This window comes from Epargyreus clarus, unplaced genomic scaffold, assembly GCF_041222505.1.
Source record: "Epargyreus clarus isolate Ecla_fem2 unplaced genomic scaffold, WU_Ecla_fem_2.2 ptg000014l, whole genome shotgun sequence".
Taxonomy (NCBI): Eukaryota; Metazoa; Arthropoda; class Insecta; order Lepidoptera; family Hesperiidae; genus Epargyreus; species Epargyreus clarus.
Window position 1 is genome coordinate 11,376,575 of NW_027332222.1, and position 69,618 is coordinate 11,446,192.

Here is a 69,618-nt window from a genome sequence, read left to right on the forward strand (position 1 = left end):
CTGTTTATATGACACTGGCTAAACGCGAAATAGGAAAGTATTATCAGATCTGAGATGGGTCAAGTATTTTTATTCAGGAAGGAAAATGTATGGTGTGGAGTGGTAAGTTTTATAAAATTCTCATGGGACTGGATTCGGTAAAACTTCCGTTTGAGGGTTTTCGTCCCAAAAGGACGATACTTTACAAATTCCGCGACTTTGGGCCTAACTCACAAATTTATGTGTTGTCAGTATATAAAGTCAGTAGTCAAATGTACGTTTGTCCGGAAGAAATATTTAATTTTTACGTAGTAACGTAAAATTGCCAAATTAGATCAAATTAGCAAACTGAAGTAGCGTAGTAGTAGTTGAAAACGTAGTTTTAAAAATATGTTGACATGAATCCGTTCATTAGTTATTAGAATCCTGTGAATTTAATATCATTATTTGTCGCCTGTATTCCATGCTGAATTCTTACAATACCCACGGCCTTACTGTATAGGCTGACATGAATAATAAATCTCACTTTAAAAAGTAAGCAAGCAAGTTAGTCGACCCAAAATAATGCTGTCGTATAAATTTCCCTTATAAAGTTTTAAGTACCAACATACTTAAATCTCTTGAAAATAATCTGCTTACCTTGTGTCGTGTACTTTGGGAAATCTGATCAAAGACTTACCTAGGTTCCCTTCGGCGGCAAGACGTGACTTGGGCTTGACAAAACTTTGAGAGATCAAGCAAAGTTTTCAATCACCGTTGGAACTTTATCTTACCTGTCTGAACGATTTAAAGTCATTGTTTTTCATTCTACTTTCATCCCTGCTTTTTGTTTTAATCATTTAATGATTAAATAGATTGAATTTCTCTCGGACCCTAATCTATTTCAAATCGTAAATCTTTTAACGTCCCCTTGAATTTTTTACAATGTCTTCAATAATACTTAACGACGAAGCTTTATTTAATTAATTAATTAAGGAATCTTTATCAGATGTTTTTGCAGTTTTATAGTCGATAATAAGTGATACTTTAAATCGATCAGGAACATAAATATGATCGTCCGCATCCACTGCTGTCCCACTGCCGGGCACGGAAAAGAACAAATAGGGCACACCTATTTCTGCCTTATAACGAGAGTGTTAAGTGCTGCTGTGTTCTGGTTTGAAGGGTGTGGTAAGGGAGACATACGTTTCCGAGGCGTTCCAGCTTAGTCCTCAGGGGTAGGAGCGCATCTGTGGCCGACATCATCCGGTACGAATATCTAATCCTATCTGGGGTTGATTACAGATGTCCATAGGCGGCAGTAGCCACTTACCATCAGGTGGACTGCATGCTCGTCTGCTACACCATATTATAAAAAAAGAAGTTTAGTTCGTGTTCCATCGCCCTGGTAGGTGCGAATTGGTAGATACTTTATACATCCTTGAGATTTTATTTAAGGAACTCTCAGGCTTCCTCGCTTCCATTACCGTTACAGATATAAGAATCAAGAAATACGAGGTGCTTGCTTAAATTCGATTCGCGGGCTCCTCGATTGAGAGATCTAGTCACAACCTTTAGTTTATCGAGAAATTTTCGTTATGATTTTCTTTGACTTGCTGAAACTATACAGCAAAGCAACATATACACTAGCTATTATAATCCGAGTTAGCTCCTTATAGATTAATCGGATTTAGGGATTATGTTATATCCGGAGTCTTCCTACACGGATATAGATAAGATTATTATACACGCTTGACTGCCGAAATATTAAAAAGTGATGATAGAATGATAGATAGATGTTTTTCAGCTCGTTCCGCTATAAGGTAATAAAAGGGCTATAGATTATGTGCTAGAATAAGCAAACGAGCATGAAGCTGATATTATGGTTACTGTCGCCTATAGACATTTGTAATCAACCCCAGATAAGGTAGAGTTAGCCAGCTTAGAGTTCTTTCTGAAGTCTTGTTGCCCTGAGAACTAAATTAGAACGCCTCGAAAGACTTTCCCCTTTAAACCACAAGCAGCACTTAAAACTGCTAGTATTAGGCCGAAATAGGTAGTGAGGCGTTGCTGAAGTCGTACTACAAAGGGTTCTACCAACTTCAAATGATGATCGATGACGTACTTGGTTCCAGTACGGATTGATAGAGGAAAATAAGCGCTTACTTTGTGACTTCCCTAGAAAACTGCATACAATATTTTACTGTTATTTAGTGACATCTCCCACATCTCTGCTTTGTCCAACAGACTTAGTACTGCAGCTTTTGCAGTCAGAAGAATTAGACAGTTTTTTTTTTAAATTTATTAGAGAAAACAAACAGTAACAAAATACAAAATTACAGAAATATGATTACATCTAACATTTTATTTAACTTTGCTACCAGCACGGTTTTCCACAGTTAACTGACATCCCCACTGCCAGCCTTGTCTATTTCAGTTACTTTCACAGCATTATGTCTTATGGCATTCTGCTGTGGGGTAATGCTGCTGACATAGACTATATATTTACTATTCAAAAAAGAGCAATAAGGTCAATATATAGTCTGCGACGTGGTGAATCCCTGAGAGAACTGTTTCCTACATAGGTGCATAGTCAATACACCTATGAAAATATTATGTACATAAGAAAACACACTGATATGTTTGAAAAAAATAGTAACTACCATAACTTTAATACTAGAAATAGAAATAAATTAGCAATTCCTAAACATAGATTATGTAAGGTGGCTAGTTCTTTCATGGGTAACTGTATTCGCTACTACAATAAAATACCAGACCACATTTTGAATCTCACAGAAAAAAAGTTCAAACATGTCGTTAAACAAATGCTATGTAAAAAAGCGTACTATAAACTAAGTGATTATTTGACTGACAAAACCAGTAGAAGTAGTTCCAGCTCCACATGTACCATTAGGTTAAGTTTAACATTGTAAAAATCATTTTTTTAAAAGATGTGTGTTATGGAGTTTCTTTCGCCGCTTCTTCTCCATAACAAAACACCTTGTGAAGTGTAGGTAGTTTTACTGACATTCATAAAGTGCTCTGTAAAGAACCTATTTTGAATAAAACATTTTGATTTGATTTGATTTGATAAAGTTTGGAAAATCCAAAAGTGCACGACTCATAATGCTCATTTAATTATGAAATATAAAAAAAAAAAAACTTAAGTTGTTCAAAATTAATTGCCGAAAAAACAGCTGTAGTAGGAAGAAGGTACTGCACAAGCGCCCCTGGTGGAATAAATGTACATAATATCTATAGATATACAGTCTTGTAGTTTTCGTTTTTTATTAATTGCAATTAAACGACACTGAATTAATTAATCATTCGCATTCAGTGACCTACAATCGTCGATTAGAATTTAAAAAAAAAAATTAACTCAAATGATGGATTTTTTCACAAGTTACAGTGTTTTCAGGTTTCACACATGACGGACAGGAAAATTTTTTGACCTATTTTGTTGTTTTTTTCCAATTCTATTGCAGTAAATCAATTTTTAAAAAGTATGGAATTAATCTCCATTAAATTATCTCGACAAAAGTATGCAAAATATCTTGATTCCGTGAACGATCAAGGCTATAATAATAAAAATAGCCGCCAAAATGAAGCGAAAAAAATTTTTCGATCGTAAAGCACTCTCTGATGCTTCGCATCATGAGTCGTGCAATAAATACCGAGAATATTGATTTACGGCTTCGAGGCTGGGTAGCGTGCATTTAGCCGCTAGCTATCACCTATGCTATAGCACCTGACGTTGTTTAACTTTGTAGCTGGCTTACAATATACATGCCGCGGGGCTATGCGCAATATACCGCTACTATAAAACAGGAATTCATATGATAGTTGTATTTCTATCCAATTCATATCAAAACTTTCAGATCATGAAGACTTTCCAGCCCTAGCGGACTAAGGGAGGGGGGCGGAAGGGGCGGTTCACCCCGGGCCCCCGGTCCTGGGGGGGGGGGGCCTAAACGCAGTTGCTACTAGCTAAAAAAAAGGTCACCGGACTCATCATCATTACTGGAATACATATTTTTCGGCAGCGTATAAGTCAGTACGTATGAGTAATATGTAATTTTGTAAAATCAAATCAATTTTTTAGACTGGGGGCCTCAATTTATTTTCTCAGGTCTGGATCAGGATTCGACCCTCGGACTTTTCTACTGAGATCGAGTTTTAAGTCATTCTGATATAAATGCTTACATTAAGTATAACGGTTTACAATGTAAGCAGAGTATCTATCGATTCGCGAAAACTTCTTCCTAATCTTATTACGAATTTTGTTATCCTTTTTATAGTATGGTATTTCATGCCCGACCAAGTGTGTCTAAAATAAATGTCGCGCGAAAATTAATCCCATGACGTACGTTAAGTATATCATTACTCATTATGAGTAATCATTTTAATCCTCATTGTTATTATTTTATAATAATCTGATATTGTCGAACTGTCGATACGTCCACTAGACCATTTCTGCCCGTGTCCACTGTTGGTCTTGCCTAAAACTGGGATTGTCTGGAGTGCACTTGCTAAAATACAAATTAATAAAACAACGATTTTTAAAAATATGTTATAATAGTTTATTAATTTTAATAAATATAGGGAGAAAGGTACTCAAATAGACGTCTAATTCTAGATACATCTAGAATTTTTAGCTCATTCAAATTACACATAGAACTTTCGCCAGCCCACAAGAATAATATTGGTTTCCAACCAATCAGAGCGTGGCGCCTGGTGCACAGACTATCTATGAAAAAATATTACCTGTTAGGCGCCTATCTGATTTCTTTCTCTATGGATCAGAAATTATTATTATTATTATTATTATTTTATAATTTAAGGTTACATTATTTCGTGCATTTCGTTCAGAGAATTGCTATGGCAATTCAAAGAGGAAATGCTGCCAGCGTCTTGGGAACCGTGCCCAAAAGACAGTGATGGTGACATTTTTTTATGGTAGTGTTTTTGTTTTTATATTTTCGTTTTTTATACGTGTAAATTTTGTAAAAAAGTTTATACTTGCATTTATAGCTTTTTACTTTAATTTTATGTAATTAGTAATATATACAGTCTAAATACGAATAAATGTAATGTTTATTTAACGTTCGACAAATTTAACACTACATTTTTCAGGTGATAACATGACACTATAGGGGTCAGTTTTAATGTTGTATGGGACAGCCGGTTTCAGTTGGTACTTTAATATAATCTGTGCGATACCTGCTCGGACTTGCATCAGGCCATAACGTTTGCCTGAAAAAAATAATTTATTGTGAATATAATGATAATAGTTGAAATATATGATATTAAAATCTCGGCGAAAATTTTTATCTGTATACATAGATTAGTAAAGATTACTCACTCCTAACTAGAGAATGTACCCAGTTTTGAGAATTGAAATACTTGCGTAAAAAAGTTTTGCCACGTCTCCGTGCTAAAATATCCCTAAAATATTTGAAATAATTATTTATTTATTATGTAAATTCATGTAAATTACGCAGTATTAGTTATTTATTCGTAAATTTTCTCTAAAAATGTTTTTATTTGTCAAGAATTCAAAAAAAGAACTTACGACAATAAGCAATTTGTGGCTTCATTCAATTTCAAGGCGGCGAAGTATCTTTACTAATCTATGTCTGTATACCATAGGTGAAATTTTTTTTATTAAAATCGGTTCAGTCGTTTCAAAGATTTATTCAAAACAAATCAGTAAAATATCTGTATAAATAATATGATACGATTGTATTGTCTGTTTCGTAGTGTAGTATTTCAGCGAGATTCCATATTCATTTTTCCATGCGAAACAAAAAAGAATACCTCAAACCCCAAATATGTTTACAAAAGCCGGAGATTTGCGTACCATACCCAAAATAAATTTGGAATTAAATATCTTACCTATGCAAAAGCGGGGTCCCTCACCAAATGGTAAAAAGGTGAAATTAAGATTATCATTGTCAGATGAAGCGTTCATTCTTTCCGGACGCCATTTTTCCGGCTCGGGATAGATATTTTCGTCATAATGTATAGCTAGTACGTTTACAAATACCGGAACTCCCTTCTCTATTATCAGTTCATCGTTTAACTTGTATTTTTTGGAGCATTGCCTGTCTAGATAAGCCACAGGTGGATATTTACGTAGAGTCTCTGAAATCAACAAAAACTGAGTTAAAAGAACAAATGAAATAACCAAAGTTAGAACAAAAATTGAAGTCAAATTGTAACATTTTTAAATTTATGAATTAATTAAAGAATATACATAAGAAGTAAATATATCAATAAACCTAATAGTAAGTGGTCATTCATCCACGGACAACTCAAAAAAAGACTAATAAGATCTTTCCAACGTCAGTCACAGAAGAATTGGTACTCCTGAGAGCTAAGTTGGAACTCCTTGTCTATTTAAGTACGTCTACCACATGTTTCATTGTTGTAAGTCCGTTTACCACACGTTTAAAGGAAGAACGCGACAAATAAAAGTCTTCTAGATTTACTTGTGCTTTTATACTTAAAGAAATAAGGTTGGCGTATGACTTAGATGACAACAATCTAAAGCTTGTTGATGACTTGCCATTAATACAAGCGCTTAAATATTTCAATTCCACTAATTCTTCATATTCCAAAACATCTTTTCCACTTCGCTCCATCGCTTCACTGACCTCGTTAAAGAGCTTCTCCTGTAAAAAGTAAAAATCAATTCAGTACGTTGAATACTGCGCTTTATCGCATTTGTATGAAAATTACGTATGAATTCCCCTATTAAGGTCATATGTTCGAAGTTGGGTATTCATTTTCAGTATTAAGGCTATTAAGGTCATACGTTTTATGTGTATAACAGTATAAATATTTACATAATCGGTTTTATATAAACAATTATTGTGTAAGTAAACTTTAAAGCGCTGTTTAAGCTTTACAAATTTACAATTGTTACCTTCGTATACACATTTTAAAGAACATACCTCATATTTATTTTAAAATATAAAAATTATCTATTATGTAATGTAATTAGGACAAATTAGTAGTTTTTAATACCTGCGCTTCAGGGTTGTAAGCTAATTCGTGGAGAGCGTAGGAGAGTGTTGTGGATGAAGTTTCGATAGCTCCCAGAATGAACACAGCAGCTTGAGCTAACATCAGGTTGTCGGCTAATTCTGGAAAATTATGTATAGAGTCTAATTTTGGTCGCTTCTAAAAATTCGTAATTTCTTCGTAGAATACCTCGTAGAATTTGTATTTTCTTCAAAATTTTCCTTTTCCTTTAATTTGTCACACAACATTACTTCCCAGTATTTGATCCTTACAAGCGAACCTATCAGATAGTGGAATAATATAGAGGTTGTATTTTTTTCCAAAATGAACTCTTTCGATTCCCGGTCAGGGAAAAAGATATATAAAAAAGTAATGACCCATTTTAATTTTTTTATCAAAATCGACCTCGTAACTCCTTTCAGCATTTTTTGCCAATCCTTATAGTCCCGGACTTGGCCCTGATGGCCTATTTGAAAAATTCACCCTGTATACTATACTACTACACTACTACTATCCACACGAATCTCATGATAAGTAGTGTATATTAAGGAGTACAGATTGGTTTATAAGGCACTGTGTACATGTGAAATCTCAGTGTCTAATAAATCAGTGGGTTGACGAATAGCGCCGGCACTACATTTGTGCGCGCTTCGTACACGATAATGTATGGGCGATGGCGCCTACGAATATATGGCTATAGTCGTTAGTCTTCTAAATAGAATTCAGCGCTTCACACTGCTGGTATTAGGGAGAATTCAGACGTAATAGTTGTATTCGGAGTCTAAGCAATAAGGGTTATATTACCTTTTTTTTTTTTTTTTTTTTTCTTTTTTTCTCGAGGGGGAAACCTTCAAAAGGTACCCGACGACGTGGGAGCGACGCCGGGTTATGTGGGATTTTTACCGCACTAAAACCCCCCCGGTGGCCGTCCTCAACGCTTGTTGGAGAACTCCGGGATCTCCAACGGAACACAACCGGAGCCCTCCAAGCGCGATGCCCAACGGGCTCTACCCTGGGGGAGCAGTTTTCGCTCCTCCCACACCATGTATGTTTACGACGGTATGCGACCACACATACCGCCGTCCTTCCCGGGGTCACTTGCTGGACGGTTCGAGCTCCCACTCTTGCCGTCCGCAACCCCGGAAGCCCCCTTTTAGTCGCCTCCTACGACAGGCAGGGGATACCGTAGCCCTATTCTAGTCCCGGAACTACAGGGACAAAGGGTTATATTACCTACGAATCATAATTATCGGAGATTTAAAATGAAATTTACTTATAGCGTACGCTAATTATATTTTGCTTGTATTACGCCGCAAAGCGTATTTACTTTATCCACTACAGGATCAATAACTGACTTCAATTAAAAAAATCACGCTAGGAAATTCTGAGGCCTAGTTGAATGCACGTAGCGCCATAATATACGTATTTCTATTTGAACCGTGATTCGGCATAAACTTCCTTACATTAATGTCTCAACTTACCAGATCCAGAATCAGCGGGAAGTTTCAGATTTTCTTTTAATTTAAGCAAGTGATTTACGAGATCCTTGTCACTTGATTTCCCAACTTTATTCCGATCGTTAACGACATCCCAGAAAATTTTTTTGATGTACTCAGTAGCGTTTGTCGAAAAGAAACAAAACCTAAAAAAAGATGTTCAAAACTTCGCAAGTATTCAAAAGTCATTAGTAAGTTTAATTTTTGTGTCCGCTAGAAGCAATTTTTTCGATGTTTGCGTGCATCGGAAGGCTCCAAAGCTGACGTTAAAGAAATTAAACTATGTCAGACCGTCCGTAGCGGCCTAAACAACTGTCACGGAAACTGCCTAACTTGTACCTTTCTATACCAGTCGGTATTGGAATAATGCGAAGCAGTATTTTTATATACTGTAGAAGTAACAAACGAGCACACTTGATGGTAAATGACCACTGCTGCCCATGGATCTCTGTAATCAACTGTTTTTATTGGGTAGAAATAGATGAGACGTCGGTACCGCCGGTATCGAACCACTTACTTTAATATTGCAGCTACAGCCGGAATTAAAAAGATCATAGTGAATTCAAAGCCGCGCCAGAAGGTCCATTTAACCATATGGCTGGTAATATACCACAATGGAGATGGTTGGTCGTTTAATACGCTCACTCGTATCCCAAATGCAGTATACGCTACTGTGTCAGACGCGTACATAGAAAATAGTTCCTGCGAATAAAAATAACTATAAACTATGAAGTTAAAAAACTAAAATCCCACAAGGAAAATCGTTAATCCTGATTCCTGACGACACTGATGAGGAGAATGGGATAAAATTATTAATTAGTGTATTGTCATCGGTTCTTGATAATTGTTCAAAATTTTAAATTAATCGAACCGTTCAAAGTGGGTAAAAATCGAGTTCAAAGATTCCGTTACATACAGGTTAAGCTAATAAAAGCGTGGTAAAAATATAATCGACCGATTTTTCTTTTAATTGATAATAGATTTTTAAATTAATGGCAAACGCATGCAGTCCACCTGTTGGTAAATAGTCATTGCCACCCACGTATGTATGTCCATAAAGACTAAGTTTCAATCTGAAGTCGGTCAGAGGTGCTTTCCGCTCCTGAAGATCTTTTCATATTATGTGATCATGTGTTATCTGTCTCCGCATATGTCACCAAGAAATGCTTAACTCTAGAAGAAGGCGTCAAACTTTACCGGTTCTATCATTTTTCCTATTATAAGTTATTCTAAATGAATTTATTTATTTATTATTATTATTTATTATTATTATTATTATGTTACACCAACAAAGTATACACCAACAATCGGTAAAGGTACACAAAAGGAAATAAGACACAGGTACAAGTGCTACCTCAATTATAGGTGCAAACTACAATGCAAATAATAGAATAACATAAAATAGTATACAAATTAAATGGAAAGAATGGAATAAAATTGTAAATATAAATTAATGAAATAATTGTAAAATGTTAACACTTAAATTTCTCATAACAATTATAAATTAAATGTTGATTATTATTATAAAAATACATTGATGAAAAAAAAAATTTTTGCATTATTACATACAAAAAGAAAATAAACAATCATAAAAGTAATTAAAAATTTAGAAATTTATTTCAAAATGTTAATTAGGTTATGCTTAAAATTGTACATGCTATTTGAGAAAATATCTATGCTATTCTGAGGGTGTGACTGTTCTTTACCATGTACACTGCATGGAGAAATGTCTGCATTGCGGTGATGAATGACATTATAGCTTCTGACTGATCTATTTAAAGGAGAGTTATGCCCTAAATTAGATTTGGCCGATTTAGTTAGAAAAGGAGTGTACTTCATATGTCTAGGCAATACTCTTGGCACAGATATATTTATCTGAGAAACCAAATAACTATCATCAATATGCCCATTAACGAGTTTATAGAGAAACATATTATCCAGCAGGTTCCTTCGATGGTATAGAGATGTCAGACTAAAGTAGCGTAATCGGTCAATATAGCTTGGTAAAACTTTAGCTAAATTGCAACTATACACTAAGTGCCATAAAAACCGCTTCTGAACCCTCTCTATGCGTTTGTTATATACATCGTAGTATGGATTCCAAACCACGCTACAGTAATCGAGTCCGCTGCGAACAAGAGAGTTGTATATCGCGATCTTAGTACCTGGGTTTTTGAATTCTCTACAAGTTCGCAAAACAAAACCCAATGTTTTAAATCCTTTTTTTACTATATTATCAACGTGAATGTTAAAACGTAATTTCCTATCTAGAGTTACTCCCAAATCCCGAATACTGTCTGTCTCATCAAGAGGTACGCCGTTTATGAGATATGAACGAGGAACAGTTGTATTTTTCCTAGTAAAACAAATCACTTGACATTTTTTAACATTTAAATCCATACCATTCAACTTGCTCCATAACACGAGTCTATCCAAGTCCATCTGAAGTAATATACTATCCTCTACTGAGTTTACTTTGGCATAAAATTTTAGATCATCGGCAAACATTAAAAATTTCGAGTGTTCGAAACATTCATTGATGTCGTTAATAAAATAATTAAACAACAGGGGTCCCAGATGCGAGCCCTGAGGAACACCAGATAGTGTAACAAAAGGCTCGGACCTGTAACCGCCCACCACAACCATAGATTTCCTATTCTCTAAATAAGATCGGCACCATTGTAGTAAATTTCCGGCAATTCCACAAGATGAAAGTTTTCTTAACAATATTTCATGGCTCACTTTGTCGAAGGCCTTGCTGAAGTCAGTGTAAATAACATCAACAGACTGTCCACGGTCAACATCCTCAGCAAGGTCCTCGACAAAGGAAACTAAATTGGTTGCGGTAGATCTTGCTTTCACAAAGCCATGTTGTTCTGGCATAACAAGTCTTTTAAAATGCCAAGCAAGAACAGGACATACTTGACTCTCGAAGACTTTTGCAAATACAGGAATGATAGAAATTGGCCTGTAATTCTCTACAAAGCTGGCATCACCACTTTTCAACAAAGGGATTACCAGTGATTCCTTCCACACGCTAGGAAATATACCAGAATGTAACGATTCATTTATGATTATCCAGAGGGGTAAAGTGAGTGCGCTAGCGCATTTCGCAACGAAGATGGAAGGCACTCCATCTGCGCCAGCCCCTTTAGTAATGTCAAGTCTTTTTAAAACCCTAAATACTTGTTCCTTAGTGACACTTAAAGTAGTCAAATGTACGACACAAAGAGGGAATTTAATAAAGTCAGCTGAAAGAGTTGGTAAATATTGATTCTCGCAATTAATTTATTCCATCTAGCTATTTATGTGCGCTACACAGCTGGGCCTTAATGGCATTTTGGAATAATTTGATTTATTAGTCCACATTTTAAAATAAAATAAAGTGGTTCAATAAAAATATAAAGAAAAAGAAACTCTTTACTCTTAAAATCTTTGTTATTAAAAAATATTTTCTAGTTTTTAGTTCGATTAGCAATAAAAGCGTGTTTATTTTTAGTTTTTTTAAACTAATATTTAATATTCATTTATTAATTTTTGAAGGTGGTAGAACCCTTACATTATCTGCCTCATAAGAACAGTGTTAAGCGCTACGGTATTCTGGTTTGGGTGTGGTAAGGGGGACATAGTTTTTCGAGGCATTCCAGCTTAGCCCTCAGGGGTAGCGGCGCATCTGTGGCCGACCTCAGGAATCTACCTATACCTATAGATAGGAATACCTATCAGGGGTCGATGTCCATGGGTGGCAGTAGCCACTTACCATCAGGTGAACTGCAAGCTCCTCTGCTACTTCCTATATTATAAAAAATCTTTCATTACCTTTAAGTCGACAGTTTTTTTGGCGTCGACGTAGTCGCGTTGTATCTTCCGCACCAACTCAACGGCGTTCATGTTCATCAGCTTCGTGTAGTTCTTCAGCCGATTCGCCGTAAACATTGGGGAGATTTCGTGTCTCATCTCCGACCACTTTGGATTCTGAAATGAAAGCTCTATGATAGAATTTCTAATTACATTTTCGTCGTCGTTCCACCAATATCAACTCTATCTTAACCTTGTGTCCTCTCCTTCTGTTGGGGTTGATAACTTTTAAAGATCTTTCCAATACCAAAGTAACGTAATAACATAAATATCTAATTTTATCTTCCTAAAATTAACAAAATACCTAAATTTGTTCAAAGAATAGAGCATTGTATATTTTACCTGGCTCTAATCCGTGCTTGATGGGCTTTTTATTCAGATTTCTAAGAAAATAAATATGATCAGTAATTTTCATGAAAACCGAGATCTATGGCAAGAATATTATTTCAATATATCCATCATGTAACAAAAGTATAATATGATTTAGAGAATATAGCATGATTTACTTTGGTCACATAACATTGCTGGGTCAAAATGTCCTGTTAAACGCTTATTGTGAGTATCCCTTACATAAAAGACAGGACATTCATTAGCCGTACTATATATTTTGAAACATATCTACGGACACACTCGTAATATTCTCGTATGTCAACATACTCGTACATAAAAAATGTATGCCATTGTACTAGAATAGAGATGTCAAGAATAGTGTTACAACGTACTAAAGTCATGAGATATGACTGTTTTTGTTATTTCCATTTACTTTATGACGAAGATTGTGTATCTCGGAAATTAAATATATGTTCACTTAGGTACAAATATATTGGTAATATACACAAAGTAATTAGGAAGATATTGCTCTGTTTTCTTATTTGAGTATGGTCACAGACCCCTACTTATCGGACGCGCCTTTTTGTTATCTATATTATACAAAAATAAAACAATACCACAATATTTAGAACGACAAGATCAAATGGTACTCTTAATATTTTTAAGTACTTACTTTCAGAGTAAACAAATTGAGCGAACCAAGCGGATCCGATTTGCGAGAATACAAAAATCTATCTTGGAAATATTCGTGATCCTTCACCAGTATGCGACGGGCAAGTTCCGGGGTTTGCACAAGCAGTGTCGGCTGCCACGCCAGGAATATTCCCACGTAATCCCTCGGATGTTTCCTTTTCACTTCCAGGCAAAAATCCCACACGCTTTTTCTCATTGCGAAACTTAAGTTGCCGAAAAATAGGAACGGTTTCTCATAAGGCACACCACGCGTCTTCCAATAGCTGTATTTGTGGTAGAAGAAGCCAAACAGAAGAATTACACATGTTGTTATGAATAATATTATCCATTGTAATATGGAGCTGAATGCTACGTCCATTTTGGTCCGCTATCGACGATCTTATGAGTGGATTTAATAAGTGTTATCTCAAGCGGCGTACATAATCACAGCTATTAATAGCAATGATTATTATGTCATGCTAGTAGACATACATAAGAAGCGACTAAACAAGTGTCGGACCATACTTAGTGAAGGTTCCGTAGATGCGACGAGCATTTATTTTATAAAAACGAGAAATAACGTTTTCTATTTCACAGTGGTTTATAAAAAATATAGTTTTTTCTGAGAGTGAAGATAGCGGGTAACAGAAAATATCCCATATTTCAAAAACTACACAACATATTGAACATTTCTTATTCAAACCAATTTTCTTGAGAGTGTTTCGTAGAAATTTCATGAACTTGAATCGTTCCGGTTCAAGAATTTCTGGAGAAAGAGGTAGCGGCACTGATGATACATATCTCATTAGAGTTTGATGTTTTAGAAAAGTCTTTGAAATTCGCACTAAAAGGATTAGATGTTGTCTATGAGTAGAAACCATTGTACCAAATTTTACTTAATTACGAAATGGATTATTGAGTTTGATTTTTTTTATTTTTAGTGTACCTGGTAAAATAAACATCTATGAGAATAAACTCAAATGCATTTCATTTTCTAGATTTATAAGCAATCAGTTACATTTAAATAAGTATATAAAAGAGAAAATAACATATATCCAAATTCATAATTCAGATGTCTGTCTGGCCGGGGATCGAACCAGGAACCCATTACGCGTCTTCGGTATGATGACCGCTCCGTCACGTGGGTCATCTAAACAAAGAGGCAAATAGATTTTTTGCATTTTTGATGTACTAAATATAATAAAAATAGGCATCTATGAAAATGAATACGAACGCATAGCATCTTGTAGATTTATGGGTAATGAAAATGATTTGATGACTCTCACAGATAATATAATAAATATTTTTTTATTGCCACCCTCGAACAAGTGCTGTAAAGAGTAATAAAATAACATACGAATTTATGTATATCCTGGGTATACTACGAGTCACTGTTTTGGTTAATCTTTTATTATTGATTAGATTAGGTATGTGCTAGATGCACAATTTAAAATTGTGGTTATTAAATATTAAGATTTAAAGGTGGTAGAACCCTTTGTGGTTCGACTCCGGCGGCACCACCGCCACACCTATTTCTACCTAATAACAGCAGTGTTAGCCGCTGCTGCGCTCCGGTTTGAAAGGTGTGGTAAGGGAGACAGGCTTTTACGAGGCGTTCCAGCTTAGTCCTCAGGGGTAGCTGCGCATCTGTGGCCGACCTCAGGTAGGAATCCGCGAGTTTTAACTTAGTGTACATATGTACTTATTAGTTATTCATGAATTATAAACGTATCTGCGCTTATTTACTCATGTAACATGCAACATATCATATAACACGTACATGTAATTTAATGTAATTTATCTCATCTATCTTATCGCCCTTTTGGAAAAGACTGTCAGATGCCAACAGAAGACATAATAGTGATGTCGATTTTTATGTATCAGGTTTTGGGATAATGGGTATATAAATAAATCTACGTAGGGAATAGGTAATAACCGAAATTACATTCGAATTGTATCAGTACTTTCTTACAAAATAGCGGTCGAATACAGAACGTCCTTTTTTAAAATAAAAAAAATAAGTATACAATATACATGCCATCTCACATGGCTAAAGCTGCGATACACGATGTTGAGTATCGTTGACTTCGGTACGACATCACTTGAACTGAACTGTAAAGCCATCGAGATGTGAATCCAGCCGTTCAGAGCATTCGCTGATTGAATTGGCATTGCTATTGCATTGACTAAGCTTCCGCTGCCTCTCCTAGATTTAACTAACGATCAGTGTCCGCGATTTGCATATTGTCTTACTATATATTCTAGAGATTGGTTTAGTAGCACCTTACAATTGTTTTGTACGTTGTTACGTACGTTGTTTTGTATACCTATTTTGTTTTTTACCTACCTATTATATACCTACCTATTTTTAACCGACTCCAAAAAAGGAGGAGGTTTCTCAATTCGAACGCATATATGTTTTTTACCTTTAATGTTTGTATGCATAGTACTTATATGATAATTATTAATTATTTTATTTTATAATCAAAAGTACTTGACATTATTTATAAAATGTGGATGTTAACGGTAAAAAAAATGCAATATAGCCCCCTAAAGCCAAGACTGTATTAGTCTTTTGATTGTCGTATAACGTATCTTACTAAAGAACGGTACTCTTATAAAACACATTATACCTAAGTATTTAACTTCTAATCTATAAATCTCAACGACAACGAGAACATTTTCTTTCAGATGTCCCTTACGCCACGTTACGTAAAAAACACCATAGGAAAATACATTAAATTAAATTATTAATTTAATGTTTCGTAGGTAGCAATCTTATTTTACGGTTCACTGGTTCGCCTACGTTCAAAGGACTACGGAAATGATGTACCCGACGGACATTTACGGTGAAATCAAAATTTTAGAAATCATAGTGTTAAATAGTTTAACGATTTTTCTATTCTGGAAATATCGAATAAGCATTCCGTAAGCGTAAAATATAAGAAAATCTCCTATACCCTAAATTAATTAGCCAGTATCACGCTTATCATCTTATCATCATTACAATAATAATATCACACGTAACTATGTATGAACCCGGTTATCTCATAAACCGCTTAACTGATTTCAATGTTTTTTTTTGTATATGGATTCTTCTGGTTTGAAAAATAAGATTTTCTTGAATCCCATACCAAAAAGGGCTATTTTTGAGATCTAACAAAAATTCTTTGTAGTAGGACAATAGTTTACAAAACTTTTTAGGCTTTAAAAACAGTTTGCAACTACTTTTGATAGATTTAAAATGTAGAAATTAATGTTCTACTTAAGTCGTTTTATCTTAAACCCTAGTTGTAGTTGCGTTTTATTTAAGTAAAATCGAAAAATAATTTATCGTGGGCGAAGTGATTAGTTTCAAATCGAGATTAAATTAGTATTGAAATCTGTAATAGTAGGAAGGATACCCACAATAATATATAATTAAAATAGCAATGTTTTCTGTTTCTTAGCGTTGTGACAGGTAATGATTATAAGGTAATAACTGAAGAATGCAAATTTATACTGTCATGTAAATGTTTATGTTCAAGCATGTGTTATAATAACATACATATTGTACAACACCTACGCAGTGTTATTTGAAGTAAATAATACCTATCGTAAATCGTTTGCAAGTCATTTAAGTAAATTAGTTTCGTTCTAATCTAATATTCGACTATGTGAGATTAGATTATGAGAAAATTATATATTAACCTATCTAGCATCATATCTATTAATAGCAATCAGTTAATTCTTGCGTAATTAATGGTACTTTAAAATTTTGATGAACACTTCTAAATTTTCTAGTAGTCGATAAGAAATTAAACCTGCGCTTTGTTTAATTAAACTATATCAGGAAGTATTATGGAGCTAAAAAACTACAATTGACATTAAAGTTTTTTTTTGCTCGTAGAGTATTTGCTTTATACTTTTATGCGTTAGACCTTTTTTGTTTTTGACACGGACCCTTAAAAAGTAAAATAACGATAGGAAGGCAACTGGAGTTTTCTTGCCTCGTTAGGCTCCCCCAGATGAGCAAGATGCTTGTCATATCATCTGGTGTGTATGAGCGCACAAATGCGCCATTCTTCCCAATCCAATAGGTCGCCCGACTAGGGATCCCGATCCCTTGTCGTTCCGATGGAGTTCCGTGCTTTAAAACTTCAAATAGTCTTCGTACGAAAGAATATTGGCATATAAGTTGACAAGTGAAGCAACGTTTCCCTGAATACCATTTGTTTGCTCGGCGCCTGTCCATTAGGACCGCACACACTACTCGCTTCCGGCATCTAATGTATGTTGTTGCTAAGAGCATTCACATATATACATTTGTATCTGCCTCATACCAGCAGCACAACGCTATACTACTGCTATGAAGTGTGGTAGAACATATTGTGCTTAGATGTGACATTCTAACTTAGTTCTCGAAGTATCTGTGACGAACATTAGGTGAGGTCTCCTACATGAGCATGAGATTTCAATTAGTTGGGGTTCATAACCAATGATATTACGTAAAAATATATACTTGTGAAAAGCGGTCATTGCTAGCTTGTAGCAAAGTTTGTTAATAAAGTTCGGACATAACTGGGGTATTGAATGCGAAAATTTACATAGAGGATTGTGTTGAAACTTTTCACATTTGGAGGCTAATAAATGTACGAAATGCACATTTATTAGATGCGAATATATTCCTACAATGAAAGAGGATTTCATCTATTTCTAAAAATATAACGGAATAGATAGAATAGATAGTAGTAGACAGGTCAGAGTGGTCTACTATCTATGAAAGGCTTCGTCGGTTCAGCAGTGGACCTACAAAAGTTGATGGATGGATTGTCTCCGCTATACTTTTTAGTGTCCCACCATGAAACATGAAGGTATAATAAAGATATTTGTCATTTTGTGCGAAAACTTTTCCCTTACTATCCTCGTTTATGAATTATTGCCTGTTTCTCAAGAATTTTATCAAGAGTTTTTCTAAATATATTTGTAAAAAATACAAAAAAAATAGATTTTTAATAATTTCATTTTCGTACCCTTCTTACAAAACCTTTTCATTTTGTAACCATATCGTGGGGGTGTTTAAATATAATCGGTTGTCCTTTTGGGCATTCGCCATATTCGATCAACAATGACGTCAATAAGCTAATCAAACATTGTCATCCAAACTCCAAACCAAACGTATGTAAAATTATAGCGCAATCCAATGGATTTAACTGGTTGAACTGGGTTGAACACCTTTTTTTTAACGTGGGGGAAACCTTTAAAAGGAATCCTATGCCGTGGGAGCGACACGGGGTTATGTAGGATTCTTACCGCACTAAAACCCCCCCGGTGGCCGACCTCGGCGCTGCGTAGAGGTCTCTGGGATTTCCAGAGGAACGCAACCGGAGTTCTCTTAGCGCGTTGTCCCATCGGGCTCCGCCCAGGTGAGCGTGCCGCTCGCCACACCGTCTGGTGTGCACGAAGGTATGCGACCACACAACCGCCGTCCTTTCCAGGGTCGCTGTCCGGGCGGTTCGAGCTTCCACTCTTGCCACCCGCAACCCCGGAAGCCCCTTTTAGTCGCTTCTCACGACAGGCAACGGATGCCGTAGCCCTTTTCTGGTCTCGGAACTACAGGGACACCTAGTTACAAGATTTGACCTGATTTGACTTTGAACTAAAAAGGCACTTTAGGAAGTTTGTTATAAAGGTTGTATTTTACCTACAATAATAATAACCCTAATAAAATTTATATAAGCCGGCGCACTTAGTCCTAATTAAGTATTCATGTTCTGGAGTAGACAAATCGACGTCTATTAACGGTTCGTTAACCGGGCTACAAGAGCTAATGTATTGAATTTCACGCCCTCAATTAATTATTCGGCGACATTCGTTGATTACAAACATATTAGGGTAATTACAAAACATTTATTAAGGAAAAGGTGCTATCTATTAAGTAGATACTCTTTCCTTTTTTAAGGCGGTCTCTACATGGTTTGAACATAAGGCACAGTCGTCAAATTTACTTATGCTCAAATCAAATAGTTGTATTAAGCATTGCTAACACATAGACGAATTATGACTACTACACTACGATTTTCCTTTTTACTTACCCTCTGAAGAAATCCTTTCTGCCCAATAAGTGTTAAGCGCTGCTGTGTTCTGGTTTGGTGTAGTAAGGAGGTAGTACATACTTTTCCGAGGTCTTCCAGCTTGGTCCTCAGGGGTAGCGGCGCATCTGTGGCCGATCTCAGGTAAGAATATCTAATCCTCTCTGGGGTTGATTACAGATGTCCATGGGTGACAGTAGCCGTCTGCTACTCCTATATTTAAAAAAAAACTTGAAATTTCTTTCATTATTGAAACCAAACCCTGTTCACAAACGAACACATTTATCTATCCGTGCTCCACGAAACTTTTGATGCGCTGTTAATTAATTTTAATAACAAAGTTTATCCGTTAGTTACCCTATAATATGACCGGGACGTGCCTGCCGTGAGCCCACGAAGCTTGAATTACGTTAAATAGTTCGCTGAGTTAATATTTCAAACAGATCCAGTCGTAGTTAATCAAGTGCTGCGCCGAAGAGTGAGAAAATTAGATAGCAATTTGCTATCACTTAAATATAAAAAGTACTTACAGAATAAATACGTTGTTTACATACTTATAGAATATAAGTTGCAGTGGCGGATTAAAAAAAAATCAAGGTCTAGGCTGAACAGTTTTTGACGCCCCTGCTTTACAATTGGCATGTCCAGTGGCGAATTCAAAAAATGTAAGGTCTAGGCTGGACAGTTTTTGCCGCCCCTGCTTCTATAATTGTCATGTCTTACTAGAGGTGAGGCGTATATACCGGTTCAGGGACTAGGTAGTTTATCGGATTAGGTAGCTTGCGCTCCTGTTTTTTTTTTTGCTCGCCACGTTGGTTCAGAACATGTTTCCCGTTGTTTTTTGGTCGTCGCGCCGGCTTATGACACGGGTTTCTTTTTATTTGTTTGCCGCGCCCGCGTACGGTTCCTTTTTTTTTTTTTTGCTCGTCACGCCAGTTCGTGTCACGTTTAAGGCATGAACGAACTAGCTTCCTAATTAGCAAAAAAAAACGTTCTGTCCCCAAATTTGCCGCCCCAAAAATCTGCCGCCATAGGCTGAAGCCTAGTCAGCCTGCTGGTAAATCCGCCACTGATAAGTTGTGTTAATGACAATGTTATATAAATTTTACGTTATTACATTGTGAATATTGAAGTACAAGCACATAGTGGGTCGATTCCGCTAGCCACTCTTATTTATAAATAGGAGTAGTAGACGAACATGCAGTTCACTTGATGGCAAGTGGCTACTGCCACCCATGGACATCTGCTATCAACCCCAGGTAAGATTAGTTTCCTACCTGAGGTCGGCCATAGATCCGCCGCTACCCCTGAGCACTAAGCTGGAATGCTTCGAATAAGTATGTTTCCCTTGCCATACCAGTTTCACACCAGAACACAGCAGTGCTCAATACTGTTGTTATTAACTGTCCACTGTTGGGCACTGTAAGGCACAGGTCTTGCCCAAAACTGGGAGTGTCTGGAGTTCGGTCGCTGCTGAAATAGAAATGAATGAAACAAAGATTTTTTTAAAATATAATGTTTTTTAATAAATATAGGGACAAAAGGCAATCAAATAGACTACTAATTCCAGATACATCTACATCTATCTACAATTTTTAGCTTATTCAAGTTACACATAGATTTTTCGCCAGACCACAGCAAGAATTATATTAGTTTTCAAACAATCAGAGCATGTCTATACAATAATAGACTATCTATGAAAAAATGTTCTCTGTTAGCGACTATTTGATTTCTATTCTATGGATCAGACGATATTATTTTTCATAAGTTAACGTTCGACAAATTTAACACTACATTTGTCAGGTGATAACATAACACTATAGGGGTCAGTTTTAATGTTGTATGGGACAGCCGGTTTCAGTTGGTACTTTAGTATAATCTGTGCGAGAGCTGCTCGGACTTGCATCAGGCCATAACGTTTGCCTGCAAAAAATAATTTATTGTAAATATTATGACAATAGTTGAAATATATTATGTTAAAGTCCCGGCGTATTTTTTTATCTGTATACATGGGTGAACATTTTTTTTTAAATCGGTTCAGTCGTTTCAAAGAATTATTGCATTTATTTTAAAATACGAGTAGATTAGTAATATATTTATTTGTATAAAGAATATAATACTGGTAATGTCCGTTTCGTAATGACATCGACGTTAACAATATCCATATGTGATATTTAAATGTGATTCGAAAAATTCAGCAAAGTTCCACATTCTTTTTTCCATTGGCAACAAAAAAAGAATACCTCAAATCCTAAATATGTTTACAAAAGCCAGAGATTTGCGTACCATACCTAAAATAAATATGGAATTAAATATCTTACCTATGCAAAAGCGGGGTCCCTCGCCAAACGGCAAAAAGGTGAAATTAAGATTATCATTGTCAGATGAAACGTTTATTCTTTCCGGACGCCATTTTTCCGGCTCGGGATAGATATTTTCGTCATAATGTATCGCTAGTACGTTAACAAATACCGGAACTCCCTTCTCTATTATCAATTCATCGTTTAACTTGTATTTTTTGGAGCATTGCCTGTCTAGATAAGCCACAGGTGGATATTTACGTAGAGTCTCTGAAATCAACAAAAAATAAGTTAAAATTATAAATCAGATGATCAAAGTAAGAAGAAAAATTGAAACATTTTAAAATAAATTAAAGAATATTCATAAGAAATAAAAATATCAAACCTAATAGTAAGTAATAATTATCATCCAAGGACAACTCCAAATAGGACTAATAAGATATTTCTAAAGTGAGTCACAGATGAATTGGTACCCCCGAGAGCTAAGTTGGAACGCCTCGTGTATTTAGGCTTTTTTACAACACGTTTCATTGCTTTAAGAACGTTTAACACTCCCTTAAAGGAAGAACACTACTAAAATTGCAACTAAAATCAACTAAAATGCTTCTAGATTTACTTGTACTTCTATACCCAAAGAAATAAGGTTACTATATGACTTTGATAACAATCTGGAGTCTCCCGACGGCTTACCATTAATACAAGCGCTTAAATATTTCAATTCCACTAATTCTTCATATTCCAAAACATCTTTTCCACTTTGCACCATCGCTTTACTGACCTCGTTAAAAAGCTTCTCCTGTAAAAAGTAAAAATCAATTCAGTACGTTGAATACTGCACTTTATCGCATTTGTATGAAAATTACGTATAAATTCCCTATTAAGGTCATATGTTCGAATTTGGGTATTCATTTTCAGTATTAAGGCTATTAAATGTTTTGTATGTATTAACAGTACGAATTTTCACATAATCGGCTTACTACGAGCAAATACTGTATATTCTGTACCATATTTTAATGCTGTGTTTAAGCTTTCCTAATTTATAATTTTAAATACGAATACGAAGGTCGTATATATATTTTAAAGTAAATACTTCATAATTATTTTTTAATATAAAAATTATCTATTATGTTATGTAATCAGGACGAAATAGTAGTTTTCAATACCTGCGCTTCAGAATTGTACGCTAATTCGTGGAGAGCGTAGGAGAGTGTTGTGGCCGAAGTTGCGATGGCTCCCAGTATGAACACAGCTGCTTGAGCTAACATCAGGTTGTCGGCTAATTCTGAAAAAGTACCTATGTACAGATAATCTAATCGATGTTTGAGTTTTAGTCGCAACTTAAAATGACCAAAATATTTTTCTTCATAGAATATATTTTATTACAAGAATGTTACTAAGACATCTATTTTTTAATTTCTATGGATAAAAAGTTTGTAAAGATAACAAACACATTTTCCATTTGAATTTTCTACGATTTTGACATAATTCTAGAATCTTGAAATCTGTAAATACATATATATATACTACCACACGAATATTCAAGATAAATAGTGTGTATTCAGTAGTATAGATTGGTTTATTAGGCACGGTGTACATGTGAAATCTCAGTGTCTAATAAATCAGTGGGTTGACGAATAGCGCCGGCATTACATTTGTGCGCGCTTCGTACGCGATAATGAATGGACGACGGCGCCTACGAATATATGGCTATAGTCGTTAGTCTTCTAACTAGAATTCAGCGCTTCACAATGCTGGTATTAGGCAGAATTCAGACGTAACGTTGTATTCGGGTGTAAGCAATAAGGGTTCTATTACCTATGAATCAAAATTATCGGAGATTTAAAATGAAATTTATTTATTACGTACGTTTATTATATTTTGCGCTGGCATTACGCTGCAAAGCGTACTTATTTTATCCACTACTGAGTCAATAATTGAGTTCGATTGAAAAACTGAGAGGCCTTGCTTACATCACGTAGCGCCTCAATATGTTTCTATTTGAACCGTGTTTCGGCATAAGCTTCTTTACACTAATGTCTCAACTTACCAGAACCAGAATCGGCGGGAAGTTTCAGATTTTCTTTTAATTTAAGCAAGTGATTTACGAGATCCTTGTCACTTGATTTCCCAACTTTATTTCGATCGTTAACGACATCCCAGAAAATTTTTTTGATATACTCAGTAGCCTTTGGCGAAAAGAAACAAAACCTTAAAAAAAAAGATGTTCAAAACTTCGGAAGTATTCAAAGTCATTAGTAAGTTTCATTTTGTGTCCGCTACAAGCAATTTTTTTGGATGTTTCCGTGTATCGGAAGGCTTCAGAGCTGATATTAAAGAAATTCAATTATTTCAGAGCATCGTAAGCGGTATATGATTTTAGACTAAAATTATCGCGGAATTGAGACATTTTATTATGTAACGGATGCTCACGATAAGCGTTTTTTAATTTTTTTATTGCCAATATTTCGACCCAGTTGCATGGATCGTGGTCACAGCGAAACTACGGCGGCGGGGAGACACCGTTGAAAAGTACTAGTGGTAGATTAATCTATCTACCCTACGTCTAGTTCGTTTTTCTTTTCTAGCTTCCATATCACAACACACTAACAGTATCCTTGTGATTTGCATAAACTAACCACTGGATTCCACGTTTGGGCTAACTTAAAACCTCTGTTGAAATTTGTTGATCTGTTGAAAATTTATTGCTTCTCTTACTAAACGAGAAAAGTAATGACGCTCTGTGGAGATCACCTGAGGTTTATGATAGGATAGATTAATCTTCTACTAGTATTTGTCAACGGCCAGTGCTGCCCATGGATATCTGTAACTAACCCCAGATACACCGGCGTTTAACACTGTCACTATTGGGCAGAGATAGGTGAGACGTCGGTACCGCCGGTATAGAATCACGAAGGGTTGTAAGAGTACATTTCCATGTTTTCCAATTAAAACTTACTTCAATATTGCGGCTACAGCCGGAATTAAGAAGATCATAGTGAATTCAAAGCCGCGCCAGAAGGTCCATTTAACCATATGGCTGGTAATATACCACAATGGAGATGGTTGGTCGTTTAATACGCTCACTCGTATCCCAAATGCAGTATACGCTACTGTGTCAGACGTGTACATAGAAAATAGTTCCTGTGAATAAAAATAATCATAGTTTAAAAACTAAAATCCACCCTAAAATACCACAAGGAAAATCGTTAATCCTGATTCCTAACGATCCTGATGAGGAGAATGGGTTAAAATTATTAAAATAGTGTATTGTCATCGGTTCTTGATAACTGTTCAAATTTTTAAATTAATCGGACTATTAAAAGTGGGTAAAAATCGAGTTCAAAGATTCCGTTACATACATACATACAGGTCAAGCCAATAAAAGCGTGGTAATAATATAATCGACCGATTTTTCATTTAATTGATGATAGTTTTTTCATTAAATGGCAAACGCGAATGCAGTTCACCTGTTGGTAAGTAGTCATTGTCACGGATGTATGTCCATAAAAACAAAGGTTCAACCTGAAGTCGGTCAGAGGTGCTTTCCGTTCCTGAAGATGGTCTCCTAATATGTGATCATATGTCAGCTGTCTCCTCATAAGTCGCCAAGAAATGCTGAACCCTAGAAAAAGGCTTGCCGGTGCTACCGTCTCGTCCAAACTCTTCTGGATCTACATTTTTCTATTATAAGTTATTCTAATCGTATTTAGATAATCGTAAATTTAAAGTTAGCTGAAAGAGTTGGTAAAATTGGTTCACGCAATTAATTTATTCGAACTTTAATCTAGCTATTTATGTGCGCACACAGATGTGCCTAATTGGTTTTTTGAATAATATGAATTATTAGTCCACATTTTAAAATAAAATAACGTGGTTTATTATATTCCATAGCATGTTTGCGGGTGGTTAGACTTCGAGATTATTGCCGCCAAATCTATTTCTATTTTTTACATAATAACATCAGAGTTTGGCGCAGCTGTGTTTGGGTTCCAAGGGTGTGATAAGGGGACATACTTATCCCAGGCGTTCCAACTTAGTCCTCAGGGGTAGCACCGTACCGGTTGGTTGCAAATTTTCATTTGCGGCCGTAATTATGTAACAGCAGATGGACTGCGGACTCGTCTGCTATTTCAATAAAATATGAGGGAAAAACATAACACAAGTAGGCTCTTGGTATGTAGTTATAAGTGTGTAGAGAGGTTAACAAATTTTAACAACAACAATTCCTATATTATAAAAAAAATTCAATCTCACATTACCTTTAAGTCGACGGTTTTTTTGGCGTCGACGTAGTCGCGTTGTATCTTCCGCACCAACTCAACGGCGTTCATGTTCATCAGCTTCGTGTAGTTCTTCAGCCGATTCGCCGTAAACATTGGGGAGATTTCGTGTCTCATCTCTGACCACTTTGGATTCTGAAATGAAAGCTCTATGATAGAATTTCTAATTACAGTTTCGTCGTCGTTCCACCAATATCAGCTCTATCTTAACCTTGTGTACTCTCCTTCTGTTGTGGTTGATAACTTTTAAAGATCTTTCCAATACCAAAGTAACGTAATAACATAAATATCTAATTTTATCTTCCTAACATTAACAAAAAACCTAAACTTGTTCAAAGAATAGAGCATTGTATTTGTGGTTTTTTATTCAGATTTCTAAGAAAATAAATATGATCAGTATTTTTTGTAAAATCTGTGATTGGCGGCAATAATATTATTTCAAACTATGCATCATGCACAAGTATCATATGAATTAGAGTATACGGCATGATTTACTTTGGTCACATGACATAGCTCAAATAAAGCATCGCTTGGTCAAAATGTCCTGTCGTGAGTATCCTTTACATAAAAGACAGGACATTCTTTAGCCGTACTATATATTTTGAAACATATCTACGGACACACTCGTAATATTCTCGTAAGTCTCAGAAAAAGTTTTTTCGGAATGGTCACGAATGTATTCAATAAAAGTCCGTTAGAAATACGAACACTGTCAGATACCTTCGTATTTAAACAAAAGTTTCGAACATACCTCGTAGAGAAATGTGTTTACACAGTTAATGAATATCTTAATGACAAGTAATGCACGCAACACATATATCTGATTTACTAAATAGCGCAAAATGTTTAAATTTAAATTATTTTCATTGTTATCAAAATTTGTAAATGTTTGTAATTGTGGTGTTTGTTTGTAATAATTTGACATAAACTTGTAATAATTGTTGTAATTTTAATTAGATTAGAAATTTTGTTATCATTTGTACGCCAATAATTGGTACAGTAAGCGTTGTTCCCAAAGTGCAAACATCCAATATTGTAATCCTTACTGACAAATGAATAAATGATTATGATTATGATTATGAAGTCAACATACTCGTAAATAAAAAATGTATGCCATTGTACTAGAATAGAGATGTCAAGAATAGTGTTACAACGTGCTAAGGGTTCGTACACAAAACTGCGATGCGACGTCGCATCGCAAAAATCTGCGAGCTCCCTCGACGCATCGCAAGAACTTGCGAATTGATTCGCATCGCACAGTGGTTGTTGTTGTTGGTCACCCTGAGAGACGCTACGCCGCACGATATCGCATCGCAGCAATTCGCATCGCAATTTTCTGCGTTGCGAATTCGCATCGCGTCGCATCGCAGTTTTGTGTTCGAACCCTAAAGTCGTGAGATATGACTGTTTTTGTTATTTCCATTTACTTTATGACGAAGATTGTGTATCTCGGAAATTAAATATATGTTGACATAGGTACAAATATATTGTTACTATACACAAAGTAATTAGGAAGATATTGCGCTGTTTTCTTGTTTGAAGCGTATGGTCAATGTCGTGGACCTCAACTTTTCAGACGCTGTTTTGTTATTTATATTATGTAAAATATAAATATTTTTATTTGTAAAAAATATCAAAACAATAGCGCTTGATTTAAGGACACGAATAAAGGGCACTCTTCTATCTTTTTAAGTACTTACTTTCAAAGTAAACAAATTGAGCGAACCAAGAGGATCCGATTTGCGAGAATACAAAAATCTATCTTGGAAATATTCGTGATCCTTCACAAGTATGCGACGGGCAAGTTCCGGAGTTTGCACAAGCAGTGTCGGCTGCCACGCCAGGAATATTCCCACGTAATCCCTCGGATGTTTCCTTTTCACTTCCAGGCAAAAATCCCACACGCTTTTTCTCATTGCGAAACTTAAGTTGCCGAAAAATAGGAACGGTTTTTCATACGGCACACCACGCGTCTTCCAATAGCTGTATTTGTGGTAGAAGAAGCCAAGCAGAAGAATTACACATGTTGTTATGAATAATATTATCCATTGTAATATGGAGCTGAATGCTACGTCCATTTTGGTCCGCTATCGACGATTTTATGAGTGGATTTAATAAGTAATCACATTTATTAAGTGGCAATTATTATTTTGACATGCTAATAGACATACGTAATAAGCGGCCAACAAGCGTCGGACCATACTTAGTGAAGATTCCGTAGACGCGACGAACATTTATTTTATGAAAACGAGAAATAACGTTTTTCTATTTCACAGTGGTTTATAAAAAATAAAGTTATTTCTGCGAGTACTGAAGATAGCGGGTAACAGAAAATATCCTATATTTCAAAAACGACACAACATATTGAATATTTATTATTCAAAATTTTCCTTGAGAGTGTTTCGTAGAAATTTCATGAACTTGAATCGTTCCGGTTCAAGAATATCTGGAGAAAGAGGTAGCGGCACTGATGATACATATCTCATTAAAGTTTAACGTTTTAGAAAAGCCTTCGAAATTCGTTGGTTCAAGTTCATATTGCATTAAAAGGACTAGGTGTTGTCTGTATTATATTATGAGTACGAACCATTGTATCAAATTGTACCACATAGGCAGGGAAGTTTATTTCTTTTAATTTTTAGTATACCTGGTAAAATAAACATCTATGAGAATGAACTCGAATTCATAACATTTTCTAGATTTATGGGCAGTCAGTTATAATAACAAATAACATATTCTTATGTCCTCATTCGTCATTCAGATGTCTGTCAGGCCGGGATCGAACCAGACCGCGCGTCAGACCGTTATGATGACCGCTCCGCCACGCGGGTAGACTAAAGAAAGAGGCAAATATATTTTTTGCATTTTGATGTACCAAATACAATAAAAATAGGCATATGAATACGAACGCATGGCATCTTGTAGATTTATGGGCAGTGAAAATGATTTGATGACTTTCTCTGATAATATAACAAATATTTTTTATTGTTACCCTCGAACAAGTGTTGCAAAGAGTAATAAAATAATATACGAATTTATGTTTATATCCTGGGTATATTGCAAATCACCGTTTTGGTGAATCTTTTATTATTGACAGAAATTAAAAATTGTGTGTTTGTGCACCGACCACCGATACCGATCCGATACCGATAATTAATGACGGCGCCGAAATAGTGTACATACGTTTACTATAGCAGCTTGTCCACCGCACGTCCGTCACCGGAGCATCGTCATCCCGGCCGCCGATATTCCGAGTAGATCGGCGTGACCGCTAGATCGGCACCGAGTTTTTGACGGGCCGATGTGCCGGCAATGTAAAACACATTGTAACTTGTTCATACACTGCCGTCACACGAGTGACAGCTGGAACAAAATAAACCGCCGATATCGGGCGCAGTGGACAAACTATCGCCGTCACGACATACTTAAAATCGGCCCGAAATAATCCCGTTCTCGGTATCAGCTCGGTGACGGTGCAGTGGACAAACAGCGTACAGATAAAAGTTGCTTTGAAATAAGAATAATATATGTTGTGTACGATGCGCCTTTCCCATTTTCAATAGTAGTACCTATTTTTCGTCAGATTTAGACGAACCACGGAATTAAATTCCTAAAGGACTGAACCACTAACATTTGTACTTGTTTGTAAAAACTACTACTCCACTACGATTTTCTTTTTACTTTCCCTCTTCCTTTCTGCCCAATAAGTGTTAAGCGCTGTGTTCTGGTTTGGTGTAGTAAGGGAGAAATACTTTCCCGAGGTCTTCCAGCTTGGTCCTTAGGAGTAGCGGTGCCCCCCCAAGTTGGAGTGCGCCTTGTCGTGGTCGGGGGCTCAGTATCCCGTTGCAATCCAGCAGCGGGTGGAGCTAAAGCGCTCCAGTGGAGGTTGGGTTCCCGCGTGCACCTCAAAGATGAGCCGATGGAGTAGCTCCAGCTCCATCCTGAACCGAGACTGGCCCCTGACGTGGGCAAACGCCGTCGGGATCGCGGACGAGTGCTATTAGCGTACCCGTGGTCCCGACAAAAGGCGTCCAGAGGATCACCGTGGGGTTTAAGCCGGTAGGAGTCCGGCGATATCCTGTCCACTACCCCCGCAGCTGAGAAGAACCCATGGAGATTTCCCCACGAAAAAAAAAGAAAAGGAGTAACGGCGCATTTGTGGCAGACCTCACATAGGACCTCACTCTTGTTTTATCTGGGTTGATTACATATAAATGAAAATCTGTTCATGAGCGGCTCTAGCCATTAGGTGGACCGCATGTTCATTTGTTATTTTTAAACAACTTTAATGTATCGGTATGTATTTAGGCATACATAGGTAAAGCTAGCCGAATATACCTTTTTTTTTCTTAACGAGGGGGAAACCTTCAAAAGGTACCCGACGACTTGGGAGCGACGCCGGGTTATGTGGGATTCTTACCGCACTAAAACCCCCTCGGTGGCCGTCCTCAACGATTGTTGGAGAACTCCGGGATACCTAGTCCAAAATCTGAATTAAAACGATCCTAGTGATTAATGGAGAGTTACGATGTTTGCAGTGTCGGAACACGTAGGCACTAATAAGTCTTAGGGGTGAGCCGTAATCCAAGGACTTGATTGACAGGGGATAATGTGATGTGGGGTGACGATCAACAACACGGAAATCAGTGTGACTGATGTACTTAAGTGATTTTCACGATTGCGTTGGTCATTCCCGTTACTTGACATATGTATAGGTTATCATTATAGATTAGTAAAGATTACTCATTCCTAACAAGAAAATGTAACCAGTTTTGAGAATTGAAATAGTTGCGTAAAAAAGTTTTTCCACGTCTCCGTGTTTAAATGTCCCTAAAATATTTGAAATACTTATTTATTTATTATTTAAATTACGTATCTAGTGTTAGTTATTTATTCGTAAATTTTCTCTAAAAATTATAACATAAGAATGTTATAAGGGTATGCAGGTTTTTTTACATTTTATACTTATGAACATATTGAAGAAATGTGGCTTTAAGGATTTTTTTATAATTTTAATTTAATTTAAATTCATCATAAATATCTAACAATTAAACTTCGAATAATTAAAAATTTTAATTTAATTAATTAAAGTTATTATTTTAGCGTCTATTTTAATTATACAGTCTATACATTTTAGTTAAGTGTACTGAACTGAAATAAAGTGCGTTCCTACAGATAATTGCTTTATACATATGTAGATGCCGAATAGTTAACATTAAGTTAATATTCTACCATGTAAATTTTGAAATTAACTTCCCCTTCTTTCCTATAAAGTTAGTAAAGTTGAACGGCAGTATAATCATTAGTATTATCATTAGCGAACATATTAAAATATTAAATTGATTTATTACAATATTAATACCTCATTACGTTTCACGTCGTATATAAATAATTGTATGCATAACTACACAATTTTCTAAACCATTAAAAAGATTTAAACGTTCTTGAATTTTCATTAAACCATTTTTCGTGAGCTCGAATCTCTTGAAAAGTTATAAAAATGCTAGCCTCTAGAGACGAAACCAAACATTTTTTCTCATTTTTGGATTCACGCTTATTCTCACCCTCTTAAATCTATCGATTTATTTTACGCTGGGTTGAATTTGGAGGATACTTGAAAAAAAAATTCTTAAAGGAATATTGAGGGTGGCTTGTGTTAATATAAATCATAGAAAATTTTGCAAATGCAAATTTGTGGTCAAATATTTTTCTTTTTAATATGTATTTTACAGATATATAGTTGATACCGCCGACATTTATTTCTCGGATGACAAACTAAATAAAACATGTCCACTCCTCCAGTCTCTAATAATTTCTTTTAGACCAGGGTCGATAATTTTTGAAACCAAAAAAAATTACAATAGAATGAAACCCATTGGAAAAGGAGGGGAATATGATCAAAATGAAAGGAAAAATAAATTACGGTCGATCCGAGTTCGGGAAGTGGGAGGGGGTGAGTTTTTAAGGGTAAAAAATGGCTTATCTTGATTTCCGGCTAAACTACACGTCCTATGCGAAAAAGTTCAATGGCAAAGTTGTAGGTAATAAAAAGATCTACAACTTTTGTATTTGCAATTTTTTCACATACCCTCAAAATTTGGGTGAAAAATTCAAAAAACCAAGTTTTTGGTTTTTTATTTATATCTTATTCAAAAAAATTTTTATTTTTACGAAATTTGGTGAAAACTTACCTTATTATGTCCCAAATACACTGTAATTTATTTGATTAAAAATATTTATTTTTTCGCCTTATTTTCACTTAATATCAAAAAAGCACCCTAATTTTCAATCGAAAATTCTGACGTCAAAATATCAGCTTTTTTCAAAAAGTTTGGGGGCTTTTTGTTCGTTGAAATATCTACTTTCTGATGGTGTAAAAAAAATATACATTACTATAGGAAATGTTCTCAGAAAATGCAAAAAATTGAAAAAAAACCCAATTGTATTTATTGTCGATTCTCTTCTTGCTAGACTCCACTAAACGATTCAAAGCTGATTTTTTTATTTCATACACTTGCTTGTCATCTGACTTATTGCAGATTATTCAAACAGATCCATCCATACTGATAATCTGAAAAGACAAAATTAAATTAATAATGCCTTCAAAGTTTTATCATGACTATAACTAAATTTGTTTGTATAAAATAAACGAAATTACTATTTGTTATTCTTGTACTAAAATATCATTCAATTTTAATTTTTTAGGTTATGTTATGTTAAACATACTATTTATGAAAGAAAATATTACTATTTTTATTTTAAAGTTGATTAATGGAGATTTAAATACAGATTGTATTTACCTTTACATTTCTCACAATTCACTTAGAGTAACTGAGCCTGCACGTGTATTTTTAAAAACGATGTTGTACAGTACACTGCTCTGTATCTCGAATACTGGCTAACGGTTTTTACAGCTGCTACGAAATAGCAGGTATGTAGTAAGGCCCAGACCCTCCTAGGTCCGTCCCCACTTCTCTATGAAATAACTTACAATGGGCTAAAATTTACCGTAGGTCACTCAGGTATATAAATTATTTTAAAACAGCAGTAAATAGACATCTACAAATATTATTTAAATAAGATTCTACAACTTTTTCAAAATATTGTAGATGTCTTATTAAATATTAACTTTATTAACTTATTTGTTTGTTAATTATTGAAGTATATTTTAATTTGCAACTTTTTCATTTATCAATAAAACATGAAATCTTACGTTTTTTGAGTAATTAAAGTGTAAATTTTAATAAATACCTCAAAATTGTACATAATGATAAAAAAAAATATCGAATTTGGGTTTTTTTCAATTTTTTGCATTTTCTGAGAACATTTCCTATAGTAATGTATATTTTTTTTACACCATCAGAAAGTAGATATTTCAACGAACAAAAAGCCCCCAAACTTTTTGAAAAAAGCTGATATTTTGACGTCAGAATTTTCGATTGAAAATTAGGGTGCTTTTTTGATATTAAGTGAAAATAAGGCGAAAAAATAAATATTTTTAATCAAATAAATTACAGTGTATTTGGGACATAATAAGGTAAGTTTTCACCAAATTTCGTAAAAATAAAATTTTTTTTGAATAAGATATAAATAAAAAACCAAAAACTTGGTTTTTTGAATTTTTCACCCAAATTTTGAGGTTATGTGAAAAAATTGCAAATACAAAAGTTGTAGATCTTTTTATTACCTACAACTTTGCCATTGAACTTTTTCGCATAGGACGTGTAGTTTAGCCGGAAATCAAGATAAACCATTTTTACCCTTAAAAACTCACCCCCTCCCACTTCCCGAACTCGGATCGACCGTAATTTATTTTTCCTTTCATTTTGATCATATTCCCCTCCTTTTCCAATGGGTTTCATTCTATTGTGATTTTTTTTCATTTTTTACCATTTTTAAAGGCTTCGGCACTGGTCTATTTGTAAAGAGATTTTCTTTAAGCAACTATATTCTTTGTTTCTAACAAAGATAATTTATATTAAATTTTTATTAATTTATTTACTTTTTGTTTTTTTTCCACAGCGTTCTTTCAATATATATGTATATATATATATATTTTAAATACTTCTTAGGTACATTCTTATTAAGAATCCTACGCGATTACCGTATAATTAAAAGAAGAACAAAATTACCTTATACTTTTTATAAGCCTCTATTAACACTAGAAAGCCCGGACGCCCGGTGCCGTCAAATTGACGGCAAGTAATATAATTGCGATAAATGTTAAAAATGGCAATAAAAGTCGCAAAAACTGCTACTTCATTTTACAAGTACATATATGGTAATATAAGTTCGTTTTTATTTGCATATTTTAGGTATAAATTTGCCCAAAACGGTTGTTTTTGGTCATGTAACAAATATCACAAGAATTATTTTTAATGCAATTTGTATTTATTAAATACTTTCGTGTTTTATAATTTTGTGTGTTAATTAGTAGCTTCAATTTCCTTAGTAACGTAATAATTGTCTAAGCTGCGGGATATTGTCAAATTACTTGTGTTATTCTAATGTTCTACATCAAGTTGTTAACAAGCTGAAGAATGAAAAATATGACAAGACTTTTCTTGTTTACTTACGATATGTAATCCGAGATAAAGCTTGGATTATTTACTAATTAGATCAAGTATATTGCGAAATACACGTTTTGATAACTTTGTCGCCCGCGGTAGCTTTGATTTTCAGTACATGTCCACTCTGCGACTCTCTCTGGCTACGTGAATATAACCCTCGGCTGATACCTTGTAGTTGGTCGATGGTGAGCCAAATTCGGACTGCAAGCTACTAGTTATCCGGCATCTACATCCAGCTCGTGTTCTAATATGTTTTCCACCACAAAAATAGTAACAAATTGTTGTTATAGGTAAATCTTCCTCGGAGTTGAAGAAAGATGATGATTGTTATTCAGATAGTGAATCGAAAGGTTCAGTTCTTCTGTATAGTACTAATATACTAGTATTATCGCTCTTTTCACCAGATATTACCTAGTTCTTGTGCTATTTCTACTCCATTATATAGTATACACGGCGTATGCTCATTGTGAACAATATACTTTTACCTACTGACACAAGTTGACTTACAGATCCCAAATTACTCACTAATATAAATATTAGTATAAGAAATTGTCAAATATAATTAAAAATATATACAATTTTGTTCAAAATCATAATAGCATGTGTTATGTGTAGGTATTTACATATCACGTGGCCGAGCAATTGACTTGAATCACTACACCGTCAAATTGACGGCAGTGGCCCTTTTAGGTATAACTGTTTGTAATTTCTAAAATAAAAGCATTACGAGTATTATTTTTATATAAGAACTTCAAAAACAATACTTTAGAAAAAGTCATGAAATATCAGAAAGATTGAAAACACTAGTAAAAAGTTATGTACGATTAATTTCATTAAACCGTCCAATTGACGGCGGCCTTTCTAGTGTTAACACCAAACAGTGCAAAAATACTCCATCTAAAAGAAACATCTGTAATAGAAGAGGAGCGAACGGTAAATATTTGTAAGAATATTCCCAGCATTCTTGTGATGGAATCAGATACCTCAATTCTTTTCAAGTGGCCCTTATCGAGCGTTTGACGAGGCTATCATCAGATTCATCTCGCCTCCTCGAGGGGGCTGTATCTGATGCCGCAATTATTCAGTTTAAATACGCGTTCAGCAAACCTTCAATAATGTGCTAGAGTTTTTTATAGAAATGAAGCAGAAAAGTCCGCCAAGTGTGAGTCGAATTCACCCTAAGGATTCCGTACCGTTTGTTTTCTATAGAAGTACTTACATGCATTATTAAATTTTAATTACGTACGTCTACCCGTTACATTTTAATAGATAAACCGAAAATAACAATTTCTATTATGGGGACCCCTTTTATTATTTCTTGTTATTTTCAGTTCTTGTTGTTTTGGCGTTAAAGCAATACGCACTCTGTAAATGTCTCTGTATCTATTACGGTCTAAGAGTTAGAGCTAAATGACAAATGGACATAGAGTAGTAGCTTAATAATAATAATAATAATGTAATTGTTTATTTAAAGTAACAAAGACTTATTTATTTAATTACAATTAATTTTTTGGTACATTACAATTTTATATGTAGGAAACTGCAATGGGAAATAAATCTACAGTCTACTCTATCTATTATTGCTTAATGATAGGCTCCCGTTTTCAACCTTTGAAACCCTTAAAAGGGCGTGTCGTGTCGTGTTTGTCGTATTGAAACCCTTACAGGGATATTTGTATAGGGATGGAATATTGCTCGGACTTCGTTAATTTTGAATCAGTCGATATAAAATTGCGATGGTCATAGAAATCTTTGGGTTGGAATCATATTCTACAAGCTGAACTTGAATATATACAAGATGTACAAGATGTATACAAGATGTATATATTCAAGTTCTGAAATATTGGAACACAGACACTCCCTAGGGAAGACTATGGTGTGACGAGAGCTTTGGTTTCATCTAAAATGCATTTTGCGGTGTCGCGTGTATATCATAAGTTGATATAACAACGATTAATTAACATTTACACGAGAATTTTGAGACCATTTCGTACTTAATTAAAACACAATACGGGCCGTAAACCGCCAAAGGCCCAACATTTAAAGTGCAAATATCAACAAAGTGTATTCACGTCGAAGTGTTGTCTACGTAAGTATCGAGGTAGCTCGTTTCTTCCGAAGTGGCCCTTAAACTTTCCGCGCAGTACCCTTACCATGAGTTTTCAAAACATCCCACAATTTTACGTTACGTTTACTCAATCCATTATTCTGTTCCGTTTGCTAGTAGACTGAGTTAACGTAACAATAAGTAAGTGCTCTTTTTTCTGCCTCACATGTTCGCAAAAAAGAGAGACAAAACATAAAGCGCCATTTGTCAATTTAGTCATTTAATGTTACTGACACTATAGTTCTGATACAATCCGCTCGGGGCGCTGATTGGAATTTGTATGGGCAAATACATAAACAAATACCAAAACAGTCATGTTTGTCAAAACATAAAAACTCATGGTAAGGGTACAGATATCGCGATGGAGCTGAGGGGAGCCGTATCTGATTCCGCGGTGTTCGCCCCAATGCGCGATCCGTGCTGCTTTTATAAATTGAAAGCCGGAACAAACGCCAAATCATACTTGCCTAACTTACGTAACATTTATAGAAGAATACGAAATGCAAGGTCTTAAGATATTTTTTCATACAGAAAACCGAAATGAAAGAGCTTAAGACAATTTTTGCTCAGTTTAAAGTTCGTCTCAGCGAAAATATTGTAAATAGCCTTGTTTTTATAAATTACTAGCCGTGACCCGCGGTTTCACGCGCGTTAAAAATAAATCTATCAATATCATAAAAAAAGATCGTCAAGACTAATTGGTCTTTAAAATGTTCCGGGGCTCCAATTTCATTTCAAGGTCTTCCTTTAGGATTTTAATACATGTAAAATAATACAAAGGCGCTATTTTTGCTCACTAAATGTGATCAAATTCTGAAATATTAAAACAGAGACACTCCATAGGGAAAATTGAAAGCCGGAACACAAACGCCAAATCATACTTACCTAACTAACGTAACATTTACAGAAATAAGAAAACCGAAATGAAAGAGATTAAGAAAATTTTTGTTCAGTTTAAAGTTTGACTAAGCGAAAATATTGTAAATAGGCTTTTCTTCCAAAGTATTGAATAAAAATGTATTCTGTCTTAACGAATTTAAGTGCCTTGCCGTGATTAATTTAACTGCAATTACTTGCAAAAACGTGGCGCTACATTGCAAATATGTATTCAAATTTTCCACGTTATAGAACCGGATAAAATACAAGATTAATTTTAAACCTCTTAATTTGAATTTCAATGTAAGTATGTATGCTTAGAAATATAGTTAGATAGATAGATAGATTATTTGATTTGATTATTAAACAGTAAAATCCAAAAATACACATATGGAAACACAAACTTAGTTATGAACTTATTGACTAAATTTTCTTAAGAAATAAAATTATACAAGTTATAACTAGTTATAATTAACTTGTATAATTATTCAAGTTAATCATTTTAGTAAACGACGAAGTTAAGTCACAAAAACTTCTAATATTAGCTAATAGGTACAATATTCTATCTAATATGTGGATAACAGATATAATTATGAAGATATTACAGAATTTCATTAGCATATTGGATAGTAAGAGATTGCTATCGATAATTAGGTACTGATTGTTGTTCTACTGTTTTGATATTATCTGCCTGTTGGTCGGAGAACACAAATGCCGCGAAAATTGCCAATCTACCCCTAAACAAACGCCGCCCTCAATCCAATTATAATCAACAATTATTGTTACTTTAATTGCTTTCCTGTTAATAGAATTGAGTTTGTTACTTAATTGTGATGTAAATTTAAATGCCATTAAAGGTTGAATTAATGGTGGTTTCACTTCAAAGGTATCATCGCTACTCCTAAAGAAATAAGGAAGAGTCCTTATGCCAGTAAAAGTGTCTTAACAGGTATGTGTCACCACGCACTTATGCTGCTGTGTTTTGGTTTGATGGGTGTGGTAAGAATAAGAGACTTGATACGAGACATTTAAAATTAGTCCTAAAAATAGCAACGCACCTACGGCTGACCTCAGATAGGATTCTAATCCTATCATGTCTTACCTATGGGTATATAGACATCTATTGGCGGCAATTTCCACTTACGATCAAGTGTATTAGATTCTCGTTTCCTACTTCTACAATATAAAAAAATCTGCCACTTATTTCTTACTCATAGCGATATTAATGGGGGTAGCGAACGATCATGTACTCTGCCAGATGTGAAGTGGTTACTGCGGGCAGGACAAAACCACGCACACGTAATCAACATCAAATGGGATAGGTCCTAATTGAAGTTGATTACACGCAGTTACTTCTGCTTCCTACCTTACTACTACTACTACTACTACTACCTACCCTTCACAATAAAGATATTATGTATGGTATATATCTTAGTATTATTATAAAAACAAAAAACCCGACTATTTCAAAATATAGCGTATGTCACTTCCACAAACTAGACGGATCTAACGACAGCTTATATGTTAAAATATGTCGAGCCACCTGCAGAGCGTGCCAAAGAATGACATACGACTACAATCTGCATACGCTTGAAAACATTACCTTCCACAGTTGGGTAAAAATAGATACACGGGATATCAAGTAGAGTTCAAATTATATATTCCATTGGTAACAAATGTCTATAAGTGGCTATTACCACGTATTGAGCAAAATTCTCATTTGCATATTAATACTATATGTTCATGGGCAAAAGTTACCACTTACCATCAGGTGGATTGTAGGCTGCTTAGCTACGTCAACCTAGCAAAAAAGTAGATCCTATTCAGTGTCGGTAATAAATATCCAATTGCCCATGGATCCCAGTCGACATAAATTTAAAATATCGTGACTATCTGCCTTAATTTTTGCTTAAAACTTATAATCACTAACCAACATTTACTTGACAGCTTTCACTAGAATGGAAAGTCGTGCTTACTCAGACTTTTGAAAATTCGACCCTGAAAGAGGGTAATGAGATTCCAAACTACACAAGTACAAAATTAACTACGCAAGATGACTGCCGTCTGAAATTTCATCTCAGTTAACGAATTCTATTTCGTCGTTTCAAGTCTTAAGTGAAAGGTAATTTTTCTTTTCTTTTCGAAAGTTCATTTTTGAAAGTTTATAAGCATGTAACGATCTTTACAATTATGTACTTGTACGATTTATTCGTTAGTTGTAAGACGTTCTATGCGGAATAGGCAATTGGCATATGCTATAGACCCTATAGGTCTGCAAAAAGGTTTCGCCGATGTCACCCCGCTTGGCTGTGTTGGCGTGTTGATGATATTAGTAGAGGGGTTATTTCGTAGAATAACGTAAAAAACGAGCATGCAGTCCATTTAATGAAGGGAGTGAACACTCCCAACTGTGGACAATATCTGTAATTTACTCAGAATTAAGGTGGAATGCCTACGTCTCTCTTAGCACATCTTTCAAACCAGAACACAGTTACCGACAGTTCCACAACCTTTAAAAATTAGTATCTTCTTATGTCATCAGTCAAAGGAAAGATAATAGTGCTATTCATTGTTATTATTTACCCCTACACCTTTGATACAGTACAGATACTTCGCCGCCTTGAAATTGAATGAAGGCACAAACGGCTGATTTGTCAGTTGTTTTTTGAATTCTTGACCAACAAGAACACTTTTAGAGTAAATTTACTAATAAATAACGAATACTGTGTAACTTACATCTTAAATAAATAAGTATTTCAAGTATTTAAAGGACATTTTAGCACGGAGACATGGTAACACCCTACACAGCAAATATTTGGATAACTTAGTACATAATATTTCTCAACGTCTAACGTATGTACTTTAAGTAATTGTTAAATAACATTTATTACTCGTCTGTTTGTTTTTCTGGGGTGAAAGGACGTCTGCTAAGTTCGTTCTCGCTTATCCATTAACGTTGCCGTAATTAATCTTTAGCCGTCAACTAAGTGGCATTATTTGGACGTTTTGAACAAACAAAGCCATTAAATTCTGTGATCGCTGGGACCAACATTTGCTACAGTTTCTATAAGACTTGTTATGATTTCGCAAATGAATAGGTTTGTTGTTTGCGTTGGATGATTTAAAGGTGGTAGAACCCTTTGTGGTTCTATTCTGGAGTCTCTGTTACACCTATTTCTAGCGAGGAGTAGTTCTTGCGTCTCGGTGGTAGGATTTGGGTACCGGATGACTTACATAGGTGGCGACTATCTTAGTTTTTAGCTTCACCTCTGTTCTATAGGGTATAAACGTCGTGGCACCTTCTGTGGTTCGACTCTGGCGGCACCATCGCCACACCTATTTCTACTTAATAACAGTAGTATTGAGCACTGCTGTGTTCTGGTGTGAGGGGTATGGCAAGGGAGACATACTACATCCGAAGAATTCCAGCTTAGTCCTCAGGGGTAGCGGCGCATCTGTAGCAGACCTCAGGTAGGAATCTAATCTTACCTGGGGTTGATTGCAGATGTATGGGTCGCAGTGCCACTTACCATAATGTGGATTCTCTATTCCTTTTCTACTTTTATTATTATTAAACACTCGTTACAATTTAACAAACGAACGGAGGTAATAATAAAAGGCACATTGGATGAACCATAAATAAGGATCATGAAGCAACAGCGTGCTGACGTCCGTGAACAAACACAGCCTGTAACGAACTGCCTGAGAAAATTCAATTACACGGGAATTTTACAATAAATTGATTTCGCGGGGGAAATTTACTTAGCTTGAAAAAATAAAATACGTAGAGATTTTTTGTGGTACTTTTACACCTTAGTAGTTCTGTGGGGCTGCCAGGATATCTTGTGGAAGATTTATTTAAGTAGGAAATAGACATGCAAGTCTACTTGAAGGTAAATGGAGGCTTCAAAACAAGAGTGAATAGTTTGTAGTGGATGTTTGTGTGTGTCTATGTGTGTGTCCATGGCACCCACGACACAGGGAATCCTAGTGTGGGGCTGTGAGTGTAGAAAGCATAGGTCATAGGCCCGTTATTAATATGCTATCTATGTAATTTTTGCTTATTAAATATACTACATAGGACAACTAGAAATAGGTAAATTGTCAAATCTTTAAATGGGAAGACATTGTATAGACTGATTATAAATAACGGGAGTAAATTGAAAGCTCCCTAACTACATTCGACTACTATCAAAGTTTTCAACTTATTCGTAATGTTGTTCTATGTAAATGGTCAAGGTGGTCGGAGTTAAGCACTGGAAAATACGAAACTTTTCAAGTCGCCCTGCGACATTATAAAGTCGATGTTATTATGGTCCTTTCGTAACAAATTGGGTTCTGTTTCTAAAATCTATTAATTTAAATTTATTCTCCTTTAAGAATTTAAATTTGCGCAATTTGTACGCAAAATTCGTGGACAAATGTATAGATGTACTTTGGCTATGACTGACATCTTCTAAGACCAAAAGTATTTTTATAAGTTAACAAAACATAAAATATTACCGTGTTACAAATTTTGCGTCGTCGCCTACCTATCTTTTCGATGTATAATGTAATTGTCAAGCGCTGATATATTCTTGTTTAAAACACCAAGTTTTGTCGGTAGACTCTACTCTACCTTACCACCTTTATACTAAAACAAATTACTCTCTTATACAAATTTCTTTAGTAGGGACATGTTGCAACTAAGTCCTGAAGGGTTGCAACTCCCTATTATAATTCCCTATTAACGTGTAGCACAGTAGTGATACAGAACTTTGAGGTCAAAGTATACAGCCTGATAAAATAAATCTTGTTGCTAATATTAGAACACGAGGGTCGCACGGCATCGTGGATGAAGAAAACAATAGACTCCTAAGAACGTACGCCTAAGCACTGTGAAAAATATAATATTCGGAGCATGTTATTACCATGTAGTTATTATTGTTTAATAAGCAAATATTATAGTTAATAATAATCATTTATTTATGTGTTTCTTTCCAGTAGGTAAATTATCAAATTTCAATTTTGGTAGACAATAATGCCGTCTGTATTAATAGGATATAGTCCACACAATGATCAAACGCTAGTATTTTTCTTCGAAAAATCATACGCTTGGGATTAATATCACGAGTCTCCAGCGTACTATTTCGAAATTTATAACACTTATTTGTCGTTAGGTTATTTTATTGAACCGATCTAATAGTAAAACGTCTTACATTAGGGCTCTAATCGGGTACTTCATCGTTGTGTAGCACCAATATAAATTGCAGGGGTTTGCTCTACAATAAACACGTAGCGTTGCCACCGCCCGCCGCGGCCGTGAACCGTAAAATAAGGTTGGATGCTACCTCCGAAACATCTTTTGTATTTCATTGTCTTCGCTCAGATGAATTCTCAATTTAATGGATTACTTTCATGAGACCGTGAAAAATATCTTTAGAACTAAATTTTTATTATCGCTTTAATAACATTTTTGTATTATCCGAATTACTGAAGCTTTGAAGATTGGCGTCTTTCAAAAGGTCTAAAATGCTTAACGGGCCCTTAGATTAATGACTAGTGACATTTTCATTAGCATTTCTGTCTTTTAGATGTCATAGTATCATTAGGCTCTGTTATCATTGAGTGACGACAATGCGACTCTTCGGACGATTTTCAGAGGGCTTAAGACATCTAAAAACTTGTTTACAAGTGACTGGATTCTATATCATATTGATATCAAATTTGCATGATTGAGTGTACTCAAACTGAAGAATTTCAGTTAGTAGAGAGCAATGGCAGCAGGCACTGGCAGGGTATGGGTGTCTTTACATTGACACCAATTTGAGCATTCGTATTATTTTTTACCCGACTGCGAAGGAAGGGTTATGTTTTTCGCGCGTATCTTGTATGTTTGTCTTTCTTTATTTGGTTGGATCTAATAAACGGCTGGATGAATTTCGACAATTAAGGTGTCATTATATTTGTCTTAATGACCCGAGTGTCCTTAGATAGGTGTTAGAAAAAGAAAATAATAAAAATGGCGGATTTTTATTTCGAAATAGTAACACATTAAAAAAAAGTTAACTGAACCTAGTAGGGTATCAAAAGAAAGGAAAATAAACGGAAATTATAAAAACATATTTGTATATATATAAAACAGCAAGGTTGAGACTGACTGACTGATTGAGAAGACTGACTGACTAACTAAATGACTTTTTCATTTTCCCGAAATCAACGTACAGCCAAAACCGCTCAACTTAGAGTTCTGAAATTTTGCACATGGGTTCGCTATATAGCGTAAATAAGTACTAACTTTTCATATGGCTTTCTGGATAAAAGTAATGAAACGCCTATTTCACTGTTTTTGTAAATTCTACTTCAGCCTTTATAGTGCAGTCGGGTTTTTTGATTTTTCAAATAAATTACTTGTTTAAGCTACCAATTCAACTAGTTAATGCACTCGCAAAAGTCACGGGATCAATGACAATTTGATTGCATCATTATTTTATTTTTTATAAATCAAAAAAGAAAATTGTGTGAACTATTTTACCTACGCTTATATTATTAGCTGAAAACATCTTTATAATACGTGCAGACAGTAATATACATAGCTTAAATATGTCTACTGGGTACTAGGAATTGAGGATATTGATTTATCATTATTATCTACTACAAGATAATAATGATAAATCAATATCCCAGTTAATGTAGAGGCCTGAGTGACAGCTCAATGGCTCTACAAGCTGAAGCATCGTATTGTTATCCACTGGGTACTCCAATTTTCTGCTATACCATTTCAATTCAATTCTGTCGTCGGCCACGCTCAGGCTGAATAACCAGTCGAGAATGTACTTTGACATGAAGCAAATACTTCACGTACTAAAATTTTCTTTATGGCACTGGCATTTCTTTAGCTTATGATATAGTTTCGAGATGAATTTATGAATTGTTTAGCAATTATTTAGTAAATGGTGTTTGTATAATTTATTACGCGACAATACGCGTAATAAGTTTCAGTAATGCTGGTGTAAACGTGGATTCGATTCCAAGCCAGGCAGATCTTAAAGAGGAATTTAAATCTCTGTTCTATATCTGAGATTAATGACACTGTTTGAAGTATATGGAGTCTTCAGTACAACTAATATAAAAAAATGCTCTACACTCACAGATACAAATACACAAACACCCAGACCCAGAAATATAAATCTAAATTCATAATTCAGAAATCTGCCTGGCCGGGGATCGAACCTGGGACCCTCTACGCATTTTAAAGCTCTGCTGGAATTTAAAGAAACATTAAAAACTCAAGTTTCTTATGAAATACCACCACCGCAATACGGCGTAGGTTTTAATTACCTACCTACCTACATTTACAGCTTTTACATGGAAAAAGCGTTTACAGCGCTAAAAACGTATGACAAATATAGTGTAATTAAGGCCCAGCTATGCTAATTCTCGGAAAAACATTCACTTCAGCGCCTCTTATCTCGACCTGGCGCCTTTCCCAGTGTAATAACATGAATATCTCTGTGCCGGCACTAGGCAAACATGAGATATACTTATGTATATGCTACATATTATGACGGCAACAAGAAGCTATCTTTGTTTTGAATTATGCTGAAATAATTCATATTTATGGTACCACATGAACTAGCCTCGCAGATGTTGCCTCGTGAGGATAAAAAGTTATTTTTATAATATATAAATAGTAAATGAGTATGGAGGATAGTAGCTATTGGCAAAATGGACGTCTGTACGAGTCCTATTTGAGGTCGGCTACAGATGCATTGCTCTGAGGACTAAGTAGCAACGACTAGGATAAGTAACCGCTTTCCATTTACTAAAAACCGGTACACGGCAGAGCTTAACACTGCTGTTAAAAGAAAGATTCAGCTTATATGTTTCTCTGTTGTTCTTTATCTTTTTAACCGACTTCAGGAGGTGGTTATCAATTCGGCTGGTATCTTTTTTTATGTATGTACACGAATTACTCCACCGTTAGTGGACCGGTTTTAACAATTCTTTTTTATCACTTCCTGTTGCAGAACTTATCTGTCTTCCTATAATAATAGTTATTTTATTCAAAAGTCAAGTTAAAATGCTTATCAGTTTGACCGAATTTAAAATTAGCTAACACGAACATTGAGACCGACAACCATTTTCGAGATGTTTTTTGAGTTTTGGTAATAAAATGTGCTCATATAATGACGGTTATTATTAAACCACGAACCCCATTTATTTGTGCAATTAAATATAAATTTAATTACATGGTAATCAGATCTGTTTACAAGAGTATCAAATTAATGCATAATTAATTACAGTTTAATACGAATAATATTTGTCTTATATGTATATTTTGCACAGAACAGTAAATAAAATGGAAAACAATATAAAATTTCACGATACAATACTTTATTCGGACATTGAAATGAAAGGTAATCTGGAAAAGACTTCAAACAATGTATCTATAAATTTTATGCTTTATTTTATCTTTTTATGATCTAATTGATTTCTTTGTTTTTTGAAACAAGTTGCAAATAAAAGCATGTACTTACCTGATTGTATGTGGTTAATGATGCTACATTTGTAATAGATCTCCCTGAGGTCAGATGCATTGTTTCCCCTGAAGTCTGAGATGAAATAACTTGAGTATGTATTCTGCTGTTTTATGGCGAAAAAGGTGTGGCGGTGATATTCAGAGTTGAACTACGAAGGGATGTTATTTAGAATCTTGCTACTAATTTATTTATGCGTTACTGTCATAAATTAATAATCGTCTCACTCAAATTATGTAAATGTCATTTAGAGCCGGCGATGCATTGGCGATTCATCATCAACCCATTACTGTCTCACTGCTGGGCACGGGTCTCCTCTCAGAATGAGAAGGATTAGGCCATAGTCCACCGCGCTAGCCAAGTGCGTATTACCAATACGCACTTGGCTAGACTTCACATACGTTTGAGATTTTTTTATATGTCTCTCAGGTATGCAGGTTTCCTCACGATATTTTCCTTCACCGTTTAAGAAAGTGAAAATTAATTTCTAATCTAATACGCACATCATTTTGAAAATCAGAGGTGCGTGCCTGGGATTTGAACCTCGGACCCCTTGATCGAGAGGCCGCGTTTCTTAATTAGGCTAGCTAGGCTTAACTAGGCTATCACTGCTGTTACTGTATTGGCGATTCTGGTGTAACAAATTCCATAGGCGACGAAAACTATTTTTCATCAGGTAACCCAAATCCTTACCGTTAAATTATTCTGTAAGAAATCATTGTTGTCAATAAATTTGATCGATTCAAGGCGCTAGAGTATGGTTGATTATTCCCCCGATTTTACCATTTGGCTATCTCTCCTGTAAGATATTTTGTATACGCTTAGTAATTTGTCTACAAGACTTCGAAATTGGTCCCAGCTGGCATACAATTCGTCAATTTTCTCGAGCCTCTCTCAACATAATGGCTTTTATTTGAAAACGTTTATTAGCCTATTTGTTTTTGATAAAATTCAATTTAAGTAATTTATATTTTTCGTATAGTGTAATTAAAAAAGAAATTTGAATCCACGATAGTAAATTATGACAAGTACATTTATAAAACCGTTATCCAATAAAATAATATGTATTTTTAACTCTTTATATTTTTCAAAGCATTGACTTCAAGGGAAACAAACACTTCTACTAAAAGTGAAAAAAAAACATGATGATATGTTTTGTTGATGTCATGTCACTCATGACTACATAACAAAAAAATAATATTAAATGCCCTGAGTCATAATCGGAAACAGATACAGGCATTCGGATAATCGAAAATGCGGATAATCCAATGGATGAAGAACGGCCGGTTTTATAGACATGTATGTACGAGTAGTACTTAATGTTATTTATGTGTTTTTTAAAAACGATGTAGTAAACTCACAGTATCTCACTCTGTTTGTTTTTGACCACTTGAGAGCATTTTCCAGGACATGAAGTGTTTATACTAGTAATTGGGTGCGATTGGCAGTCCGGATAATCGTGATTCTAGATATCTGGGTCCGGTTAAACAACGTTCTACTTTATACAATAATAGACCGGTAATCTGCGGTTCTATGATCATTGAACCTGAGTATACATGTGGGAGAATGCTTCATTTCATATATATAAATATTCCGTTTTTAAAATCACATGATATTAATTTCGAACTACCGCTCCGTATTAACAATTGGCTACCCGTATCATGGTATAAAAAAGGGGCGCGCAACTGTCAACAGATCAGAAGTTGTCCAATAGTGGGCACGGCACGGTGGTGCTCTGAACTGTTTGGTATTTTGCTTGGGTGTTATTGTTACTGTGGTGGCATTAACGCTTATTCGTTTAATTATTTTAACTATAATTTTTATAAATATTGGTTAAATTAGTTGAATCGAAATACCATTGTAGATCTACCTACCGGCGCGCCCACATCAGAATCGGGATAGGATACGCCCTTTTATTACGTAATAGTTTTAAAGTAACGGTAACAGAAGATAAATCAACCGCGTGTATAGGAAGTGTTCTACTGAAGAATTTATCGTGGCTGTACTCCTGACGACAGTTTGGGACGCGCAATGGAGGCGATATGGACAAGGCTTTCGACATTGGAGGAGCTGTGTGTGAAACACATGATGAAACCGGTTGCGTGAGTAACGTGTACGGTTTGTCTAAATATTGTAATAATTTTATGTGCATTATTTTAGCAAGCGTGTGAAAGCAACCGCAAGCTTGGGTACCGCAAGCTTGGGTATGAAAATTGAGGAGGTGGAAGGTGGTTAGCATCATCCATGTTAACTGTCTACGTAATTAAGACTCATTTGCGCCGAGATTCATTGGCGAACGATTGGCGCTCCGGTATGATCAAACCAATGGTTTTTATATTTTCGATTGTTAAACTTGCTATTTTTTTGCTTTTTGAAAGTTGTTAAAGATTATAAGAATCACTAATATGAAAATGTTTGGTTATGCGCGAAGAAATTAACAATCATACGTGTAGGTACCGACATTTTTTTAGAAATGTTTTGGCTTTTTAAAATATTCGAGTAATTTCAACTATGCTTTTCACAGTTTCGTTACTTATAGCAACGCTTTAATAGGCGATGCCCAATAAGTAGATGAACAATGATCATATTGTTTTAAATTATTGCGCTGCAAAAAAATATTTTACGATTGTGAATACAAGTTCTGATATCTACCCTTTTGTATGTACCTATTCGTTGTAATGCATTTAACATTCTTAAATAAACTCCGTCTTAAAATAAAACTAGTCACAATGAAGATTATTATTGAAGTAAAAGGTTTGATAAATCAGGTAGCATACTTTTTGCCATCGCAATTCCATGGCCGTAAATTTCGTAAGTTTTATTTCTAGTTTCACCTGGAACACCGTGATAGTGAGATATGTATTGTGCTCATTGAAAGGTGTACTCTCAACCAGCGCTTGTCATTTTTAGTAGGATGCTATCTAATAATATTTACCTAGCGCTTGTTCCCAGAATCTGTAACTAAAATGAAACTGCTTATTGGGGGTTTTGTAACAACACTTGACTTGTGATGGCCGTAGACGTGGACCAAAATTGAATGAAAATGTAACATTTACATTCTGGTGGTGAGTCAGTAAGTTGTTTATCCGTAAGCGACTTTGTGCTCTTACAAATTTGTGTATTTAAAGTTATTGGTTATTGGTTTATAAAGGTTACAAGTTGCGAAGGATACATTAAGGTAAAGCTGAAGAAAAGGAGTTTGGTAACGTTCGCATCACCCCAAATGGTGTATTGGACTAGGCAAAAAAAAAACGGTGAATTAAGTTATAACTTATTAATAAACATTTAGTCTTCTGTGTTTTTAACATTGTTTTGTGACATAATGTGTAACTATTACTTGCTATTCGCTTTAAAAATTGCAGAAGTAAAGAGAATCGAAGCTTAGCTGACTGTAGAAAAAAAAAACAGTTACTATAATGGTGCAAAGCTGTAAGCATTTTGATCGGTCAAATGTGTTTAAAGGTTTAATTTAATAAAGACAATTCATTAGCCTCGCTCGGAGTCGATCAAGTATTTTTAATAATAACTTAAAGTTTGAACTTGTTTTACAGTAGTTTAAATTGTTATTGGATCTTATTTCTTATTTTGTGTCATAGTAAATAATACCTTTCGAGATGACGTACATCACGATCCTAGACTTTACGTGTGAAATTATATTATGTTGGTACCTTTAGTGAATACATTAACAGTGGTAAGTCAACTATACCATCATGTAATCTAGCTAACAATCTAAATGTTTTAATTATTCATTGACATAAGGAGTTTATTGTTATTTTATTTAGTTTTGTAACTGTGTAGATGACGACATTACGTCTAGATATACGGCTGTGGATATAACAAATTCAGAATATTCACGCACGCAATGTTTATATTATACGAAACAATTCGGCGTGTTTTTCTCCTATTCATAATTTTGTCGTCGTTACACTCAAGCAGGTAAAGGTTATAAAGGTGGTAGAAACTTTTAGGGTCCGGCAATACCAATACCATACAGCAGTGTTAGGCTCTGCTGTGTTGAAGATATTGATGGGCCTCAGTAGCCACTTACCATCAGGTGGACTGCATGCTTGTCTGCTACTTCTAAAATTTGGTTTAAAGTTTTTGTGTGTGAGCGAATATTATGTATAAATCAATACGGGACGAAATAACGGTATTTGTAGGTATACTTATTATTCAAATGGTTAATTACAATAACTTTTGGAAGTTATTCACAATTTCTGGTGATAACAGTTACTTAACGTATGTGTTATATTAAATTGAAGTAGGTAATTCTATTATTATCAGATATTGTATTGGAACTCGCGGTTCATACCAGAAAATATTCGTTATTATTTTGTGTTCATACTGTTTCGACCGCTGTTTGTTATTCTACTAATTAAAATGTATATCTTTGCAGATTTATAAGTCAAAGTCAGGTTCGGACGAGCAATTATATACCTACTGCAAGTTCTGATAAAATTCGAAAAATCGAATACTGCAAAAAGAAACAGAGACAAGAGTACATACACTACTGTCAAATTGGACTCTGCAATGTGTGATCATTATTGTGTGGTAAAGACTTTGTTTGCAGCAATGCCTATCGCACAAACGAAGGTAATTGTAAAATTCAAGGTAAAAGTAAAATGATATAAGGTAAATAATATAATGAAGGTAGGATGACTCCAATAACTTTTTACGTTTAATGACCTGGTTTTCGTTGTAATGTAACTGTGGACTTCAGAGTGTTATTTCGTTGGCATTTAACGTCATCACATGAACGGTGCGAACTATAGCTCATGTTATGGTAAGGCAATAGTATTTTAAATATTTTATTAAGAATAACGACCACGGAGTACTTGCTGCTCTGATATTTTCTTTACTGTATGTAAAGTTGACATTAAAACTGTTTTGAACGTGACAATTCACTTTATTATTATTTTCACACATTTGTGTTGTAGACATCAGGTTTTTCGGTTTGAAATTAACTTTTACTTTTTTATTTTTATGCTTGTTACAGCTTATTTGTTTACAGTTCTAAATAAGAAAAGCACTCGTGCATGGTTTTGAGCAGGTCTCGAATAGTTTCTTATAAAATTCTGTCATAGTCAAATGAGCTGACTTAAAAGGCATTAATGATTTTCAAGAAATCCTGTCTGAGATAGTCAGACACATTATAACAAATTCAGTAAAGGAAGACATCGTGAAGAACTACACATCGGGAAATATATTCTCAAGGGTATCTGGAGTCTCTACCCAGTGTACGTTTGGCGATGCAGAAGACTATGCCATAGATTTAAGCGAGCCAAACGAAAAGATCTGTAGATTTTACTCTCAAACCATGAACGAAACGCGGAGCTCTCTCGTTATATCGTATATAATTATTGACTATACATATAATGTAATGTGTTTTCAGACTACGAGAACATGTGCTATGGAAAGTAAACTATTTGAACATGTCAGATGACTGTGAACCCTGTGAAGCAATGACAGTATCGACAGTCAAAAATCTGGTAAAAACTTTGTGTTTCTCTTGAGTACCTGCGAACTTTGGAACGGTATGTGGATTGTAAGTTCAGTGTTATCGGGATTGTCTTGCATATCGATGATTGTCTGGCCAACAGTCATGTTTATGTTTGATAATAACCCGAGTGCCATGTGACTTGGCAATTCTTTTCAGGGAATAATCAATTATGTACGTACGTTGTGTGACTTAACGAATGTTTTTGATGTCATGTGACTTGACATCAGCCATGTGACTTGGCAATTCTTTTCAGGAAATAATCAATTATGTACGTACGTTATGTGACTTAATGAATGTTTTTGATGTCATGTGACTTGACATCAGCCATGTGACTTGGCAATTCTTTTCAGAAAATAATCAATTATGTACGTACGCTATGTGACTTAGCGAATTTATGATGTCATGTGACTTGACATCAGCCATGTGATTTGGCAATTCTTTTCAGATAATAATCAATTACGTACGTAAGCTATGTGACTTAGCGAATTTATGATGTCTTGTGTCTTGACATTAGCCATGTGATTTGGCAATTCTTTTCAGGAAATAATCAATTATGTACGTACGCTATGTGACTTAGCGAATTTATGATGTCATGTGACTTGACATCAGCCATGTGATTTGGCAATTATTTTCAGATAATAATCAATTACGTACGTAAGCTATGTGACTTAGCGAATTTATGATGTCATGTGACTTGACATTAGCCATGTGATTTGGCAATTCTTTTCAGGAAATAATCAATTATGTACGTACGCTATGTGACTTAGCGAATTTATGATGTCATGTGACTTGACATCAGCCATGTGATTTGGCAATTCTTTTCAGATAATAATCAATTACGTACGTAAGCTATGTGACTTAGCGAATTTATGATGTCATGTGACTTGACATTAGCCATGTGATTTGGCAATTCTTTTCAGGAAATAATCAATTATGTACGTACGCTATGTGACTTAGCGAATTTATGATGTCATGTGACTTGACATCAGCCATGTGATTTGGCAATTCTTTTCAGATAATAATCAATTATGTACGTAAGCTATGTGACTTAGCGAATTTATGATGTCATGTGACTTGACATCAGCCATGTGATTTGGCAATTCGTTTCAGATAATAATCAATTATGTACGTAAGCTATGTGACTTAGCGAATTTATGATGTCATGTGACTTGACATCAGCCATGTGATTTGGCAGTTCTTTTCATGTGACACGACCATTTATTTACACTATTAGACACCGGTTATGGGGTTAACCAATTAAAGTTACGTGTTTTGTGTACCATGAGATTTGGCTTCTGTGGTTAAAATTGAGACTATATTATCCGCGAATCTAAAGTAGTTTATCCACTTCTTTAATATTATTGAATTTGATTTTTTTAAACTTTTGTTCGCGAGCCGTAACGGCTGCTCGTCAGAATGGCCGTGTGGGAGAATGCTTCATTTCATATATATAAATATTCCGTTTTTAAAATCACATGATATTAATTTCGAACTACCGCTCCGTATTAACAATTGGCTACCCGTATCATGGTATAAAAAAGGGGCGCGCAACTGTCAACAGATCAGAAGTTGTCCAATAGTGGGCACGGCACGGTGGTGCTCTGAACTGTTTGGTATTTTGCTTGGGTGTTATTGTTACTGTGGTGGCATTAACGCTTATTCGTTTAATTATTTTAACTATAATTTTTATAAATATTGGTTAAATTAGTTGAATCGAAATACCATTGTAGATCTACCTACCGGCGCGCCCACATACATGGCGCATAAATATCGCCAACGGAAATTGGATTCCGAGGCTTCATTGCCAGTGCATAAGAGTCAGTAAATGCGGCAATACATGAGTATTTAGATGCGTAAGGAAATGTTTTTCGACTATATGTATCTAAGTTGTGTGGTAAGGGAGACAGACTTTTCCGAGGCGTTCCAGCTTAGTCCTTAGGGGTAACGGCGCATCTGTGGCCGACCTCAGGTAGGAATATCTAATCCTATCTAGGGTTGATTACAGATGTCCATAGGCGGCAGTAGCCACTTACCATCAGGTGGACTGCATGCTCGTTTGCTACTCCTATATTATAAAAATAAAGTTTGATATAGACTTAGATTTATTTCTGACATCCTATATCTATGGCTAAGACGGCTTGACGGATTTTAACATTTGCGATGTCGTTGGAATCGTTTTATTGGACGGACATAGGCTATATTTTTAAGCACTTGGGTTTTTGTTTCTCTAATTGTTCTCTAGTTTATAGAGGAAAAGTCGACACCCGATTTCATAGCAGCATGCGATATCTTTTCTACTCGATTTCCTATTATTGATTACTGTTTCTCTAATCATGATTTATTTAGTTACCTACTGAACCAGAAAAGGTATTTTCAAATGTACGGATGTGGGTTTCCTTGTGCCTGTTTGTAAGCTTAATAGCCTTAAGGATTCAGTTTTATATGTACCTAAGTTGTTGTTAAATTATAGATCATGTATAGAGAGAGTATCATAAGTTATATTTTATAGACCTTAAGCCTTAAGCTTTATCCTTAACCTTTATTAGGTTCAAAAAATTACAACTACAGTGTTAAACGCTTCTGTATTTAGTTTGTGGTAACGAGGACACTTATGCGAGGTGTTCCCATTTAGTCCTCAGGGGACAATAAGCGACGTATTTGTGGCTGATTTTAGGTAGGACTAAAATTGTATCTGGGATTGATTAAGAATGCCACTATGGCGAACATTGCCACTTACCATCATATAGACAGCATTCTTGTTTACCAACTTATAAATAAAAAAAAAATGAAACTGAGTATTTGAAGTTATATTTTTGAAAATTTTCAGTTTTTGATTTACTCTATACTTCATTAAATGTTTACGATTACTAATGAATTTATCGATATAAGAAGTATGCGCAAAGCCTTTTCAACAAGTTACCTAAATAGCTGAGCTTGCTACAAGCTTCAGAAGTTGGCTAATTAAATGGAGCATCCTGCACGGTGATTAGTTCAAAGTTTAAGCCAATGAATGTTTGTAACCTACATTCAGGCCAACTAGAGTGTATGTACCTAACACTACTATACTAATACATACTTTAGCATACCTTCTTTCTTTTTTTTTTTGTTAAGGAGGGGGAAACCTTCAAAAGGTACCCGACGACGTGGGAGCGACGCCGTGTTATGTGGGACTTTTACCGCACTAAAACCCCCCCGGTGGCCGTCCGCAGCGCTTGTTGGAGAACTCCGGGATCTCCAACGGAACACAACCGGAGTCCTCCAAGCGCGATGTCCGGATCGGGCTCTGCCCAGGGGGAGCGTTCGCTCCTCCCACAACATCTGGTGTTTACGACGGTATGCAACCACACATACCGCCGTGCTTCCCGGGGTAGCATACTGGACGGTTCGAGCTCCCAATCTTGCCGCCCGCAACCCCGGAAGCCCCCTTTTAGTCGCCTCTTACGACAGGCAGGGGATACCGTAGCCCTATTCTAGTCCCGGAACTACAGGGACAAGTTTAGTATACCTAGTAATAATTTAGTATACTATAGTAATAATTATATATTATATCGTATAGTATTGTAATAATTAAGTATACTAGTGCACTAATATTGTAAAGAGTTCGTAATGCTTTGTATGTCACAGATAATGAAGATATAGCTTAAAACCTATGTTCGTGTTTTCGAAGAACTTTGGAAATTAAAATAATAATTTTGTGAAACTTATACTTCATAAATGGAGCCGCTGGTAGAACTTAAATAAAATGAAACCAAAAGTTATTTTTAAATTAACCGAAATAGTTTTTTTAATATCTGTTTGTTTAAAATTCAAAATCTTTAAAGCGAATGTATTAAAAGTTCTCAATGTTACAAATGTAACTATGCTATGATTTCTTGGGGCTGTCGGGTAAATGGCTAAAATATTTTATTGAATACTAGCAGATCCGGCAAACTTTGTACCGCCTCAAAATTTATTTATCAAATATATTTCATATAAAATATAGCCTGTGTTACACGAGTAACATCTACGAAGATAATGTAGCTTTCGAATGGTGAAAGAATTTTTAAAATCGGTCCAGTAGTTTTTGAGCCTATTCATTACAACCAAACAAACAAACAAAGTTTTCCTCTTTATAATATTAGTATAGAAAAAAGTAATGACCTCATTTGACGGGCGAGCTTCCCTTATCTTGCAGTCGCTTGAAACAAGATTAATCTTTCGGCGCTGTATATACGCTACTATGTTCAAAAGTAAATACGTTTCGCAAACGAACATGCCGCCACTTAAAATGGTCACTTCCACCTAGTGATTTCAAATAAAATAAAGGTTCTATTTAAAGTCGAATATGCATTACTTCCTTTGTCCATTAAGGGCCTTTCCTATCACGCGGTGTCGCGCGAACACGCAAATCCCTTTTTCATATACACACATACTCAGGGTAAAAGCCCTAAGTCTATAAATTCGTTATTCGTTATAACTAGTCTCAGACCAATTATAATAACGCAAGAGATAAAGCAATAACTCATTGTTATCAGTTACATCTTTCTGGGTTTTTATATCAATATAAAGTACGGATATATACGACGTTCAGGCTCCTGACAAGTAGTCTGATCTGAACGCGATTTATTATTTTTATAACACAAAAATCAAATGAACTGATTCCTTATCGGCGTGTGAACAAGCACAAAGATACCCATCAATTTTCGATTCTTTCTCGAGGGGTTGTTAGGGAAGATTATCGCATTGAATGGAATTGATGACTTTACTTTCGTAAGTTTATAGTGGTATGAAGCGACAAGACACTGCAACTTAAATTAGTTCAAATTGTTGTCCCAAAGCTTGGGTTAGGTTATACAGTTTCTCTAAGCGTTGTATCTTTTCCATAGCAACTTTGCGAAACTTTATTCGTAACATTTATTGCATATTACATGCTATAGTAAAAAAACCTTTCTGCAGACCAAAAAATAAATAAGAAAATTCTGTATTCAGCAATAACAAACAGGTACATTCACACCATAAGTGTACTTTCCCGAAATAAGGAGAAATATGATCCTTCCTCTTCATGAAGTAATTAAATAGACTCCTGATACATAATGTTTTACTGGATAAATCAGTTTGACTCAACCACATAAATACGACAAAGAAGACTAGGATACCACGTTAATAATTATTTGTAGTCAATACCTATCAAAAGTTAGATCTAGTTATATTAGTATCTAAAGTTTATTATGTAATAAATTTTAGAAAACCCTTATTTATAAAAATCGATTATGCAATATACATTTTGTGATTAAATACTAGATATTGTGGTAAGATCGACATACAAAATAATCGGTCATTTTATAGGACTCTATTTTGTTACTTACTTAATGGCATAGACTCCAGGGACATAACCGCACTTATGTAACGCGTGCGTGCATATTCAGTTAAATAATGCACAAGAGTGTGTTGTGGATTACTGCCATTAAATCCTATTTGTACTCCCGTAGCGGCTGCAGACAAACTGCAGACTGGAGAGGAGTGAGCAGATGACGCCGCACATATCTCAACGGTAATGTCTTGTGGGAGATAGATATTAATTGACATTGGGTAATATTTGTATTGGAATTGAGTAATTTGAATTAAATTAAAAGCTAAATTAGACATTAATCATCAATCTTTCACGAGATACTTTTTCTAATTATAAAAAAAAAATAACGGTATTGTAACAAAAGTACATAATACTATAAAATATTAATGAAGTAAAAAATATAGATTTTAAAAATATCTTTGAAATTGATCGAATGCGAGGAAATGTATGCAACATGCCATCAATGTAGAAAAAAACTATTCTAATAATACGAGTGTATTTGGGGACTTTATCTATAGCTTTATTTAATGCTCAGAGATGTGGTCGAGGGACATACTCGTAAATACTCTTTTTATAACATTGTAGTTAATAATGCAAAATTGGTCTGTTGTGGATTGCGGCCATTAAATCCTATTTGTACTCCCGCAGGGGTTGCAGACAAACTGCAGGCAGTAGCGAAGTGAACAGATGACGCCGCACATATCTCAACGGTAATGTCTTGCGGGAGATAGATACGCCGGACTAACCGAATTATGCACTAGAATTACTTAGTAACATTGATCTAGATTTGTAATAGTAAGGTAATTAAAACTAAAATTTATAAAATGTATAATAAGTAACACTTTGCATCAAGTTAGCCTCATTGGGAGTTTTATATGTAAGAAAAGCAAATTTCAACTTATTTGTTCGTGTAGTTTCGGAGCAAATTGGCCGATACTGACGGACACACAGACCCACGAGAGTGTCTATACGGGTTCCGGTTTTTGTTTTTTTGTACGGAACCCTAAAACCTACGGTCATTATGGTGGCTTATTCGAATATACAGAACACTTGAATGCGGAGAAAAAATATCCAACATTAGGATTTGTAACAGTTTACCCTGTAACATTTCAATTTGCAAATGATAATACATACCAACACTTAAAAGTAAAAATCTATAGTACTATATTACGTATACGAATATTATCTTAACAAAAACCTGATAATAAAAGTTAGGATACCAGAAAATAAAGAAATGTAATGATAGATAGAAGTGATTGTAAGAACGATTTGTCGGGCGACTGCTTTTAGAAAATGTTCAAGATTTAGTGCCGGAGAGGATAAAGAAATGGATTAAAAACACTAAGAATCAACGCTGCGGTAAGTGTGATAAAACATTAGTTCTACAGGAAAAGTGGGAAGGTTCTTTTGAGTTACTATCCTCTTACTTTCTCACACTTTTGAGTATTGCTGTTTACGCTGAAAATCTAATAGATGTTTATAAATGGTAAAATTTATTAAAACGTATAAATTATGAAAGAAAAAAGGATCGCATGGAATTATGTATCGTCATCATCCCCGTCAACTAACTGGACACGGATCTTCTCTCAAGGTGGGACAGATTCAGGCCATAGTCCACGGAGTGGATTGGTAGTCCTCAGGTTGAAAACCTTTTTTAAAAACTCTCAAACGTGCAAATTTCCTCACGATTCTTTTATAGGGGACAATTAATTTATAAAACGCACTTAACTATGAAATGTCCCTGGGCGGCGGCGATCATTAACTATCAGGCTATTTTTATACTGTCAAAAAATACATTTTGATATTTTAATGATATCAAATTCCTATTATACAATGAATTGCATAGAATTTCACGAATGTGTTTTAAAGCTCTCACGGCTTAATTTTCAGCATTCATCGAGTGCAAACCATAAACTAACCAGAAATAAGTTTTGATTGAAAAATGTTGTGTTTAACTGAAATATTTTTTGTATTCATTACGCAAACTCATTCTGGGGTAAACACGTAATTCCACATGAAGTATAAGCCGCTCATTATAAATTATTCAAAAATGTTAAAACAGGGATTGTTTATATTAGGGAGAGACAGATTTCATTGTACACAACAAAACAAAAATTATGAGGATTAAGATTATATTTTTTTAACGCTAAAAATTGTACCAACAATAAACTGTACCAAAAGATAAAATATGATTCCCATTATATAATATAATACTAAAAAGAATAATTACAATAGTAATCATTGTTTGGTAAGACAGAGACTGTTAAACGAAACAATTCAATCTCCCAGGGTTAGCAATGGATCAGTGGTCAACCTCAGGCCTCAGGTGTCCTTATTTCGATTCTGTCTGACGTTGACTATAGATATTCATAGATGGTGAATATCCATAACTGATAGTGGCCACATCTTCAGATGGACTGTATGCTCGTTTTTTACTTCTGTATTATAAAAAAAAGTGAAAAAAATTGGGATTCAGGGGTGCCCACACGTATGTAGTGTATAACACGAACCCCATAGCCTTCTATCCCCTTTTTAATATAGAAAACAATTCTATTTGTTTTCTAGAAAGCTATTCCATAAATCTACTTAAGTTCTTACTTAAATGTACTTAAGTATGGTTGTACTTGAATGCACTAAGGTAGCTTACCTCTGATTCAGTTAGTTCGCTCGCGTAGTTCCACTACAATGAAGTTGGAACGATCTTCTACGTGACTCCATTTGAAGATATCGCCTTATTAAATGAACTTACAATCAATGTCCTTTATAATAGAACTTTATGTTTTCTTTAACCTACTGAGTTATTAAAAACGTGTCTGTACTTATCTGATTAAGTAAGAAGTTATACTTCTTTGGTTTTTCTTAAGAAATAACTATATCATACCTGAATACTATATTTAAAATGACTTTGGTATTTGCTTTTTCTACTAGTTTTACCAGCAAACCTCATGGTGTTGATTTTATATGTCGGTATTGATCAAAAACCATCGTCTAATTTTTTTTTATAATATAGGAGTAGCAGACGAGCATGCAGTCCACCTGATGGTAAGTGAGTACTGCCACCCATGGACATCTGGGATCAACCCCAGATAGGATTAGATATTCCTACCTGAGGTCGGCCACAGATGCGCCGCTACTCCTGAGGATTAAGTTGGAATGCCTCGGAAAAGTCTGTCCCTTACCACAAAATTATTCCCAAAAGCGACAAAAGATGTATAACTTCGCATGAGACTGACTGAAAATAAAAATAATCCAAATAACTGTTATTGCAGGGAAGGTAACTTAGATATCTTGAGCTAGAAGTACCTAGGCTATTTTGTTGTTCGATTAGTTCTGTAGTTTTCGTGTCAGTTTCAGTAATTAGTTCAGCTATTTCCAAGATTTCTGGTACAGACAGGCGAGTCATCTTTTATTGGTTTACAGTACCACGTTTCTCGCCAATATCATAAGAGGTAAATAAAGGATATCTAGGAGATGAATGACAGCGTTTTTTGTTATATCTCCTCTGTGGTCTACAACAGGCGCAGTCAACGGTAACTTTCTTAAAACATTTTTCTAGGTTTAGTGTTTTTGCCGCAGTAAGCCTTAACGCAGCATTATTACGTTATGGTATTGTGATTGGAAAAATGGAAACTAAATCAAAATACACAAAAGTAAAACATACAAGTATCAGACTTGTAACCTCTAGTAATAATATTTTTTATATATGGTATAGATTTAGTCTTTAGTCAATAAACATATAGGTTTCATTAATTTTATTTCTGGAACATCCCCATTACAAGTTTTGTCAAAACCGCGATTGTTTTACTCGTTAACAGATCTTGGATCATTTTACGTGGAAAATTCCGCAGTTTCCATTACAAAACAAACCCCACAATCATAATTAATCTGCTACGCGGGTCGGAGCACTTAATTGAGCCCAAAATATAATCGATATTTTCTTAATTTATACGTCAAAACCCTTACAAATTGAGTTAGGTAGCTTAATAAATACAACGAGGATGGAAGCTGTTAATATAATTTGCCTTGCCTAATGTGCCTTGCTTAATGTACCGTAAATTTGGGCTCGTGTTATATCACAATTTCATACAATGTGCTTATTTTAAAGATTGTTGAGGTACAAAAATGGATATATTTTTGTAAATGTGAAATTAATTACGGGGTTGCGAAACTATGATCCGTTCCTCGCGGCTTTACGAGTGTATTTACAATAATATAATATTTCTGGTTCTTTTTATATTTCTGCCTGGGTGATCTTTGTTTCTTCGTCAAATTTCGTACTTCATAGCACTGATAGTGGTAGAATCAGTTTTAACGACTTTTTCGAGACTATTAGCATGAATCTGCGCCTAGTGATTTGTTTTTTTGAGATAGTAACAATGCTGCGAGCCGCTTGCGTTACGCTGGCGGCCGTGTCGCGTAGACTTGTACACAATATAATTATTGGTTACCGTAACTGTAACGCTTACAATTACAGTAATTAATAAGTGATACAACTAGTGTTAGAAATAGTGAATGAATCAGCTTTGCGAGCCACGTACTATAGGTTAACGCAACCGCAACAGTTAGACTTACAGCTCACTAAAAACTGCAGCTTCACTTAAACGCTTGTTAAATATAACACCTATTTCTTTTAGTCACAAGTGCTTGCGACGGGCTCGGACATCTGCACTGAACGGGCGTCATTACTGAGCTAAATGTGTTTCATTATCTTTAAGAATAGGTACTTTCTTTTCAGCAAACCGGCGGAGCAATTAGCAGAAACTCGGCGCGCGTTGAGTGGCTGCTGACCCTCAAGAGCTTACTCAAATTGTTTGCGAGTAACACTTTTTATAGCCTTGTAATCGTTCCGTAAAACGCGGATAGCAGTTTAGTATTTTTTATGTAGGAGTATTTTTTGGAGATTAACAAGAATGAGATATACAGGGTAGGAAGTTAAACGAAAAACATATTCAAGCTCATAGTAATTCATGCTAATAGGGGATTAACAAATACATACAAATAAATAAAAAAATGATTAGTAAAAATGTAAGAAACGAAATAAATTCCCTTGTTTTACCTGCCATCCTATGTACATGTACTAACATCATTAATTTAATTTGCACACTCATATTTCCTATTAGCGCCGTAGTTGAGCGTAGTGTTGCATTATTTGGAAGAGAAGCATGATTATACTGAAGAGAGACGTTAAATTATTATACTATCTCTCCTTAGTTTCTTTAACTAGGGAAAGTAGTGGGGAATATACCACGAAGCTCTTTAGTGTTACAGGAGGCACCGTAGCTCTATTCCAGTCCTGAAACTACACGTAAAAATTAAGGAAGGCGTAGATACTCGTATACTTTATCAAGCTCCAGCGTTGCCTTATTTTGTAAATCTTTTTATTGTGTCAGAACATGGAAATAATATGGGCCAATACGTAAACACTGTACTGTACAGTACCCATACCAGGAGTTTTTACGTTTCGACAAATATGACATAATCCGCTAGGGGCGCTGATTGGAATTTGTATGGGCAAATACGTAAACGAATACCAAAACAGTCATATTTGTCGAAACGTAAAAACTCCTGGTAAGGGTACAAGTGGATAAGATCTGATTATAGTTACTATGAGTTACATATTTTACTTATTTGCTTACTAACACCCGCTATTAACCCGTTAATCAATCAATATGTTGTTTTGAATGACATTGAACGCATTCTGCCCTCTTGATTGTCAAATATCGATCTGAGGTAGTAAAAATTAGATAGATTTTAGCAAACTTACGCCTGTTAATTACCAATGAACTGGTGTAAGAAACAAAATTGCAAAAAATACTACTTTCTTGAAATAAAAAAACAAGTGTGCGTTATAAAGAACGTGTTATAATTATTAAAATAAACCGTTAATTAACGAGAAGGAAATCTTGTAATTTATAACTGTAATATATCAAACATAAAAGACAAAACAAACAACAAACAAACGTCCTTTCATTGTGAATACACCCGTTGCGAAATTGACGACGTAAATAAGAATTGTGCGGGAAACTCGCGAGTAATAGCAGACAAGCAGCTTGTCATTGTTACGAAATAGGGGATTTGAGGGTGACGCAGATAGTACCGATTTTCGGGGCCATTTCACGACGGATACGTGTAGAAAATGTTCCGGACTCAGCGCTCGAAAATAAATCGATAGATTTAACGGGGTGAGAACAGGGTACGCCGGAGATTAGAAAAAATGTTCGGCTTCTACCATTCTGTTGAAAGTTTTCAAGTTTTTGGTGAACATTTTATATTTGAGGCAGTTGAAAGGCTTTCAATGCGCTTTACAATATTAAGGTAACAAACTATTATGCAGTTCATTTGACGGTAAGTGACTACTGCCATTTATGGACATCTGAAATCAACCTAGAGACCTACGTAACGTCGGCCACAGATATGTTGCTGCTAAGAGTCCTTAGGGGTAGTTGGAACGTGCCGGAAATAATGATTCCTTTGTTACATCCTTTTAATGCTTGGATTTGCTGCATTATCGATACAATACAAGAGTTATATTTGACTTTTCCGGAGGGCTAATCTGGAATGGCTCATAAAATGTTATGCGCCTTTTGACACATTTCAAACCAGATTACAGCGACTCTATGCTGTTTAGAGAGATAAGTATGCACATTTGAGGCAATAATTCCTACACACTCCATCCACACTGAGTTCCATAACCTTTAAATGCATAAAAGTGCACTCTAATCTTACACTAGGATTCTCTTTTTTATAGATGCTACATAAAAACTAAAATAAAAATAAAGACAAAATCTTCGTCTAAAATCTTCTTGGTCGGGAATCAAACCCGAACTTACGTAGCGAAGTATGCCACTGTACCTCTCGGGCCACATCATTATTCTCGTACTTAAATATAATTAAAACTGTTTCTCGACTATCAAAGCTTAAGTTAGACAAGAAAATAATACGATTTAATGTTGAAACCGTCCGTAAAGAAAGGAACGGAATATTATTATAAAGGGAACTTGGGCCTTTGATCTTCTCGACATAAAGAATTTTTAAACACAAAACATTACTTTTATTGCAGGAAGTCAGAATATTATCTTGTCACTTTTGTTATGATTTATTCAAGATAAAATAATGAGGGGGTTTATGTTTTAAACGAGCTTTTGCCCGCGGCTTCGCTCGCGTTACGAAGTAATATTTTCATCCCATATTTTATCCCCTTGGGGGTAGAATTGATCAAAATCCTTTCTTAGCGGATGCCTACGTCATTACATCTACCTGCATGCCAAATTACAGCCCGATCGTCCAGTGGTTTGGGCTCTGCGTTGATAGATCACTATGTCAGTCAGTCACCTTTCAGTTATATATATTTAGATATATTCACAAAGTAACACAATTAAGCAGACGTAGGTACTGAGAACAACAACTTTTTGAACTAAACTTATACCCTGATCTCGACCTAAGACTTTTATAGAGGTTAAGCCAACAAGCCTAAATATGCCGAGGATACCTTGTTTAAACGTTGCTAAGTTGTACATTGACAAGCAGGGAAACTATAATGGGTTGATGACGGCGACGATAAATATAATTATAAGACTGTATATTTATAATAGTGTCAAGTAAGACCAGACAGGAAGAGAGACGGGCGCGAAAGGGCGCGGACACGAAGTCCCTTTTGTCTATATTCATACAAAATATATACAAAGAGGCTCAAACGCCATCGCTTCCGTTTGCCTTAACTACAAAATAAATATAAATGTAATTTTAAACGAATTTAGTCGATTAATACAAAAAATAGTGAACAATCTGTGTAATTGGGTCAAAAATGTACATTTGTACGACGACTACTGTACGTTTAACACATTTAATGCAACTTCTTTTACCAGTTATAATAGTAAGCGAACCTGTTAAATTTTGCCGTAATTGTGTAGTCGGTCGTGTCGAGTAAATCAGTGCTGTAATTACTCTGTAGCGGGCTGTGGGATATATGACAAGTTTGGAAAGCCAGTATTTCAGTGACTTGTCGGCGTAGCAATACCAGTTTAGATTTTTTTAAATGTAGGAGTAGCAGACCAGCATGCAGTACACTTGATGGTAATTGGTAACAGCCGCCCATGGACATCTGTAATCAACCTCAGATAGGATTAGATATTCCTACCTGAGGGCGGCCACAGAGACGCCGCTGCCCCTGAGGACTAAGCGGGAACGCCTCGGAAAAGTATGTCTCCCTTACCACACCCTTCAAACCAGAACACAGCAGTGCTTAATACAGCTGTTACGAGGTAGAAATAGGTGTGGCGTTGGTACAGCCGGAGTCGAACGACAAAGTGTTCTACCAGCTTCACTTTAGTCTGATGATACCAAAAACTGACCTTTTTATAATGAGGAAAATATTTTTTTGAACATCCTTTTTCTTATTTTACTTCGAAGAAATGCCAGTCACTGTCTGCCTCCGGCAGCTGATAGTTTCAGCCTTTTTCCGTTTGCCAGATAAGAGTGAAAAGGAGTAATGTATTGTCACGTATCTTTTAGCGACTATTTTAGGAGCGCATTTCAATTTTAATACAAAACGCTGAGGTATTTTTTTTAACTTATACTTCTTTTGTCACATTTGAGGAATAAATGCAGAGTATATTGTTAGCGTGCAATGAGTTTGAGTTTATTGATACATGGTATTGGGCGCGGTACAAAGTTGCGCGCTTCATTGTAACACATATTTTATTTGAAGTACTTTCGTTCCTTCTGTAAATCGTCAGCTACGTTAAAATTTATTTGAATGCATACACAAATAATCTATTATTTGTACACTCAAGTATTATAACTACATTCCTGTGCTCTACTTTACTTACAACCGCTTTATATTATTCTATTTTTGTAAGACGAGTAAATTGGGAGTGATAGTAATTCTTGGAGGGCTTAGGTTTACTTACCTAATCAAAGGTTAAACACGGCATTATCTCCTCAGCCCTGCGACTAAGGGTCGTGATTAATTGTGATTGGTTTGCCGTTCCATACCCCATTTTACACCCCCCGACAATGAATAGGCGTCAGTTTTAGCAGTGTTTTCACCCAAGGGAGGAAAAAGGAATGTAGTTTTACAGTCCTTTAGTCTTGCTACATTTGGTTTACGGATTTTAACGTTATATAGTAGTACTAGTGGTGCCCGCAGCTTCGCCCACATTTTAAAGAAATAATATGGCGTACATAAAACGGATTTTTTTTACCTGCATTGGAATGACAGTGGTGCCATCTGTCGAAAATTGGTTTTACCAACTCCCAAACCCTCGAGGGCTCTTAGACAACAACTTTGCTAAAAAACATGATTGACTTGATCAAATGCATAGTTTCCGATTCTATAACTACTTACGAATTAAAAATTAATTAAAAGAACCTTTTTCCACGGACTAAATTGTGAATCTAAACCATTCTCAAGTCCCCTTGAACACACACAACAAATTTCATCAAAATCAGTCCAGTGGTTTAGGAGGAGTTCAGTGACTGTATGTCACTCACATAAGCACGCGCATAAGAAATATATATATGAGGACATAGTAGTACTTGCCCTCGTATGATTATATTTAAAAACTCTGCCGTCATATCATTAAACACAAAATTCATAATTATTTCATTCACATCGTTACTGGAAACGCTAAAGTCTAACACGCAAAAAAGCCCCTTTGCGTGTTAGACTTTAATATCTAAAATAAAATAAAAAAATGGTAGGTACATAAGTCATATTTAGATAATATGTTCACAGCTAGCTGTAAACATATTACATAAAGCAAATTATTATATTGTAATAGTCTAACAAAATTCAATTTCTAGCCTGAAAATAAGAAATAAACTTTGTGACTGTGAAAGAAATTGCTGCTAACGAAACTATTTTAACGTTTCATTTTAGTACAAAGTAGAATAAAATTCCTATTATAATTCCCTAAGAAACCTCGTCTCATTTTCTATTCACCGAAAACAATTTTATATTACCCCACTAAAACACTATTGAATTATGAGCTACTTATTTTTTTCACGAGATATTTTTCTAAGTGATTGAGTGGCATTTTACTGTTATCAGAGTCCACAACTTTTTATGATTGACAAGATAGGGTCTTGTACATAAAGTTGTGATTTCGAGTGTTTCTAGAAAGACAATTCGTCAATTTGCTCGCTGCGTTTTTGTAGCGTGTACGCAACGAATATGTCGCATAAACGCAATGCATTCGCATTTACTGGATGCCATCTTTCTTTTATCTACCTGATACATGGTAGACACCGTCACCTACATATATGGTTGCAACATAAGAGAGGTCACCAATGCACTGCCGCGCGCCGGTTTCTGAGGAGAGGCCTTTTTGCACATTTTTTGGAGAGACCCACGTCGTAGCGCCCCGGCTATACATTAGGAAGGAACTATATTCCACATCATGCATGTTAGTGGCAAAAACGACCATGGAAACCGGATTATACCCTTTCCCTACAACTAGGCCAAGCGTGGAACATATTCTTAGCTACAATGTTATTCTAGTGATTCTACTCGCATTTCTATTTTATACTTCATGTCTCCTTAAAGTGACTCATGTTATAAGGGTAAAATCTTTTAGTAGCCGATATTTTGAAAAGTAACATAATAATTAATAACATATTTATTTATGTAATGTAAGTAACAGGATTATACTGTTATTAATATGATTAATATTAAGTTAGTACCCACGGAAGTCATTAGCGAGGAAGTTTCCGGCTTATCGCACTCGCAATATTCACCTTGCAATGAGATTAACCTTTTGGCACTACCCTCTACTGCCAGCTTTATTACAAACAATACGCTGGGAACAAATAAACTGAACTATGCTGTATACCGTCTGGCGTTTTATAACCTCCGCGTGGATTATTTAGATCTATGTGTTGTGTAAAGCTTTATAGTCGCAAACGTAAGACCAGCTAGAATCTAATATATCGTATACAGCGGAAAAATACGTTAAAAAGTTTCCTCTTATTACTCATACTGCACGTTATGTATCCAGGCATATAAATTTTTTTTTTTGGTATTGATTCAAATCCAAAGGTTCAAAAATTTTCAAAAATATTTCTTTCTAATGGTTGCAAGTTTCTAATGTTCACAAATTATGGTATACTAATCCGTACTTGGCCTACGCCTTTAACATTTGGGTTTATTAAATTCGCCCAGCAGTGGGGTAGCGAAGGATTGGAAAATATAATTTATTTGCAAGTTCTTTTTCCGTCATGGCCCTTTTAATCTGAGGTACTCATATCTATGGAAGAGAATTCAAAACATTAAGTACATAACAAACTCTATTATTACTTGTATTAAATGAAATCTCTATGGGATAAAGTTTCAAATACTGAATCTCAACAAACATTTGCACAATTTAAGCTCCCGAGAGAGAATTTTGATACAGGTTTGCGGAAATATTAAACGGCGGGAAACAGTTCTAGAAAATGAGCTCTTTAAGTAGCATTAACGGAGCTTTCCTGCTTCGCTCTTAAATTCTGCTAATTGCTTTGCATTTGGGTAAAAGTATTTTACGGGTATTAATAAAAACATATTTAGTATATTTTTCCTATGAAATAATGCTACTTTTAATTTTTATTATATATAAGTAATGTTTTCCCCTCCTCCTAAATATACATATATGTCACATTACCACAGATCACCTACATCATGACTTGAAGCATTTTAACATGGCATTGGCTATTTTTATAAGTTAAGCTAAGCTATAAGCTAAGTTTATTTTTTTGAAACCGATTTTTAATATATTTAGTTACATTATGTCTAAGACAGATTTTAGGACGTAAACTAATTGCTAATAAATACGAGTGAATTTTTCAACACCAACTCTATATTCGACACCATAAAATTGGCTAGCAAATGTCGAAGTTTTTCAGACACCAGTCGGCTACCAGCAAGTTATTTAAAATATTTTATTTTTAGGTTGAAACAAAATTTCATGATAGAGCCTATTCGGAAAACCCCAGCTAGGTCGTTGGGTCAGTGAATACAGGTTAATTGGGCATGGGAACTCTATTGATTGTTCCCGCATTTTGATTGAGTCCGGCGATGCAGTAAATCGTTCAAATGGATGGATACTTCATCGAGGCAGCACTTGTGCCTTCATTTTACATTCCCGTTTGTTAGTTTCCTTTACATCACCTTTCTCTTGTATATCTCTTTCTCTAATATATCTATTGTTTATTTTTTTCAATCATTAATAGTTTCATTTTCCTCCTTACTGGTAAAATAATATGGATTAACGTTGAACACAAATTCACGACAAATATGAAAATATATCTCGTTGTCAATTGGCCTTTTACTGCTTTTTTCTTTTTTTATATTCCTATACATAATAATAATATTAAACTGATATCTATTAGCTATTAGTAACCACATAGTTTAACAACCATTTTACATTACTTAGGTATTTTTAAATAATACTTACTCTTACTCCTTACTTCTTACTCTTACTTTTATGATAAACTCAGCATCATCGTTTTATCAAAATTTAAGGTCAAGGTAGAAATTAATGTAATATTACGGACATCGGAAACCTTTGTGATTTTCATTGGTATCAGTTAAATAGACAGTCAGCGCTAAAGAATTTCAACCTCCATTTCTGAAGATCATTATCAAATATTAATGAATTTAATCTCGAACTACTCGATGGTACGCCCTTCTAATTGAAATATAATTGAGTTTGTTAACAAACATTTATCAATCTCCGTTTAAATGGCGCA

At 35.1% G+C, this 69,618-nt stretch overlaps 2 protein-coding genes across 2 annotated transcripts; both read right to left on the bottom strand.

Annotated features, from left to right (window-relative positions):
- Positions 1-4,514: 4,514 nt before the first annotated feature.
- On the bottom strand, positions 4,515-13,756 carry LOC140747594 (cytochrome P450 6k1-like). The gene is made up of 8 exons (XM_073080144.1): positions 13,342-13,756; positions 12,300-12,455; positions 8,998-9,182; positions 8,466-8,626; positions 6,988-7,106; positions 6,527-6,632; positions 5,854-6,102; positions 4,515-5,211 (listed from the first exon to the last, which is right to left on the bottom strand). The coding sequence occupies exons 1-8, from the start codon at positions 13,717-13,719 to the stop codon at positions 5,057-5,059; spliced, it is 1,509 nt and encodes a 502-aa protein (XP_072936245.1). The 5' UTR covers positions 13,720-13,756; the 3' UTR covers positions 4,515-5,056.
- A 7,407-nt stretch (positions 13,757-21,163) lies between these two features.
- Positions 21,164-28,105, bottom strand: LOC140747595 (cytochrome P450 6k1-like). Its single transcript, XM_073080145.1, has 8 exons — positions 27,692-28,105; positions 25,971-26,126; positions 24,668-24,852; positions 23,759-23,919; positions 22,875-22,993; positions 22,402-22,507; positions 21,733-21,981; positions 21,164-21,334 (listed from the first exon to the last, which is right to left on the bottom strand). Exons 1-8 carry the CDS (start codon positions 28,067-28,069, stop codon positions 21,180-21,182), a joined length of 1,509 nt encoding a protein of 502 aa, XP_072936246.1. The 5' UTR covers positions 28,070-28,105; the 3' UTR covers positions 21,164-21,179.
- Between the last annotated feature and the right edge of the window lie 41,513 nt (positions 28,106-69,618).

Bases quoted from the DNA above. Each gene is read 5' to 3' on its own strand.
- LOC140747595 (XM_073080145.1), bottom strand. From the start codon at position 28,069: ATGGACGTAGCATTCAGCTCCATATTACAATGGATAATATTATTCATA. The intron at 26,127-27,691 runs GTAAGTACTTAA...CTTTCATTTCAG, and splicing joins TCAATTTGTTTACTTTGAAA to AATCCAAAGTGGTCAGAGAT. The intron at 21,335-21,732 runs GTAAGATATTTA...TATTTTTTGCAG, and splicing joins GGGACCCCGCTTTTGCATAG to GCAAACGTTATGGCCTGATG.
- LOC140747594 (XM_073080144.1), bottom strand. From the start codon at position 13,719: ATGGACGTAGCATTCAGCTCCATATTACAATGGATAATATTATTCATA. The intron at 8,627-8,997 runs GTAAGTGGTTCG...ATCTTTTTTTAG, and splicing joins GCTGTAGCTGCAATATTAAA to GTTTTGTTTCTTTTCGACAA. The intron at 5,212-5,853 runs GTAAGATATTTA...TATTTTTTTCAG, and splicing joins GGGACCCCGCTTTTGCATAG to GCAAACGTTATGGCCTGATG.